The following is a 72,089-nucleotide window of genomic DNA, read 5'->3' on the forward strand; positions in this document are numbered from 1 at the left end:
CTGACGCTCCCTCACAATGCAGGTCACGTGCCTCATTCGGGACTCCATGAGCAACACAAAGTCAAACCAACGGGACCCAAGGATTTTCCGGAGAGACACACATGGAGGAGTCCAGTCTTCATCGCAGGTCACTAGATAGCGTCCATGTCTCACAAACAGGGGGCACCAGGACTCTAAAGACTTGGACCTTCGTCCTTTAGCAGAGATATTGGGAGCGCCACACACCCCTTTCCAGCAACGTCATGACCCCCAGAGCTCTCCAAATCCGTCAAATGACTTCATAGGAAGAGTCACCAGAGACGTGAATTTCACTGTTGAGGTAAGTGAACCTCCCAATGACGAGGACGACACTCTCTCTGCAGACAGACACACTGCTGATGGCCGTGCCCAAGAGGTCATTAAAGGCCTCCATCTTGGTTTTTATCAGGACCCTCGTAAGCCCAGCCTCTCGAGACCCCCGATCAGAGCCTCCATTGACTCCGCGAAGATCACCGCATCGTCAGCACAGTCGAGATCCGTGACTCTCTCTTCACCAACTGATGCCCCACGAGATGCCCAACACCCAGTCCATGTGATCATTGGACAGAGCAGGAGCAGAACACACCGCTGACAGACCCCAGAATCAACTGGGAGAAACACAGAGGGTCTTCCTCCACTCTATACAGCACTCACAGTACCAGTGGACAGACCAGCAACCTCGAGGGGATCCCCCAAACCCTCAGGACGTCCCACAGGGCAGCTCGATCAACTGAGTCGAACGCGTTGTGAAAATCCACAAAGGCTGCAAAGAAACTCGCGTTTGTACTCCATGAGACCCCTCAGTGCCAGGATGCGGCCGATGGTGGACTTCTTAAGTGTAAAACCAGACTGGTCCGGACGCTGGTAGGTGAGCAAGTGATCACGGACCCTAGCGAGGATCTTGCCTGGCACCGAGAGCAGAGTTAGTGAGGGTCTCTAAAAGGAGGGCAGACGACGGGAGGTCAAATCAGAGGCCTTGGGTGCAAAGAGCTTCACGAGTGCAGGGCCTGCTTGGGGGTTTCAGCCTCCCCTCAGTCACTGCACGTCTGAGCCTGTCACATGTCACCCATCACACGGACTTGTTACCTTCACGCTCGAAGGGCCTTACTGGCGTGATTTACGGTTACATTGTCACCAGTTTAATTTGAATTCTGCAGGTAGTTCTCCTCGCTGGCCGTAACGACATGTTGTAAAAATGTCACCCTGCTTGGTCACAATAATGACCCAATGACCCGACACAGACAGACACGGGAGGCACGCTACTAAAACAACGTGCTTTTTATTTTTCCTTCGCTCGTGTGGAACGTCTTCCTCGTCCCCACAACGCTGCCTTTCCTTTCTCCTCCCGACTCCTGGAGGCTCCTTTCATAGCCCAGCCGGAATTGCTCCAGGTGTTTGACGATGTGCTTCCGGGTGTGGAGGAGTTACTGCCAACTGCAGCACCCCCTGGTGCCACCCACCCCCGGATCCCAACAGGGTGGTAGAGAACTCCGTCACCCATGGAGGCCTGTAGGAATCCGAGGCACCACTGCCACCCAGCGCGCTGCCATCTAGTGTCCTGGGGAGCTACTGTTCTCACCAGGCTTGCTCCCCGGTCCAAGCAGTGAAGGTGATTATTTCATTCATTTACATCCATCCATTTTCCAACCTGCTGAATCCGAACACAGGGTCACGGGGTCTGCTGGAGCCAACACAGGGCACCGGGCAGGGCGCCAACCCACCGCAGGACACGCACAAACACACAAATCGCCAGTGCACCTAACCTGCATGTCTTTGGACTGTGGGAGGAAACCCACGCAGACACAGGAGAACATGCCAACTCCACACAGGCAGGGAGGGAGGACCCGGGAAGCGAACCCAGGCGGGTCTCCTAACGGCGAGGCAGCAGCGCTACCCACTGCGCCACCTGCCGCCCCCATTCATTTACATGTTTTATTGTATTTTTTTCAGTTCAATTAATATTCATAAAGTGTTTGACTTCTACTTCAGTGAGAGTTCAGACACGCAAAACCAACCTTGAAGTGGCTGCCAGTCAAGAAGAGTCAACAACCTGATGGCCAAAATGAAGAGCCACAGCGCTGCTCTTGTTCTGCCTCTCCTTTCACATTTCCAATCATGGGGTCCATTTTAACTTGAAACTGTTTGGCTGTCACACCTCATGAGACCCTCTGCAGCTCAGCAGGCCCGTTACGCGCGCTGCGGTGGCTTTCAGCCGTTGACTTCATTCGCAGCTTGTTAACGAGCGGTGTGAAGCGTCGCAGTGTCACCGCCGCTCGGTCGCAGTGTCACCGCCGCTCGGTCACAGTGTCACCGCCGCTCGGTCACCTGGTGCACAACTCGCTCCTCAGGCAGGTTGGAGTTTTAGGGTTGGGGTCTGCATGTACGCCGGGGCTGGCGAGCGATGAGGCCCAAGGCATGAAATGAGGGACACTGCTGTCCTGGAGGTCCGTCTGTCTGATGTCTTGTGCTTTACGTCCCATGATAGATAAAGGGGGGACAGGGAGTTCAGCCGACAGGCACAGGCTGGCAGAGCAGAGAGCGGGCACGTGATACTTGGGAGGGAAGTCCTGCAGTCGCCAAGCGGCTTCTAGCCATGTAGACTGCCATGCTTGGTTCGGGATCAGCACGTACAGTCGTTCAGGCGGACGTCCCCTCCGACTCCATCCATTAACCAACCCGCTACATCCTAACTACAGGGTGACGGGGGTCTGCTGGAGCCAATCCCAGCCAACACAGGGCACAAGGCAGGGTGCCAGCCCACCGCAGGGCACACACACACACACACCAAGCACACACCAGGGACAATTCAGAATCGCCAGTCCACCTGACCTGCATGTCTTTGGACGGTGGGAGGAAACCCACGCAGACACGGGGAGGACATGCCAACTCCACACTGGCAGGGAGGACCCGGGAAGAGAACCCTTAAGGGTCTCCTAACTGTGGGGCAGCATCGCTACCCACTACGCCACGTGCCGCCCCTCCGACTCAAAGTCACGAAATGTAAACGTGAGCACTCGGGCCTGTCCAGTGAAACTTGAAACAGAAAAACACAACGGTCTTGGGTTACTGGTAAAGTGGGGGGCATCATTAGTGGCACCGCGGTTTCTATTTTATTTTAGGCTCCCTCATTGGGTGAATGAGGGGTGACGTTAGCTCGCCGGATTGTTGACTGAATGTGGAGCCCCCCACCCCGGCCCTGTGGCGTAGCTGCTGTCCATAAACATGAAGATGACCCTAAAGAGCAAAGGGAAGCCACCACAAGGACAGGGGGACGGGAGGGAGGCCACATCGTGTGTTCTTGGCTTGGTGCTGTCTGTCTGTCTGTCTGTCTGTGAGGGTCCCACCTTTAACACGTTGAGAAATGAAAGTGGAGGGCACAAGATGTCATCGATGTCACAGAGGCACTCTCGACCAAACCAAGTCACAATGAATGAAAGGAATGATGGAGACCTCCGGTGTCCTTTATGTTACATGGCACCCTCTCTGCCCTGTGCCCAGCATTGTCACCCGCACGTCATGAGCCCTTCTGAGCCCACTGGACCGGAGGACACAAGCCTGCAGTCCACCATAGTCAATGAGTTGGCGCCCAAAGTTGAACTGGTCATCGGCTTTTTAGTGGGTGGGTGGGTGGTGGGGGCACCCTTTGCCTGGCATTACTGTTATATGTATTGACATTTAGGAGCATGGAGTACAACATCACAGCCACACTGAAGTAAATGAGAGGCACAGACAGCAGGACCACCGGCCTTCCAGGACACGCTACCAAACAGAAGACTCCCTCCTGCAGGTGGGCACTGTGGGCCTCCCAGTGGCTGAGCATCAGCTTGTGTGTGACACAGAAGTGACCGTCCTTGACCCTGAGAAAGTCACAGAACCTCTCAAGAGCCAACTCCACGTATGGCGCCAGTGCTGAGATGGTGGTCCTCTTTGTAAAGCCGCGAGTGACCATGTCAGAGAAATGTGGATGCCGTTGACCAGGACTGTGGGGTCTGTAGAGAGGCTCATGAAAGGCGCTATATCAGAGGTCACAAAGTGAGACATGAGGGCTCCTCTATGGAGAAGGACAGGCCATCCAGCACCGCCAAGCTCGCCAGTCCTCTCCAAAGTCCTGCTGTCCACCACACCACCCTGGTCACTTATTCCAAGTGTCCGTCATTCGGTGGTCCTGTTGTGCCTTCCTGGTGACACCTCCTGGGTTGTTGGGGTCACTTTGAGAGCGGCAGAGCCCAGTTACGGTCTCTTTGAAAGGCACCACATAGACTCAAGATGGCTGATCCTCAGCTTATTGAAGGTCCTAGCAGATCACCGCTCTGGCTTCCTGAAATGGGGACGACGGCGAGGGCCACAGGGTCCCTTCAGAGTGACAGTAAGTGACGCCTGGCTGGATGGGTGGGGTCAGAAGCCCTTTGGAGCGAAGTGGCTAAGCTGTCCGACGTGCCCTCACGTTACTGTCTCCCACGTGACGAGTGGCACGTCATCCGAGCGCCGCTTAATTCCGAAGTGCGCTTTCGTGACGCTGTGACACGGACTTCAATTTCCTTGACAAACCGCAGCCTGTTACTGAGGACCAGGTGGGATGTGACCTCGCAAATGTTCAAATTAGGCTCCAGTGGCCGGGAGAGCCTCGCAGGCCATAAATCAGAGCCGATGATTGAGACGTGCGGCGAGTTGCGGAGCTAATGCACTCGTCTGCAGCGGACATTTTTCAGTGACACGTCGATTACTTACGGAGCGCAGCCGCGGAGAGCGCGAGGCGGCGTGTTCTGGGTGGGCGTGTACCGCACATGTCTTTAAAGCTGGCATTGACAGACCCCACTGGCCGTGCCCACGCTCGGCTTTTCAGCGATTGTCCTCCTTCTTCACTCCAATTCCCTTTGAACTCGGATTAGGCGGGCCCCGATGCCTTCATGGCACTTCTGTCACCAACCATTTGTGAAGCGTTGACCTGCTCAGAGGCTCCGCTGTCACTTTAAACAGAGGGGGCACAAAGCGGCCCACCTTGTCATGGCACTCAGTGGCCGTGTCTGCAGTCCTGGGCCGTTTGCCTAAATATCCAAAGTAACCTTTGAGCCTCAGCTGAGCGGCGAAAGCCACTTGTAAAATGACAAGTCAGGCCGCGCGCAGAGTCACTGTCACTGAGTCACTGTCACTTCCTTTTAAGTTTTTATTAAAATTCAAAAAGATCAAAAGAAAAGCACTGGGACTTGAAGCTCTTTGGCCAGTTTGCTCCAGTGGGAGACACAGCTGACCACTACTGGACGAGGAGAGCGGCCCCCGGGGGGACTTGGGTGACCTGAAGTGTGGCCCGCTGGCTGCCTGGCTGTTTAATGAATCGCTTTGGTTTGCCACCGGTGGGCTTCAGTCCAGTCCTAGTAAGGAGGCGGAGCCGAGGACGACCTGCAGGGACCACCGCCCTCATCGTGACGTCGCACTGATTTATAAGCAGGTGGCCACTTTAGATTCATAAGAGTGTTGATTGACGTCCTAATAAAATGACAAGAGTGGCATTCGGCCACACATGAAAGTGTCACCGTCTTAACTCTTTGGCGTACACGCTGACCACACTGACCGCTAACCCGGCCTAACAACACAGTGGCGTGTGGCTGTGTGGCTCTGCCGTGTGATATCAGCGGGCGCGGGGTGTCAGGGACCGTGACCCGCGGGTAATCGCAGCGCTGGCTTTAAGTAGCGGCCCGCTTCACTGAGTCATTGCTGTACTCGTCGTGGCTCCCTTCTCTGTCTCGTGCCCACCTCTGGATTGTCCAACGTTAACATTGGTGCTTCGGCGGAATTTTACTGTGATATTAAAAAAGTGACAAACGGAGAAACGCGGTTCATCTGACATCGAAGGAGAAGAGCAGTAGTAGTACCGGTGGGCAAAAAAAATCAGCTGCCAGTCCAATCCAACCCTTTAGGTGGCGTTTGTAGATGTAAGGGGCACTGAGTCCGCGTCTGGCAACAGAACAGCTCTGTCATAGCCAGCATTTGAGAGATGAAGGGTTAATAATCTCATCATCATCATCATCATAATAATCATAATTTAATATCCTTTATTTTATAGATGAACTGCTCCCTTCCTAACTGAACCCTCCCCTGGGACCACCATGAAGAAACACACTGGACTGGGCACCCCCTGTGGCTGACGTCTAAATAGAAGAGAGTGCGGGCAGGGTGGAGAAGAGCGTCAGGAGTGATTGGTGACAGACGGGTATCAGCGAAGGTCTATAGGACGGTAGTGACACCAGCTGTGTTATATGGGTCAGAGACGGTGGCACAGGAGACGGAGCTGGAGGTGGCAGAGTTTAAGATGTCAAGACTGGCATTGGGTGTGACGAGGATTAGAAATGAGGACATTAGAGGGTCAGCTCAGGTAGGACGGTTTGGAGACAAAGTCAGAGAGACGAGATGGCGTTGGTTTGGAGAGATGCTGGGTATACTGGGAGACGGGTACTAAGGATGGACTGCTGCCAGGGAAGAGGAGAAGAGGAAGACCTGAGAGGAGGTTTATGGATGTGGTGAGAGAGGACATGAAGGTGACGGGTGTGACAGAACAAGATGACGAGGACAGGAAGAGAGGGATGAAGATGATCTGCTGTGGTGACCCCTAATGTGAGCAGTCGAGAGAAGAAGAAGAAGAAGAAGATAAATGAAGTGTTAAGACTTGAAGAACACGACCAGTTAACCCTGTGATTGCCTTAAAGGCAACGCTGACTTACAGAAAGTGCAGTTGAAATCCTCTGCAGGTGCTTCATGGTGGAGTGCCCAACAGAACAGAACTGTGCCCTGCTGGCACACAGCACACTGACGTCTCCATTTGAGCAAAGTCCTGAACCTCCGACAAATCTCATTAGGGGTGGTGGGGGTCCAACTGAGAGTGCAGGAGGAGAGGAGCTGTGCCACTGATCGCTCACAGTCCTCCATCTTGGTGCCACCCGGGTAACCTGTCACCTGTCATGGGCAGGACAAAAACAGAAGAAGGAGCAGCGCTTCTCAGATCTGCGTATCGCGTGGAAAACGTTCATGGCAGAGAAGTTCTAATTTACAGTAGCGCACCTTCTGTAAATCTCAGGGGGGTGTTGGTGCAGCCCCCCTGTAATATCTCTGTGTACAGAAAATCCAACAAGTCTCTGCCCGTTAGTCCGTCCGTCTGTCTCTCTGTCTGCCCGTCCATCGGTCCGTCTGTCCGTCCGTCCGTCCGTCTGTCTGTCTGTCTCTCTCTCTCTCCGCCTACTTCACTGATTTAGATCGTTTTTTTTCCGTAATTTCCTTGAACATTCCCGTTGATTTTGCGACTTCTCTCATTTCTCTAAGAATCAGAGTTCACTTGCGGCACCGATTTATTCACGTGAATCCGAGAGGAGGGGTTGGCATGACGTCAGGAGTAGGGAGTGGGCGGGGCTCTCCTCACTCACGTGCCAGCCTCAGTCCGGGTCGCTGTACCCTTCACCACGCCACGTGTTGCAGCGCACCTCACCTCCGCTTAGCTAGCGATACCTGCTTGATCGGCAGACGTTAGCGGCTCGAGACTGAGAGCAGAGCTCTGTGTGTTTTAGAGGGCACCTACTGATTGGCAGAGATGTCACGGCCACGTGCTCCTCTCCGCACATGGGGACCCTCTCCACGATCAGACAGTGCCAACGTTTGCCATTGGAGCGCACCTTCCATCCGCCTGGCCAGAATGACATTTTTTTATTGGATTTTTAAAGTCTGTCCTGTGTCACTACTGCGTGGGCGGGTACAGCTGGTATTGTAATGATATTGAAATGTGACGGAGTGTGCAGATGGCATCGCAGTCGTAACGATCTGCCCAGTCGCTGAGAGAGACGACTGCTCCCTGAGCTGTGGATCCCCCCAGGTGCCCACCATCACTCACTCGCTCCCACCATCTCAGAAGCAGGGACGTGCGGTCAGGGTGGGCATCATCATCAAGCGTAAAAATAAACTAATAAGGACACCACAAAATAAACGTGTCCACTGCCATGTGCTGTAACCGTGTTTTCTGTAGGACTCCAATAATTCTGATCATTTGAATTGATCAAAATCTCTGAATTGGCGCAGAGGAACGTGAGGTGTGGCAGCGACGAGTCTCACTGACGGGGTCTCTGTGTGCGTCGCCGATGTGAGGTCTGCAGACACGTTTAGCGCACACCTGACTCTCCACAGGCCGGCTGATACCCTTAATGAGAGGGTCGGGCATATTTAGTCTTACTGGTCAATTAGAACATTCGATCACTCGAGACGAGAGCAGGCCCTTCAGCCCAACAGAGCTCGCCAGTCCTGTCCACTTATTTATGTCAAGTCGAGTTGTGAAAGACCCTCACATCTGACTGCCCACCACACTAACTGGTCGCTTATTCCAAGTGTCTGTCGCTCTTTGTGTAAAGAAAAACTTCCTGATGTTGTTGTGAAATTCACCCTTAAGTTTCCAGCTGTGTCCCCGTGTTCTTGATGAACTCATTTTAAAATCCAAGTCTCGATCCACTGGACTAAAGATCTTCATCATTTTAAACACTTCAGTCAGGTCTCCTCTTCATCTCCTCTGTAAAGGCTCAGCTCTTTGAATCTTCCCTCATCACTCAACCCCCTGTAGCCCTGAATCAGCCGAGTTGCTCTTCTCTGGACCTTCTCTTGTGCTGTGATGTCCTTTTTGTAGCCTGGAGACCCAAACTGCACACAGGACTCCAGATGAGCCTCACCAGTGTGTTATAAAGCCTGAGCAGAACCTCCTTGGACTTGTACTCCACACGTCAAGGCGCTATATAACCTGACATTCTGTTAGCCTTCTTAATGGCTTCTGAACACTGACTGGTGATCGATAGCTTAGACTCCACTGTGACTCCTAAATCTTCTCATAAGGTGGACTCTCGATGTTCAGACCCCATTGTGTATTCAAACCTCACATTTTGACTTCCTGTGTGTAATTCTTTACATTTACTGACATTAAATTTCATCTGTCCACAAATCTGCCCAAGCCTGTCTGCTATCCAAGTCCTTCTGTGATGATATAACGGATTCCAAATTATCTGCTAATCCACCTATCTTGGTATCATCTGTGAACTTCACCAGCTTGTTCCTTATATTCCTATCTAAATCATTTATATATATTAAAATAGCAGTAGCCCCCTCACTGCCCCTGCTGGTCACCACTCTGAACATCGGCCAGTTCTGAGGAGGTTCCTCATACCATCACCCTCTGCTTCCTGTGTCTGAGCCAATTGTGCACCCATCTAAACACCACACCCTGAACTGCCACTTCTTTTAACTTGATGCCCACCTCTCATGTGGCACCTCATCAAATGCTTTCTGAAAGTCCACATCAATAATCTCATCTCCTCCTCTCTCTCATCTCCTTTTGTTGCCTCCTCATTGAATTCCAGCCTGTTAGTAAAACACGACCTCCCTCTCTGACCCACACTGACTGTCCTGTCCTTGCCATGTGTTGCTCAATCTTCTCCTTAATAATTCCTTCCATTAATTTTCCTGTGATGTTTCATGTTAAGCTTACTGGCCTGTAGTTGCTCTGATCTGCCCTGTCACCCTTTTTATATAATGGGATGATATTTGACATTTTCAGTCCTTCAGAATCTCTCCAGTGCTCAGTGACTTCCTAAAATGTGTGTCAACTGCCAGCCTCCTTAAGAACATGAAGATAAATCTGATCTGGTCCTGGTGATTTGTTTGATTTCATCTTATTTAATCATCACAGCTCTTCTCTCTCTATAATTTCCAAATCCCTCAGCACCTCCTTAGTAGTCCCTGTTACTGCTCTGAGGTTATCCACTGGCTCACTTGTGAAGTTTAGCTCATCCGCTATTTCACTGTCTGTGTCTTTTAATTCCCTTTACTATTCCTGACGCTCTTCACCTCCTCCTTGACTCTTCTCTTACTATTTAAAGAATCTCTTATGGTCGTCTCTCTCCTTATCTGCTATTCCTCTCCAACTGTCTTTCAGCCTCCCTGATATCCTTCTTGATGGTTGCCCTCATGTTCTCACTTTGCAGTCATTATTAATCTTATATCCCTTATAAAGCAGTTTTTTCCTTTGCAACTTCTTTTTTAAATCTTTATTAATCCATCGTGGAGTTTTTTTTAGTTTCCTATTAATTCCACATTTAGGTCTGTATCTGTCCTGCATTACATTTGTAAACCTGCTCCACTGCTCCTCGACTGTCTTATCCCAGTCTATCCTACTTAGACTTTGTCGCATCTGCTCAAAATTAGCCAAAGTTCAACTTAACAATTTTAGTCTTTGTATCTGCACTCTTATAAAATACTGAGAATTGTATGACATTCTGGTCACGTGACCCTAATGGTCCAATCACCTCGAGACCCTCAAGTCTATCCTGATTATTACAGAATCCTAAATCCAGACAGGCGTCACCCCGTGTTGGCTCTTTAACATGCTGTGTTCAAAAACAGTCGCTGATTACTTCTAGAAACTCCTGCTCTTGTGCTCCTCCATCTGTAAGGTTATCCCAGTTAATATTTGGATAATTAAAGCCCCCATGACTATAATATCCCCCTGTAAACTTGCCTTTTTGATATTACTAACAAGATGTGTGTTGAAGTTACTGTCTGAATTGGGTGGTCTACAACACACTCCTAACATAAGACCTCTTTCCCTAATATTTTCCAGGTGAAGCCACACGTCCTCACTAAGATGGGCTCATCATCCAACTGAAGAGGACTTCCATTTAAATTCTGTTTGGTATAAACAGCAACCGCACCTCCTGTTCTGTTCGGTCTCTCCTTCCTAATAATGTGTATCCCTCTCTGTTACACTCATCGCCATCTTTGTTATTTAGCCAGGTTTCCAACACGAAACTGCCCTGCAAAGACACAAGGCTGAGTGACTGTGCCATCCTGAAGGGGGCACCTGTGAGCCCACCAGCTGCTCGTCGCTGCTGTTTTTCTCCGCAGAGGTGACATCAGAAAGTCACGAGCACTGAGGCGGGCCGTTCACTTTGAGTTTTAGTTGGACTGTCGGCCAAAATGGAAGATTGAGAGTTAAAACTAAAAGAAAATAAGGAGGACTTTCACGAGAAAGTGACGGAGAAGGAGAGGAGCAGTGGACTCCATCGATACTAAGAAAAGGCAAAGCCCTCACTGACCGACTGACTGACTGACCGACTCACCGACTGACCGACTGACCGACTGACCGACTGACCGACTGACTGACTGACTGACTGACCGACTGACCGACTGACCGACTGACTCACTGACTCACTGACTGACCGACTGACTCACTGACCGACTGACTGACTGACTCACTGACTGACTCACTGACCGACTGACCGACTGACCGACCCACTGACCCCGACTGACCGACTGACCGACTGACTGACTCACTGACTCACTGACCGACTGACTCACTGACCGACTGACTGACTGACCGACTGACCGACCGACCGACTGACCGACTGACTGACCGACTGACCGACTACCGACTGACCGACTGACCGACTGACTCACTGACTCACTGACCGACTGACCGACTGACCGACTGACCGACTGACCGACTGACTGACCGACTGACCGACTGACCGACTGACCGACTGACCGACTGACCGACTGACTGACTGACCGACTGACTGACCGACTGACCGACTGACCGACTGACTCACTGACTGACTGACTGACTGACTGACTGACCGACTGACCGACTGACCGACTGACTGACTGACCGACTGACCGACCGACTGACAGACTGACAGACTGACTCACCGACTGACTGACTGACCGACTGACTCACTCACTCACTCACTAATTCTCCAACTTCCCGTGTAGGTAGAAGGCTGACATTTCGTAGGCTCATTCCTTACAGCTTACTTACAAAAGTTTCATTTCGATATTCCACACGTAACGGTCATAACTGGAGCCTATTTTTTCGTCCATATACCGTAAGAGACTGCAGAACTGGAACCTACTTACGTACATATATACAGCCATAGCCTGCAGCTCGGTCGCCATGTGAGGCGGACTTGCGTCTCTCATCGTCGCGCCTCCCAGGTAATTAATGGAGTGCCTGCCCATGCGAGATCGCACGACGTAGCACAAGCACGGCTGAGAAGCTTCGCTGCATGTACTCCGAGCGGCTCACGTGAACTGACTTTGCAGGGCTGCGAAAGGTAAACCTCTGCATGCAGTGTGTGACGTCTCTGATGAAGAGGAAGACGAGCTGCTTATTGATGCAGTAGGAGAGGAACAGCCCTCTGAATCTGAACAAGCCTTTGTAGACATATCAATAGGAAAGCAAGGTGTAAAGCTTAAGTTTAAATTACGTTCACAGACACGCTGCCGCTAAATATTCGCTGGCACGTCCACAACTTGATACCAGGAATGCCTGTTGAAGATCTTAGATTCACGAGTAGCGGTTTGCGTGCTGAACACTTCGATGTTCTCTTTACAACGGCTGACAAACGCGGACTGTAACTTGAACACAACACGTCCTCCAAATACAAACCTGACTGAAAGAAATCATGAGAATCAAATCGTTGATGACAGTGACACAACAATGACGTTGACAATCAGGTGACGTTATTTTGAAGATGTTCCCTTTTCTTTTTCACACTTCTCCGTTGCCAAGCGCAGGTAACATTTAAAGGTAAAGAGCACAAACGGCCTTCAATGTTCTAAAAAATGGGCTCAGACTAAACAATCGAGTATTAAAAATTTACATTCTGACCTTAAATAAATTATTCTGCTGTTTCTCTTGTGATCCTCTTGTTGAACAGTCGGCATTAAAATTAAAGAAAGCATCAAAATGAAAAGCTTTTAAAAACAACCAAATACTTCAATGAAAGTCAAAACTGAAATCTGTTTATTTGGGACACCACGTGACACGAGTGCTGAGAGCATGTGGAGGGGAGGAGCAAACGTGGGGGGAGGGGCAAACGTGTATGGGGAGGAGCAAACGTGGAGGGGAGGGGCAAACGTGGAGGGAGAGGAGCAAACGTGGAGGGGAGGGGCAAACGTGGAGGGAGAGGAGCAAACGCCAGCTCTCTCTTCCTCTTCCTCTCTGTATGAGACTTGAGACCTCAGCAGCACTCAGTGTGCCATCTCAGTCGGTGACTCTTTGGAGGTCTTGATTTGTGACTGTCACTCTGCAGGAGTCTCCAGCCATGAACCTCTCCGCACGTCTCGGCTCAGACGACTTTTCTTCACGTGCGGTGAGGTTCGGTCAGATCTCGGATTCGTTTCTAGATGTTTCTACGTAGCAGATGTAAAACTGCTTCGACCAACACTGAGAGTCTGAATGTACGAGAAGTGACCGCGGTGGCTTTGCGGTGACACTTGGACGGACAGGCAGGCAGGAATTCCCAGATTGGCCACAGCATTAAAAGCACTGACAGGTGGTCAGTGCCATCGATTGTGTCGCCCCAATGGCAGCACATCAACAGTTCGTTCTCGAAGCTGATGTGTCAGAAGCAGGAGAAACGGTCAGGCGTGAGGGTCTGAGCAGCTGTGACAACGGACACATCGTGATGGCCAGACAGCTGGGTCAGCGCATCTCAAAAAGGGTAGGAACCCCCCAAGTGCGGTCAGCTGGCGAGAGCGTTATGGGCACCCAGGCTCATTGATGCACATGTGGAGCAGTGACGAGTCCTACTGGTCGAGTCCCACCGAAGACCACCGTAGCGCACTTCACTGTAACAACTGCAGCTTACTTCGCAGCCACAGAGTGATGGCAGTGCCCATGCAGACCCCTGACCGTGGAGCGATGGGTGAAGGTGAATCTCGCTTTCTGTTTGGTCGTGTGGACTATGGGAAGAAGAGAGCGTGACACTCTGGTCGGGGGTCCTGGTTTCATGTGGCTGTCACTTTGCACACTGTGCCTACCTAAAGGTTGGCATACACCCTGATGGCTGTGGCTTCTTTCAGCATCTGCCACACTGCACAAGTGGCACAAGGAACTTGACCACCCAACTCAATCCGAGTGGGCATCTTGAAACAAGAGCCCACCTCGCCACCTAAAGGTGCCCCAGGACATCTTCAGAGGTCTCGCAGACCAGAGGCACCAGGACTCTAAAGACTTGGACCTTCGTCCTTTAGCGCCACACACCCCTCAGTGACCTCACGGACCCCTCATGTTCTCCCCGTCCGTCTACTGACTGGATAGGAAGAGTCACATGAATGTCACCGCCGAGGTCAGTAAGTGACAAGGTGGACACTCTCTTTGCCGACAGACACACCGCTGATGGCCGTGCCCAGGAGGTCAGGTGTTCAAAGTAAATGGCGGGCAGGTGAAGGACAGGACCTCTCAACTCGGTGTCACCGTTGCAGCAGATCTGCAGCTCGTTTGTCCTGCCTGTGTGACGACTTCATCTCTACACATGTGACGTTTCTGACGAGGCCAGCGAGTGCAGGGACACCAAGGCCGAGTGGGCGGGGCTAAAGTGGTTACCATGACGCCACTGTGTTCCGGCCAATCAGAAAGCCCATCAGGTCACAGTAACTTGTAATGTACGTCAGGAGACGTCAGATGGTCAGATGATGAAGAGGAAGAGGAAGAGGAAGTTATCTGTGGTTGGGTGCATCTGAAGCTTCTGTCCTGCTTCAGGGGGTAACGACGTGGCTTTAGTGAGAAACTGATGGGCGTCCAGATGTGCTCTCCACTTCAAATCAGCATTGCCACCACATTGGCACCTGCGTCTGTGCCAGGCTGTGGGGAAGTGAACCTCAAGGGGGCGCCGATCCTTGTGGATTTCATAGCAGAATGTCGTGGAGTGGCGGCTCTTCATCTTGGGCATCAAGGAGCCCACTTAGACACCGAGGCCACAGGGGGCGCCGATCAGTTCTCATGCCCCCTCAGTCTCACGGCCTTCCTCTTCCTCTTCCTCTGTCGTTGCTCCAGTCTCGTCTCCTCTGCCTCGTCTTCGTGCATTTCTGAAGTTTGGATTCAGAGCAACTGGGACATCACATTAAAAAGGACAAAAGTCGCGAGCTGACGCGTCACACATGTGACAGTGCGGGGTGGCCATCGGACCACTGAGCTGCTCTCCTCATCACTCATCGACAGGCCTGCCATCTCCTTTACGGTTTCTGCCCGAGTTTCCTTTTTTTCTGCCCTTCCTGGTGGCCCTGCCGCCGTCACCTGAGTGAATTGTCACCGTTCAGGAGGGCCAAGTCAGGGGGCAGAAAGATGGCAAAGTGCAGATGCCAGGAAACGTCTTCAGAAGGACATGAATATGTATGAGACGTACAGAAAATAAAGAACAAGCTGGTGAAGATGATGCCAAGGTAGGTGGACTGGCAGATCATTTGGAGCAGGCGGGCGCGGTGGACGATTTGTGGATGATGAAGTTTACTGTCAGTGAATGTGAAGAATTACAGGTAGGTGACACAAAGGGGGGGTCACAGGGGTCTCGACACGATCGACTGGCAGAGGCCATTAACGTGAGGAGTACCCGGCACAGGTGGTTTGGCTCAGTTTTATAACACACTGGTGAGGCCTCATCTGGGGTCCTGGGGGCCGTGAGGGTCTCCATAACTAACAACAGCCCCACCATTTACTGGTGGAGCTCGTCTTCACACAAGTGCTGTGCGAGATGAACAAAGAATACGGTAAGGTCTGATGGCTGAGGGGGGGACGGAAAGATCAAAATCTGCCAGGGGTCCGAGGCCACCTCAATCAGTCCTCAGGGCTTTCACGCTTCATGTGGAAGAATTGCTGGTGCTGCTGATGATGATGATGATGGTGGTGGTGGTGGTGGTGGTCATGTGGACCTCTGGCCTTCCATCCATCAGGCACCCTGATCAGGTGGGGGGGTGAGGGCGGCGTGCGGAGATCTGAAGAAATGACACCGAATGTCAGGGTCACATGTGACAACGAGGGGTCTTCAGCCGTTAAAGTGCCCCACCATGTCCGCCTCGCCACTTCTGTTAAGTTTAGCTCTTGGAATTCCAAGCAGACCCCCACTTGAAGATCCAAGGGTCCGGTTTGGAGTGTAAGGTGACGGGCATTCCGAGGTGATTATTATTTTATTATGGAGGGTCCGTTCTAAATGGCACAGGTCACCAGGGTAGTGACGCTAGGACTGGCGTGGTGGGCCCCTCCATTCTGTCTGGCTCGGGTGGTCCTGAGAGAGTCGACCTAAACAGCACTAGAAAAGGTCCAGAGAAGGGCTGATTAAGGGGGGCTGCTGGGGGTGAGTTATGAAGAGTAAAAGAGCTGAGCCTTCAGGAGATGAAGAGGAGATGTTTAGAATGGTGAAGGGGTCGAGGTCATCAGGAACACGGGGGGACACAGCTGGACACTCGCCTGCCGCTCCTTCGTCACACAGCGACCAAGCAGGGTGATGGACAGCAAAGCTCGACTTGAGCGCACCGGACCGGTGGGCTTTGGTGGGCCGAATGGCCTCTTCTCGTCTGATTGTCCTAATGAGTCGAGACCAATCCGGCCATCAGAATCCAATGAGTCGTCCGCTCATCCTGTGTAAGATGATGAAGTCGAATAAAGGTCACACTCCGGGGGTCCTCGGGTCCTTCATGGGTGGGCTCTGCTCATTCATGGGCACCCAGTGATGTCGCTCCACTGCCAGGACAGGCTTCAGCTCCTACACCCTTAAAAAGATGAGGTGGCTGGCGTGGGTGAAGATGGGGGTCTCCACAGACCAGCAAGTTTTTGGAGTCTGGCACAGATGGGTAGAGTGGCACAGAAACGTCTCTGACATTCACAACATCTGAGACCCCCAAGACATTAAAGCTGAGGCCACAGGGATGACAGGCAACTCATTAAACTGAAGAGCAAATAAGAACGGGCAGTGAAGACCACCGCAGATGGACCCCCAGAGCGCCGCCTCATCCACATTTACTGTATAAGGTGTGTGACGAGTGTCTGGAAACATCCAGAAGGAAAGGCGTGACTGCACAGCATGTCTGCCGAGGACAGAAACATGGAAAGACGCGGACCACCGTAGGGAAGAACAGCACGGTAGCAGGTGGGCTTGACTGAATGTCTGACAGCAACTCCTGATGACGTGAGATCTTCCAAATGCACAAGCAGACCTCGGCCTTTTACGGTGAATATCAGTGGGCAACATGACCAGTCGGTCAGCAGCACCCACCCCTCCACGGAATCTGGCAGCCCCGGGAATTGTCTGTGAGAATCTAGGAAAACCTGGAAAATCAGGAGCAAGACCCCGAGAGAGAGAGAGAGAGAGCCATGTGCCTGACTTGGGCAGGGGGTCCGGTGGTATGCAGACGAGGCCTGAAGTGTGGAAGAATGGACAGATGGATGGGTGGGCGGGCATGCGGGTATCTTTATGACATGTCAATGAGCGACCGCCCCCTGCTGGGCATCAATGTCCTTACGCCATTCCTCACTCTTTCCAGGCTCGGTCCCACAAGCTGCTTCTGCCCCCTGGAGACTTTTGTCATCGAGTATCCTGCTCTGTCATTAAACCCACCCTCTTCAGTTCGGGGTCTTGAATGGACTGAGTCTGTCCCTCCAGCATTAGGCTCAGGTGACTGGACAGGGGTGCCAGTCTACTGCAGGACAGATGGTGCCAATTAACCTAGCAGGCTGAGGCCAACTCTGTGCAGACCAAACTTGAACCCAGCGAAGCCACAAGACTAACCGCTGAGCCACCACGCCATTCTGCTTGATACGTGTTGCTAAGGAGATAAGAAGCAAATCTTAGGGCAGTAAAATCTCCTCCTGAGCAGAACACGAGCAGACGGCGAGGAGTTAAAACAGGACTAACAGAGCGGGCGCGTGGCACACGACAATTACGAGACTTCAACACCCAAAGTGATTCCAACCAAACCACCCATCCATCCGCTGTGACGAGTTTCAGAGGCGCATTGCAGCGCATTGAGCAGGACAGGTGAGATGCCAGTCCGGCACTGGGCACCCTCACTTATGCCAGGCACACAGGGTGAGGGTCAAACCCTGCAGACGAGTCAGTTAACCTTTTTGTGGCTTTGCCAGCTTCTCCTGCTCTGATTTGCCCCCTTGAATGCCCATGCCCGGTGGTTCACACTTTACCTGCCCTCTCAGTGCCGTGCCTTGGGCCAAGGGGTCTGTGCTATTTTTAGAGTTATTATAACATTCAGTCTGCGATGGACTGGCACCTGACTGGGAGTCGTTCCTGCCTTGGACCCTCTGCTCGCTTGGCTAGGCTCTGCCCCCCTGTAGAGGATTAAGGGGGTTAGAAAATGACCGAGCATGACATCATGCCCACTAGACCTCAGAGGCGTTGTTATTATTCCTCATTTATGATAAGAAATGTGACAAATGAGAGGAGACCACCCAGTCCATATGTCACCCACCTGTTTAGCTCAAAGCTCAGCTGTGCCAGCATCTCACCCTGGTTCTCTGGTTCTTCTTAAAAGTTCTGCTTCAACTCCAGGGGTCTCGGTAGTTTGTTCAGAGTCCCACAATTCTTTGCATGAAAGAAGCCCCACCTCGCCTCAGTTTTAAAAGCACGTGCCCGTCTGTGGCTGTACCAGGCCTGGGCACAAGGCACAGGATGCCAGTTCACTGCCAGACTAGCCAGTGGTCCGCAGCCCGCATCACTGAGCCACTTAAGCTGCCCACCAAGACACTGGAGAAGGTGCAAATGGCACAGGCAGCAGAGAGGAGAGGGTGCAGACCGGGACGTGAGCCCAAACCCAGAAGCAGTTGGGCAGCAGTGCCCAGTGCCCGTCGTTATTATTTCTGACTATCTTCATCTTCTATCCATTTTCCAGTTTGCTTAATTCAAACTGAAGGTCACATGGAGCCTGATCCTCATGATTACCGTCATCATCATTACTGTTGTTGACCCCTTCACCCTCTGGTGTCAGCGAGTCTCTGCCCCAGGGGCCACACGAGGGGACTACGACTGCCGACTCCCCCTGTCACCTGCCACGTTTGCTTGCTGTGTGTGTGACTTGGCTGTGCTCACACAGGGCCACCACACAAGTGAAACTGTGGACGATGCCCATGTCCGTCTCCTACTGAAATGCCACATAGACGGGTACGTTCAGTTGAATCGCAGGTGTACTTGTGCCCTTTGGCAGACTGGCATCCTGAACGGCTGGTGTACGACCTGGCGCTGTTTGACCAGGACGGTTAAAAAGTCTGGCTCCATCACACGGAGACTGGAATGATCACAGACTTACGGGCGACAGGTGGGCTGCCAAGGGCGGGGCCTCCAAATAAGAAAAATAACACAAGAACAGAGGAGGGTGGGCACTCGGGGGGGCCGACACAATGAGAACGTCAGAGTCTGGCTAACCAAAATCAAATGGCCCCTGATGACCCGATGCCCTGTCCTTAAAAGCTCCCAGCCCTAGGGCCGCTTGAACCATATGGGCAGCAAAGTGAGTGCCCGGGGGCACCTGCACCATCAGCGCCTCACAAGCACCTTCAGGTTTGCATCTGCTCAGCAGAATTTGCCGGTGGGCTGCCATTAAAAAAAAACGAGATGAAATCACAGCAAATGACAACAAAGTCCCCACGTGGCTACTGGCTTGCTGGCCTCCCACTTTCCATATGGCCTGTAGTGGTGCCAACTGGCGAAACTAGTGCCAGTGTCAAGGCAAGGCTCCCCATTTCTTGAAGAAGCAACCTTGGCATTTGTTGCCCACTCCGCTAGATTGTCATGCTCCAGGGGTCTTTGCCTTATTCTGTCAGTGTGGCACATTGTGGAGCGTAGGAGTCACCTGCCGCTGTCATTTAAGGTCCTCGTTTTCTTTGGTGTCACCCTGCTGGCCTTCATTTAGAGAGCGGAATAAGCAGGACAGCTGCGCCTTTCTACATTTTGGATGTTAGGAAGACCAGAAAGCTGCGCTTCCCAAACCATCAAGGACTGCGACTCTAATCATGGAACTCCCTTCGGAGTTGGAGACCCTGATGTGGAGAGGCCTTCGTCCAAGACCACTTACAACATGTGAAGTGACTTGCTCAGGGGTCACATGGGGTCTCTGGTGGCATTTGAGCCCACAGCCTCAGGGTTTGGAGTCCAAAGCCTTGACCAGTATGCCACCCTGGAGTCTCCATGAGCTCAGTTTGACCCCCCATCTCGGGGACCCTCGAGATGAAAACTGTTGGGATCCAAATTGTGATAAAGCAGCACTCTGGGATTTGGGCATCGGTGACGTGAGCTCTGTTAAGGGGGCCCACAGTTATGTGTTGTAAAACGAGGGTCTCAGAATCGCACTTCAGAATTCCTGACTGGCGGCAGCAGCCGTCGATTCCATTGACTTAAACAGAAGGATTTGCCCTCTTGAACCCTGCGTGGCGAGAGGTGCAATCATCTGCTCTAATTTATGAAGCTGAGGGTGTGCGGACCCCCAGAGTCGAGTCCGTCTTAGCCAAAGACTTCCCATTTGTAATGCTGTAGGCCATTTCATCAGTGCCCCCCCACACTGGCAGTGCCCGGTACCCTGGCTTGGGTCTGTCCACTGTGCATTTGTATGGGGAGGAGGTCCACAAGCTCTGTTTGGTGCCAAGCTGATCCAGTGCCACCCTGGCACCTTACTTACTTACTATCAAAGTGCCTCTAGCAGGCCGTTTTGGGACTTGGTGCAGTGGCTCCCCAGGGTGGGCTCCGGCATTGAGATTGGGGCTTGGGCCCCCCGATTGCACCTGCACTGGCAGACCCCAGCGACTTTTCTAATATTCCTCATCTGATTGATCACAAGTGACGTCGGTGGGGTGGGGGGCTCATCTGATCAGTTTGCTTTAAGTTTTTATTTGTTTAGAGACGGGTGCCTGTCACCCATTACTTGGTGAGAGGGTTGCGCCCATAAGAAGTACAGCTGAGTGTCCAACAAGATGCCAGCCACTGGACGGCCATCTTGATAAATGGACTTAATGAGTACAAGGGAGAGCACGTGAGGTAGATGCCCGACACCAGGGTGACGTCAGACGCCATCAGCAGGGCACCAAGCACCCACAGTGTGTTCCAGGAAAGGCTGCCTGCTGCCCGTGGGTGAGACTGGCACAGGCTGGCACCCCATCCTTATCAGGCCTTAGGATGTAAGGACAGATGGGCAGATAAGGGCTTTTGTTTCATTAGGGACGTTGAGAGGCCTAACAATGGCTGCTTTGTATTCCTCAGGAATCGCACCTGTCAGTTCCGAGCCGATAATGACGAGGACAGCGGCCGCTAATCGAGTTTGCACTGATTGAGTGGGGATGCCGCCTAAGTGCCAGGTGGGCTCTTTCATTGTAGAATTTCCGCTGTCCATGAGCCCGCCGCCTTAGCATCTCCCTGCTGACTTGGCCATTGTGCGCTGTTCTTACTGAGAGGTGGACATGACTTCACTTGTCAAGTGGCCGGTGGCCCTCTTTGTGACAGCAGTGTCACACGCCAGTGACGGAGTTGTTCTCAGGCACTGGCCGATTCCATGGTTTTAAGATGTGAGGGTGGCAGCAGGTGAGACAGTCAGCTCAAGATGTGTCCCTGTGTCATGTAGTGGGGTGACAAGTGACCCGTGTTCCACAAAGTGACCGGCAGTCTGAGTTGAGAGGAGCACTCAAAGGTGGCCAATGGCTTCTCCCCTCACACCTTGGGCGTCAGGAGTCTTCACACGCTGTGGGAAAGTGAAGAGGAAACTTGGGACAATCGTGTCACTCCATTTCAGAGGAACACCCAAGAGATGGAAGCCTCAGCAGAGAGGGTCTGCGCCCTCCTCGTCATAATGACCGACGCCAAACCGACACAGCGATTCGAGGTACAGGCACCGTGCCCTGGGCTCCACTTAGGGACACACCCTGGGTGGGACGCCAGTCCATCAGCCCGCTAAAGGGAGACCTGCAGTATCATCGAATCAAAAGGACGTTCAGGAAAACGGCGAGACCACCATTAAGGACTGCAGCAAATGTGGCACCACCAAAGGGAGCTGCCAGGGCTGAAGTGGGCCACTGCAACCACAAGATGGACGCCCGTCTCACAAAAGACTCTGATGGTCTGCAAAGGAGGGCTCAGCGTGACAAAGCTGATGGGGCACAGTGCCCACCATCAAACACGGGCAAGGAAAGGCTCCGAATGTGAAACACCCGCTGACCTCAACCGAAGGGCACCACTGACCCCACAGCTGTGTGTGTGTGTGAAACGAGGAGGAGGAGGAGGAGGAAGACTTCAGGAGTACAAGGAGAAGGTACACCGGGTCAGGTGGCTCATGGTGGACATCAGGTGTGGCAGGGCATACTCAGTGGTGCAAAGGGTCTCCAGCCTCAGCCGATGCTCACCTTATGCCACCGAATTGGGCCCACCAGTCACAAGCTTACACAAGCCCTCTGCCTTCCATTAAAGTGATTGATTTGTCATGGTGACCCTGACCTGACCTTAGGACCCTCCATGTAGCCCCGAGTGCCCCCCCGCCTTAGGTCTGCAGCTCCACTTGCGGACCCCGTTATGAGGGTGGACTGCATCTCTTCCTTCTCAGGACTGCAGAAAGAGTCCAAGGTGCCCAGAGGAGGGTCCTCTAAACGAGGGGTCTTTAATGTGCCAGACGAGTGGACGGTGAGCCAAGATATCTGGTGGTCCTTTCATTCCTGTGCTGTGTTTCTGAGCTGATGTTGATGGCAGGGCAGAAATGGGCATCTCCTGGTGGCTGTGCCAGCTTTGTTTTGGCTATCGCACCTTTTGGACCAATCAGATGTCGTCGTTTACGATCCAACGCCCTTATTGTGCTCTGAACAGGGGTTCAAATAGGGGGATGTAGAGGATGCGTTGCACGAGACCCCACAGTGTCTAAAGTTCAAGGGGGTGGGCGGGGCATAGAGGTGCCACTGACTGAGGCACATCGCCATGGGAACAAAAACCATCTCCTTCACATTCACTTCAAAAGAGCTCGCTGTGCCCCCCTCTCAGGGCCAATCCTATGTTCTGGAACCTTCTAGCCGCCAGTGTTCCACCCGAGTCTGTCTGCTCCCTAAAATGAATCTGTTTGCTATGCAGCCCCCAAAAATGTGGTTAAACGTGCCAGCTTAGACAACCCCACGGTGGTCCATCACAGCGTGCACTTGGCCACGGGTTCAAAAGTCCCCCACAGGTCAGCAGGCTTTCGCTGTCACTCTCTTTACGATTTGTCACCCGTTGATAATTGTGGAAATGAAGGGAAGTCCGCCGTGTCACCTGAAGTGGGCGCTGTGCCATCTTGAGCTCAGTCCTCAGCATCATCTGTCATGGTGGCCTGAGCCTGTCTCAGTGGCACTGACTGCCAGGCAGGAGCCCACCCATTGGTCAGTGGTCTCGAGTGGTGCGGTTGTGGCACCGGACGCAGGTCACAAGGGACAATGACGGGGCTGACTTCAAAACGGAGCTCTGCAAAGTTGTAATGAGGCAAACCTACTAACCCTCGTCACCCGAATGCCCCTCTGCTTGTCCTTTAACGTCACAGGCCTGGCATCCTGGGTTCAAGTGACCTGCCCCGTTATTATCCCAGTGCTGTCAGATGTTTTACCCCTCACACGCCCCCCAACATGCACAGGCTGGGTGAACTGGCGACTCCAAACTGGCCTACGATGGACCCCCACTAGCCTCGTTACGACACTCACTTGAACCCGCGACTTTGACACCGACGATTGCCTTGGGATGGCGCCACCTAGCGATTGCACCGCATGAACGCCGCCGGTCTTTGAAGCGACGGCCACGCGTTTCAGTGCCCAGGGTGCCCCGTCCGCCGGAGGGGTCCAATTGCTCTGTGACGGGGACGGAGACCAAAGGGGGTGCCGTCAGCTAATCAACCGGCACTTTGCTCCCAAGCTGCCCAGTAAATTACAAAGAAAACAAGAGTGAAATATTGAAAGGGGCTCGAGAGTGACAAGATGTGCGCCTTCGCCGCCAGTCTCTTTGTGCCGCTCTATTTAAAGGCACTTGATTGAGGAAATGTTGGAAAGAGCAGTTAGGGCTTCCTAATGAGACCTCTGGAGGAAAAGCAGTGGCATTCCGGGCCTCGGAGGTCTCAGTTACGATCGGGGGCTGCAAGGGGAGATGGGAAATTAACCCCTTGATGCCGCGCCGCGCTCCTCCTGCTGCACCCCGTGGAGATGTGGCGGTGCCCGCCTGCGTGCCCGTGCCACCTTAGAGCTGCTGTCGTGCTTGCCAAGTCTGTAGGCTAAACGGCAACAGGGGGGCGAGAGCAGGTGGCATGTGCGGCGCTTTATCTCGTCCTTTTACACTTCGAAGTTTCACTCCCGATTTCTTTTCCTCGAAGTCGAGCTTCAGGTCTCGTTTGGGCTCAAAAGTCCGTCTGGCGTCCTTCTCGGTGCTGAATAGTAAAAAAAAAAAAAAAAAATCACCGCCGTTACCGTCTGTTACGTCACTCGGTGTGGGCTTGGGGACCAAAGACGGGCTCGGGTCTTATTTAATGGGGGGATTCGGAGGCACCAAACGGAGCAAAGCGGACCTCAGACCACGAAGGTCCATGAAGGGAGGGGATTTGAATGAATGGCGCTGGCAGTCTGGGGCTATTCTTCTTCTTCTTCTTCTTCTTCTTCTTCTTCTTCCATCCATTATCCAACCCGCTGAATCCAAACACAGATGCACGGGGGTCTGCTGGAGCCAATCCCAGCCAACACAGGGCACAAGGCCGGAACTAATCCTGGGCAGGGTGCCAACCCACCGCAGGGCACACACACAAACACACCCACACACCAAGCACACACTCGGCCAATTTAAAGTCGCCAATCCACCTAACCTGCATGTCTTTGGACTGTGGGAGGAAACCCACGCAGACACGGGGAGAACATGCAAACTCCACACTGGCAGGGAGGACCCGGGAAGCGAACCCTTAAGGGTCTCCTAACTGCGAGGCAGCAGCACTACCACTGTGCCACCGTGCTGCCCTTCTTCTTCTTCTTCTTCTTCTTCTTCTTCTTCTTCTTCTTCTTATTATTATTATTATTATTATTATTATTATTATTATTATTATATTGATTTTATTAAAATCAGAGAGCACTGGGGCGATTCTTGTCTAACTGAACTTGTTTTTCTCGTCTTGCTGCCTTTCCTTTGACGTCTTCTAAAGCACCTGGTGCTCCATTCCTATAAAGCGCGGACCCCTGAAGCCCCTCATGTGATGTTCTGCTCTGCACGTCCTCTTGGACTGTCGTAGACTATTGAGGATTATTGCATGGGCAGTGTATTGTGTTATCGTAGGTCCCCTGCTTTGACACCCACTGCACGACCACCTCGCCTGTAAAAGGGGGCTCTCTCCGAATTGCCTTCCCAAGATTTTTTCTAATAAATCTATTAGTAAAAGTCGTCGACGTTTATTAAGACTCGAGCGGAGTGAGGGACCCTCGGCCTCGGGGTTGGGGGGGCGACTCAACTCCATTTGTGGACGTCAAACCAACTTTAAAAGTCAGTCGGGAACGCCGCGTTTGGAGTGTTAGGAGAGCAGCCATTCTGAGCAATAGAAATGGAGTCGGTGTGACTGGAAAAGTGAAGTGGAGTCGGTTAGTCCAGAGGGGACTGGGGGGTCTCATGGGCTGGAATCCCTGCAGATTGGATTTTTTTTCTCCAGCCGTCTGGAGTTTTTTTTTTCTGTCCACCCTGGCCATCGGACCACCTCACTCTTATTCTATGTTCATTAATGTTGATTTCTTTTCTTTTCTTACTGTGTCTTATTTTTCTATTCTTCGTTATATAAAGCACTGTGAGCTACTGTTCGGATGAGAATGTGCGACAGAAGTAAATGTTGCTGTTGTTGTTGGTGCGCACAGTTCGGTTAGGCCGAGTCACACCGTGAACGCCTCGTTAAAGCTTTTCTCTTTGTCGTGTCCATCACAAGTCCACCAACTCGGCCACCGCGCCCCTCATGTACCCCCCACTGCCTGATTCTGAAATTTTAAAGATGCCAAAGCTTCCGCTTCGACTCCATGACGTCATTGATGGATCCAAATTCCCGAGACCCCCTGCGCTCTTCGGTTGAATCTCCATCAGCATCCGGTGCTGGACGCGAAGGCAGAAACCCTCCGTGGAGCAAATCCCCCCCGACTCACCCCCTCTAACTCGATGACAGGTCCGAGGGACACAAAGCCACCATCGTCACCAGCCTGGGCGCACCTGGGGGTGGCGCTCACTGAGGGACCACATTGACTGTAAATAAGTCAGACGACATCACCGCCACAAAGCCGGCACGGTCCGGGGTTAGGAGGTGAAAATGTCTTTGGGTTCATTTACATGGAAGGCGGCTCACGGGGGGCGTTTTGGACCCCAGGAGTGCGGCCTTCGTGACTGCTGTTATTAGTTTGGTCATTTAGTGCGGTCGCATGGATGGTTTTATTTGGTTACTGATGTTTTATTGTCCGCTCTGGATGCTAAAGGACACGACCCTTCGTCCATTTACTGAAGCCCCTTAAGCCAATGATGGGGTCCGTCGACTTGGAGGCATAAACGGGACACCCAATTACAAAAGTGAAGGTGCCAGTGCGGGGCTTCACATCAGGCTCATAGGGGAACCAGTTTAGCTCCCAACGACCCGTCCGCTCGAAGGGTCCAGAAAGGACTTTTATTTATTTATTTATTTGTTTATTTATGTGTTTGTTTGTTTATTTAGATGTGTGGCAGGCGTCACGTAGTGAATGACCCGGAAGAGATGGGCACGGCTTTGTGAAATGTCGATGGCTGCTCATGTTAAGTGTCCTGCTAGGTAGCCCACCATTTAGTCAAGATTTTCATTTTATTCTCCGTGTTAGGAAGTTTGTCAAAATACAAAACACGAACTTCATAGGCTGAGAGTAAAATGGCGCTTTGTCAAGCAACGGAGCTCCGAGGATCCACAAAACCCGTTAAGACAGAAGAAGAAGAAGAAGAAGAAGAAGAAGAAGATGAAGAAGAAGAAGAAGAAGAAGAAGAAGAAGAAGAAGAAGAAGAAGAAGAAGAAGAAGAAGAAGAAGATGCCGTTTAAAGAGTCGAGCAGCCGACTTGAATGTTTAAATGAGCGTCGGACTGTCACACACCGCGCGCTTCATCATCGTCATCATCATCATCATCATATAATAATAATAATAATAATAATAAAAATAATAATAATAATAAAAACATTACTAATATCGCTTATGACGGCTTTGCTTTGTACGTGACCACCAAGCGCAGCTCTGACCGGCTGTGATGGCGAAAACAGGAGCTGCTGTCTCCTGCTGGTGGCCTCGACTCGCGTGTCGCAATTGTCGCACGTTTGACCGCACGAGTGTATCTGATCGAGTGCCGAAGGTACAGGCCGAACGCGGGGGTCTCGCACATGTCCGCCTTATTCCGTACAGGCTCGGTGACTTTGGAGGGCTTTGTGCTCTTTTGTCCCACTGATCCAGAGACCTGCCTGCCCCGGTTTACATGTTTGCGTTTGGCTCATAAGAGATTAATCAGACGCCCCCAACACCCCCCGTCCATGTAGACTTTAACTCTGCATAACTTTATTTATTTATGAGAAATTCGATTTGAAAGGAGATCAGAAACAAAAGGTGGAGTTTGTAACCAGATTCTGACCAAATGACCTGCGGCTGATTATATGTCATTATCTGGAGACGGAGGGTATCGAAATTACGAAAAGGACCCCCACTCAGCCAGATGAATTACACTTTCAGCATATACACAATACTTAAACAAATACACATAATGGGAATGTTCCTCCAGTGAGTTAGTCTCAGATTAGCCGTACATAAAGTAATAAACTAAAATACACACGAAAACGGCTCGAAAGAAACAGAAAAGGCAAAAGGAAAAAAAAAGGGGGCTACCAGTCTACGCCGCCGCGACCACTGCGGCCGTCAAGGCGAGTCCTGCGTGCCGCCCAAAGTCTGGGGAGAAGTCCGTTTGATTTCACCTGCATGATGCTCTTCGTTATTAACTTGAAATGAGAAAGCAATCGAAACGAGTGGGCTTTTCAAAACGAAATCCCCCCTAATACTGCAGGCCACTCGTTAAATAAACTGTGTGCGAATATATAAATAGGGAAAGATATCAATTAAATATATATTATAGTGTGTGTGTCTGTGCGTGCGAACATATTAAAATATATATATAGAGAGAGAGAGAAACAGGGAAAAATATCTATTATTAAATTTATATATATAAATTATGAAATGTGTGTCTTACTATATATAATATATAAATATATAATATCATATAAAATATAGTGTATATAAATAAAGAGAGATAGGAAAGATATCTATTATATATATATATATATATATATATATATATATATATATATATATATATATAATAAAATAGTATAGTGTGTGTCGGCGCGTGCAAATATATAAAAAAAATATATATACATTTATATATAAAGAGAGAGAAACAGAAAAACAGGGAAAAATATCTATTAATATATCTTTTATATTACATGCAGTGTGTGCCTGTGCGTGTGAATATATATAGAAAGAATAAAGAGAGAAAGAAAGAAAGACATAAATTCAGGGACGTATATCTATTATATATATATATATATATATATATAGGCACGTACAGACACTAAATATATATATATATATATAGAGAGAGAGAGAAAGACATAGAAAAACTATCTATTAAATATATATATATATATATATATATATTATAATGTGTAATGTCTGTACGAATATATATATATGTAGACAGAGACAGAGACATCGGTGTATTAAACAGACAGACAGAGAGATTCACTCGTTGATACGCACGATGTCCTAATGTCTCTTATTTTCGTTTAATTCAAATCGCAATTCCTGTAATCCACGCATTGTGCAAAGCCTCTTTATTTCCTAGTTAAGCTAAATAAAGAACGGATTTGCAATTAAAAAGCGACTCGGATTTGTGAAATGTGTGGGGTAAGAAATCAGAGTAAAACATTACTACTACTAATAATAATAATAAATAAACCATGTATGCATAATGCTATCGAAGCCATCCTTGATACTGCAGGCGATCGGTAGAAGACCTCGTGATTTTTGTTTCTCAGGTCCCGCTGCTCTTTCCAGGACATTTGGCCAAATCAACAGCCACAGAAATGACCGCCAGTGCTGTTGACCGAGCGCACTAATGACACGTTAAGATGTGCGCTCCTTTCATTCCCGTTCTGCTCGTTCGTCTCTTTTGTTTTTAGTAATAACTTTTATAACTCGTGTATTACGGGGCACTTCGTTAAAGCCACGGACGCCTCGTTCCTTGCAGCCCAGTGTCCCTTTAAAGAAGAGCAGAGCTCGACTGCGCCCCCCTTAGGTTCAGAATTGAAAGCGCACTTTTGTGGCCCATTACAGGAGCAGCGCGCTGACGGCCCCCGCGCCTCGATGTTGAAGCACACAACATGTAAATATGTCGATGTGTGATTGTGACTAACAGGCAAAGTCAATTTTATACAACGAAACGGAGAGGCGACCGGGCCGAAGTCACACCGGAGACCTGCGGCAGACGCAGAAGTGACTAACGGCGTGGCGACTTTACTGCGCCGGGAAGCACACTGGCGTTTGAAATAAAAATTATTAGGAACAAATCAACAAGTCTTGGATTTAAACCACGAAAGTCAGGCTGCTCGGCTTACGTTTGGGACACAAGAAGAAATGTCTTTTTAAGGAAGAATTTTGTAGCGACATATAAACGTGTTGTCATTATATCGGGGTTTGAGGCCACAAAGACAAATTAAACAAATTGCAAGTATTGTTGATAGAATCAGAAATGATAATCCACAAATAATAATAATAAAAATAACAATATTCACCACAATAATAAATACTAAAGTGTCATCATTGATGTTTTAGGGCCGCTCAGTAAAAGCGTTACATTTACACCCTTTTAATTTTTCTTTTTTTGTTTTTACACGGTGACCTTTACGAGGACGTGACGTTCATTCGAAGCCGGGCCGCCGTTGTCTCTGTTCTGTTCTGTTCTGTTCTTTTTTTTTTTCTTTTCTTTTATTCTAAAAGGTTTTTATTTAATTTTCTGTCCTTTAGTTTTTCAGAGATACAGCTAATGATATTATAGCACAACAAATCCAGCGACACGAATCCGGGCTGAGGTTTCGCTTTTATCTTAAAGATTTCTGTTTAAACACGAAGTGTCCGCGCCGACACCGTCAATAAGTAACGGGAATAAGTGACGGAAAAGGCGCAGTAATAACTAACGGGGCAGACGGGGATGTTAACGGTGTTAAAGATAAAATAACTGAGCTTCTCAAACAGAGAATCGAACACCCGGCGGTTCTTAAGGTGCCTTTTCTTTTCTTTTCTTTTCTTTTCCATTGTGTTACTCTGGTCACATAACGGGTCATTTTAAAAGTATTAAATCATTTGGATAAGGCCGCGCTCAGACTCAAGGCTGCTGTCTTCGTGAATTATATAATAAACTGAACAGCATTTAAAATCGGAATACAGAATATGAAGTGCAGATCATATAAATAACGAAAGGGCAGCTGAAGCAAAGCCCATGTCGCTCGTATTGTCCCTTTAGCGTGGCCTGCTGCGGTTTTCAGTTGTGGAAGTCAGCGAGCTTTAATAATAAATCAATAAATCAATAAATCATCAAACACATTTCGAGAACATTCAGGACCAATGGAGAGTTTTATTAAAAGTCGACGATGTGTTGAGCTCTGCACCGCCTGCCTTGGTCCGAGTGTCGCTTACCGAGCGCGACGGTCACAGGCCACTGTCACACGGCCACATACACCTCCGATATATGACAACAACACAAAAGGTCGAGAGAGAAAGCCAGCAATAAAATGTAGAAGTTCATTCTGTGAGGCGGTTAATGCTAATAAATGGCAGTAACTGAAAGGGAATGTTGGAAGTTTACGTCGTGCTTACTGTCAAGCGGGGCTTCCTCCTAATAATGAGAATACAAATGTAAAGGGCAACAAGACCCGGGCATGCCTTGTATTCGTAATTTCGTAATCCACACGTTGTGACGAGTGACCTCCGTTAAAGTGAAATCCTGTACGCGGTCGTGTCGCGAGGAGCCCCAGGAGGTGCGCCCTTTTCGGACGTGATTTGCTGTTGTGGTTGTTTTATCGTTTTTTATTGTTCTTGTTATTTGTGTTGCCCGTAGGTATGCCCACTGTTGGTGTGTCTTGATTTGTTTCTGACGCCCGCCACAACGAGACTCATGTAAACAGCTCTGACAGCTCATCGTGTGTACCTTCTCATCCTGCTCGTTTTCCACGGTGTCGGGCTCGTGCGCTTTGAGTCCAACTCTACATTCGGTGCCGCCGCCTTGGCACTCGCTATACTGGACAGAGAGCCTCATTTGCATGCGCTAACATCTGAATATCAATTCAATTATAAAGCGCAGTGATCGCCAATAGTGGAGTACAGCTCAGTAATTAGCAACGTAAACAGCGTGTCGCGGCGCGAGCCCCGCCCAGGGCGCGCGCTGATTGGTCGAGGCACCTGCTGACGACATATATTAACCCAAAGGTCTCCAAAGATGAAGCTGTGATTTGAAGTTGAAACTTTGCAATCTGTCGTGGCGTCGGACAGTAAAACTACCCAAGGGAAATAAGATCTGTGGCCGTGGATACTCGGGATGACTTCTTCTTTGTGCAGCGCTGATACTTTTGTTTAAATCGGGGCGACGTCCTGAGAAAACAAACAACAGAAAAATGGTCTCCGGGTCGGGCGAATGCAGTAGTTGAGTGAAAACTGTGAGAGGAGTTGTGCCATGCAGCCGAGAACGTTAATCGGGATCTGGGAGAGTCCATCTGGGAAGAGTGAGTAGCCGGCGTGTCCCTGCTGCTGTCGCCGCCGCTGGATTTGCCAGGTCACCCCCCCCCACCCACACCCCCCTTAGCGTTGCCCCGAATCCCTTGGTGACATTGATGACAGAGCTGACCGGGAGGACATTGGCTTCGTTGATTTGGGCACTTGATAGTTTGTAGGAGCAGCTCTATGGGAACGGACTGAGGTTCGGCTGACCTTCCGCGCGCACCTCACCGGCGAACAAGTTCTCAGGATGAGTCTGGTCGGGGGATTTCCACACCATCCGGTGGTCCACCACGACAGCTACTCCTTCGCTGCTGCCGCCGCCGCAAGCCGCTGTCATGAAGAGAACCCCTACTTTCACGGCTGGCTGATCGGCCACCCGGAGATGTCCCCGCCCGACTACAGCATGGCACCTTCGTACAGCCCCGAGTACGCCAGTGGCGCCGCGGGGCTGGAGCACTCGCATTACGGGGCCATCCCCGGGGCCGGGCCCATGGCCATCGGGCCCCGACCGGTCAAGCGCAGGGGCACCGCCAACCGCAAGGAGCGGCGCCGGACTCAGAGCATCAACAGCGCCTTCGCCGAGCTGCGGGAGTGCATCCCCAACGTGCCGGCGGACACCAAACTGTCCAAAATCAAAACGCTGCGCCTCGCCACCAGCTACATCGCCTACCTCATGGACCTGCTGGCCAAGGACGAGCAGAACGGGGAGGCGGAGGCCTTCAAAGCGGACTTTAAAAAGACAGACGTGAAGGATGACAGGAGGAAGAAGGAGCAGCTGGTAAGATGGCACTCGTGCGTGCGTGGTGTGCGTGTGGGTGAGTGGGTGTGTGGGTGTGTGGGTTAGGTGACCCTCGGACCGTTACAAGCCGCCTTACCAGAGTGGCAGACACGTTTGAAAGTCTGGCTGAGAAAATAAAAGAATAAAACGACATAGAAATAAAAGAGAGCGGGGTGGGCTGGGAAGAGACCCCCGAGTCCAACTTGTAGGGGAAGAAACGCGCGAGGCCTCCAGTCATGAGCCCCGATTCACCGAAATACTCGACACAGACGGCTCGGTCGACCGCTCGTTCTTTCTTTCTTTCTTTCTTTCTTTATTTCTTTCTTTCTTTCTTTCTTTCTTTCGACATCTGTTTACATGTAAATTAAATGTATTTGATGTACGCTAGTGTGGAATGTGAGACCTCCAATCAATATCTATCTATCTATCTATCTATCTATCTATCTATCTATCTATCTATCTATCTATCTATCTATCTATCATATAGTGCCTTTCACTCTATCTATCTATCTATCTATCTATCTATCTATCTATCATATAGTGCCTTTATCTATCTATCTATCTATCTATCTATCTATCTATCTATCTATCTATCTATCTATCTATCTATTATATAGCGCCTTTCCTATCTATCTATCTATCTATCTATCTATCTATCTATCTATTATATAGTGCCTTTCACTCTATCTATCTATCTATCTATCTATCTATCTATCTATCTATCTATCTATCTATCTATCTATCCTATAGTGCCTTTGAGATGTATGTATGTATTTTATTGTACTCATGTACTTAAGAATGAAGCTTTTCGTGTCCACGGCAGAGATACCGGGATAGTCTCGTTATTCGTGTAGACTTTGACGTGTGAACTCGTTATTCTGATTATTCTGATTATTCTGATTCTTATCATTTCCAAGTATGCAGTAACACCTCGGACTTTTGCCACTTTTCCGTGACATGTTCGACGCCTTTGTGTCACACGCAGCCGTTTATGAAGTCGCATGCCCGTCACGAGTGGACTTTGCTGCTCCTGCTGCTGCCGACACGGTGGCCTTACGATATCCCGACGGCCGCAGCCCCGCGCGTGTTCGCCAGGCCGGCGTGTGAACCGACTAGCCGTGTGAGTGCGGCGGGCCTCGAGCGCCAGGCCCGCATGGGAGACTGAGAGAGACTGAGAGAGAGATGAAGTAGGAGATATGGCCGCGCGCCTCGGAGGAGTCGTTTTAACGGATTGTTTTTGTTACACAGAATGAAGTTTTGAAAAGTTCGGCGAGCAGCAATGACAAGAAAACGAAAGGAAGGACTGGCTGGCCGCAGCACGTCTGGGCTTTGGAACTCAAGCAGTGAAAGTTCGCTTTCGTCCTGCTGACTTTTACGGGAGGCGCTCGGGACTTCACTTCAGCGCGCCTCCCGAACGTGTCTTGTTGTTGTTCTCATTTTCTTCTTCTTCTTCTTCTTCTTCTTTTTTTGGCGGATTTATCGAATCTATTTAAGTGCAATTTTCCGCCCCGACGAGTGGATATATTTGAAGAAAAGCATTCCATTTTCCGAGGAGGAAAGCTGTTTGGTAAGGAATGGATGGAGTCGCCTGCCATGTCGTGAGTGTTTTGTTTCGGTGACTTGTGCGCCTTCCCCGTGTTTGTGAAGTGTAACTCGGCTCGGCTCGGCTCTCAGTGGCATTAATGGCATTGTAATGGCTGAATAATAACAAACGCTGCAGTCCAGCTGATGAGAAGCCCCTTTGGAGATGTCATTTAGAGTTGTGTTGTCATTTGTGTGGCCTCTCGTTGGTATTTAAAGGAGTTTTCAAGTAGCGCTTAGTCTGTGCAGTGTCTGTCCGTCCAGAAAGAAAGAAAGAAACGAACCGAAATAACGTGAAATCATATGGAGGATGTAAACAATGTCATTCATTCAATAAACCACTGTGTGTTTTTGTAACAAAGCAAAGCCAATCTTGTTGTGTGTGTTGATACGAGAATCGAGCCTTCTGCATTTCTCTGCGTTTTTATAACGGGGTCCCAAATGTGAAATTTTATTGGATTTTATTTTTTTTCTTTATGCTCAAGAAAAGAACAAAACACAATGGAATTCATTTCAAACGGTGCTGGGCAAAAAAATCACTCGGCTCGGCTCGTCGAATATCGAAAGTAAAAATCCGTGCGAGCCGCCATGCAGTTCAGGCTCAGCGCTGACAGAGGAGAGTCGGCCATTGAGTTCAACCCACAAATATATTATAATAAAAACAGTAAAAGGAAAAGAAAAAGATTATGTCACATAAAAAGAAACGAAAAGAAAACAAGCAAAACAAAAAACAAAAAAAAAAATAAAATAAACGAACACAACAAGGAATTAAGCGGACATTTGGGGACAGAGGTGCGCTTGGAAGGTCTGCACTGTCAGCGCTCTCAGTCCGCCTCTTCGTCTAATGTGTCGCACAGGACAGAAAAAGGGGGACTTGTGACACAAGAGGCTCCGGTCACCAAACACCAAACACGCAGGCTCCACGAGCGAAAAACAATCAAATAAAATGTCACTCGCCCTGGGAAAGCAGGTTTTATACAAGCAAAGATGGCTGTGCAAGTTGGAATGTTCGAGAAATAAAAGGCTAGAACTGAGAATGTTGTTGTTAATTATATTACTAGCAGACTGCTTAATTATTATTATTATTATTATTATTATTATTATTATTATTATTATTATTATTATTATTATTATTATGTCACTGCAATCTTAAAAGAAAATGCCAAGATTTATACTCAACAAAATCAACTTGACTTGGGTTTGGCAAGACCATCAACATGCAGTGCCATAGCCCGTTCAGGGGGTCTTTCCACTTGAGAACCGCTTCGTTTGATGCTTTCTGTAAATATCAGCCCCGCAGTTCGATTAGAAGATAGCGGCTTGAGACCCTCGACATCTCCTCGACAACAGCAGGTTCATAGGTTAGAAAAACCAGGAAGGTCAGCGCTGCCCTCCTTGTTCTGAAGGGTCATTCGTAACCCTGGCCAGCGGCTGCTTTCTTTCTTTCTTTCTTTCTTTCTTTCTTTCTTTCTTTCTTTCTTTCTTTCTTTCTGCTAGGCTGCATTTTTATATTAAGTCTAGATATGCTTCAGTTATTAAGTTCGTTCATTTGATTATATAGCGCCTCTTATTATTATTTAGTTTTATAGATCAACTTTCTTTCTTATGTAGTTAAATAAATCTCTTATCTATCAATCATGTAATGTCTTTAAGATCTTTCACTTGTATAGCGTCTTGCAAAACCAAAGTTTTAAATAGTGGCGTATTACGCTTTCTTTCTTTCTTTCTTCTGAAGGGTGAATTTTTATATTAAGTCCTTATATAGTTCAGTTATGTAGTTCTTTCATTTTATAATGTAGCGTCTATTGTTTTTATTATCGTTATTTATTATTATTATTATTATTATTATTATTTATTATAGATCAGTTTTCTTAATTTCTGTTGCAGTATATTTTTAAATTAAGTCCTGGTATAGTTTGGTTCTTTTTTTATTATGTAGTGTCTTTTGTATTATTAATAGATTAGTCTCTTTCTTTCTTTCTTTCATCTGTAGAGTACATTTTCATACGAAGTCCTTATATAATTCAGTTTTGAAATTCTTTTATTATGTGGTGACTATTAATATTATTTGTTATCATAGCTCAGCTCTTTCTTTCTTTCTTTCTTTCTGTTGCAGTGTTTTTGTATTAAGTTATTATATAGTTCAGTTATGTAGTTCTTTTATTATTATTATTATTATTATTATTATTATTATTATTATTATTATAGATCAGCTTTTTCTTTCTTTCTTTCTTTCTTTCTTTCTTTCTGTTGCTGTGTTGTTTTTTTATGTCAATTCCTGGTATTGTTCAGTTTATTTTTTTTCATTTTCTTTTATTATGTGGTGCCTTTTATATTCTTCGTACTTTTCCTCTTTCTTTCGTGGCACGTTCCCTGACTACTCTGAATGTTTCCAATCCCGTTGAATTTCGCTGTTATAAATCTCCATCCATCTAACAAATGATAAAATTCCCGGTCAGCGCTTTAATATTTCGCACTCAATCTTTTTTTTTTTTTTTGACAGATTTCTTTATTTATTGATTCGTTTGTTTGTTTGTTTCTTGCATTTTTTCTTTTCTGATTGATTTCAATTTAAGCCCCCCGAATATTTTATAAAGGGGACATTTCGACGAATTCCTAAACGGCGGCCTCCTGAAGCGCAGGCTTCGCCACGATCCCCAAATCGGGGGTCCCCGTTTTTCCCCCCCGGCCTGCACTGGGGACTCCGTGGGCCGAAGGGGGGCTTAGGCGGCTGCCCTGGCAGAAGCGCCCCAGACAGAGCGGAGCCTACAAATATGCAGGTCTGACGTTAAAAGCTAAATGGGGAAGCAGGCCGATGCCGAAGGTAAATTGATGGTGGACGGGATGTCAGTATCCTGGCCCCCAGAGCACAAGCAGATGCTGTGACTAACTGATAACGCGCATTTAGTGCCGAGGAGTTTTTCCAGTCTCGTTGCCATCTCTGGCTTCGTGGGAACGCGCGTATCAGTTAATGGCCCGGATTACTTATCCGCCGAGATGTCCCTGCATGTCTCAGGCGAGGCGCGTTCCCAGCCGCGAGTGCGTCGACCTCCTACAGCGGCGGGCCACTCGGGGTCTCGATAACGGCCGGCGTCTTCCCTCCGCCTGAGCTGGCACCTGGCAGCAGTGGGGCAGAGCGGGGGGCACGGGGCGCGATCTCTACGGATAGGGCGAGTAAGGTGCCGGGCTGGGAGAGTGTGAAGCCGCAGTCCCCCCCCTCGAGCGGTGTCGGTCCCCGCGTCGCCCACCCGAGCCTGCACGCGTCCCCGAGCCCGAGCGAGTGTTCGCGATGGCTGATAACGACGGTGCTTGTCAGATAAGTTTGATTCATAGGCAGACAGGCCGCCGAGTTATAATTTAGGAGGGTCGCGGGGACGGGGGGGCGGCCGGCCGGCCTTCAGGTCTTTACACGATATTAACAGGTTCCTTTGGCCCCTCTACGAGCTGATAATTGCTGATAATTTGTTATCAGTGTCAAGATGGCGTCCCAGATATACCTAACGGGCAAATCCCTTCTGATTAAAAAGGGAGATAAAGGCGTGACCTTGTAACGACCTTCGGCTATTTTAACAGTTAAAGGTAAAACAGACATATTGAAGCTCGAAATAGTCAGGCTGAGCACTTAATGGAGTGGAGGGCAGTGAAGGGGGGGGGGGCACTGACCCTCTAATACTAATGTCCAGCAGCCAAATTAGGAATCCCAGTGGGTGCCAACCAATGTTGGCATCTTGGCAATGGCACTGAAGATTTGGAGTAACGCGTTGTGAGTCGGAGCAGCAAATCCAGAAATCGTTTTACATTAAAAGATCCCACCGAAGCAGGCCTCCTGGCACCAAACACCTGATTGGTTATCCATTTTTACACCCCATTCCGGGTGCCCACCATTCTTGGCAGCTCTGTTACAGGTCAGGCCAGCGTCAGATTTGGGGGCTTCTAATAATAAAAATGGAGCCGCTGCGAGGCTCTGCGCTCAATGCACCAATTAATAAGGCTAAGGAGGAATATCCTTTAAACGACGGTAATGAGGGCGGCATTAAGGCTACAACATGCACTTTGTAACCACAACAGTCGGGACACTGAGATGGGATATGCGAACTGAAAAACCCAAATGTCTCCGCCGCCTGAAACTTTTAATCGTAGACATCATTTGTGCTCTTATTTGTGGTGTTGGAGACATCTGGGAGCCATTAGGGCGGCAGGGCCCTCCTCCTCCTCCTCCTCCTCCTCCTCGTCCTCCTCGTCCTGCCGCCTTTCCATTCGGTGCCCTTAGACGTGGTGACGTCACCTCGGACGGCCACGAGCCACCCTGCTCGCCAGTCGGCCCATTTCGGTCCGGTGTCGCCCTGTCCCTCCTTTGCCCGCTCAGAAGTCGCCCACTTGTCATTTTCTCTTTTTCTCCTCCCCACTGGCTGCACAGAGGAGCCCAAATGGCTCAGTCGCTTACGAAGGAACGCGTTTAGTTCTCAGCTTCACGTCACTTCAATGACTGCATTGCGCATCGTGTCCGCTCATTTAGGCGCTGAAGCCGCGGCAGAAATACGAGAAGATACACGAAGAAGGCAGCCGGCCAGAGTGCCAACAAGAACACACACACGCGGCTGGCAGGGTCGGGCACCGGGCGAGAGGCTCACCCTCGAGATTTATGCGCATGGCGATCGATCGCAGCAGACGAAAGAGAAACGAGCGGCGAAACGTCACGTCGGAGCGACTGCGTGCCAAGCGGCTCACCGAGAGGATTTATGAGCCGCTGAATAATGGCTCGTGTGAGCGCAGTGTTTATAAATATTGAATAAACATTATTAATGTTCATAACATTTACGTTTCAAATCTGTTTTCAGGGCTTCTCTCCTTTTGCAACGAATGAAGCGACAAGCGGCGCGCTGTGCGTGTGGCGGGGGGACAGCAAGGGACGAGCACCGTGGGAATGAACGGCTCTCTGGGTCATGAGCACGGAGCGAAATATATTAAGAAGAAGAAGAAGAAGAAGAAGAATATATATATATAACAGCTATATACCATAATGATGGGGCGTTCGTATGGAAAAAAGACATAAACGTTATGATTACAACACTCGAGCACATTTTAATGATAATAATAATAAGAAGAAGAAGACATAATACAATAATAATAAGCATATAACAATACACGCGTTACTTGTGCCCACCCATACAGTACGTGATGAATTCATGAACGTCTTGGAGTGGCGGTCACTTCACAAAGCCGCTCTTTGAAATGAAACGAGTTGGCGTGCAGTTAGTTACTGGAATAGGAACACAAGATAACGAAAGAGAGAACATGTCACCCAACAAACCCACCAAGACCACGACACTCCGTCCACGCAAAAACAAATCAAAATGGGGGGTCCACAAATAAAATGAATCAGAGCAGCGAATGGCAGAGACGCGCACAGCGTGGGAATTCTCTTTATTTAGGTTTATTTTTGTACGTCACTTTATGGACTTGAAAAGAAAAGGGAAAAGAAAAGAAAAGAAAATGTGACACAACACCTGAGGAAGGCGACACAGCGCGTCCATGACCGGCCTTTCTGTGTCTTTTCAGGGTGGTGATAAACTTCACTTCGGCGGAACCCCAAAGAAATGTGCAGAGTGTGTGAATAAAAAACGGCGTCTTTGTGGGAATAAAAGTATTTATCGTGTGTGTGCAGAAAGAGAGACAAATAAATAGAAGTGAAAGGCACTATATGATAGATAGATAGATAGATGGAACTGAAAGGCGATAGATAGATAGATACTAAAAGGCACTATATAACTAATAGATAGATAGATAGATAGATAGATAGATAGAACTTAGTGAAGAGTTTATTGGCATGAATTCTTTTCGAACGAAATTGTCGTTTGCGTGCGGAATGTTCATCAGAAAGCTGCCAACCAAAATATTTCAGGATTGAATGATATTTTATTTACACTTCCCATGCAGACATTCAAGCGACACACTCTTAAAATCTGAGATGCCCGAGTGGTTCTTCAAAGCGCTGCCACAGGCAAACCTTTTTGTTCTCATCAGAACCACCCACATGAAGGTTCCAGTCTATTCGCGCAGATTTGTCGCAGGGTCGCGTAAAGTGTCCCTAGTCAGATGAGAAGGACTTTGTGATTTTTAAAGCACCGCAGGCTCCTGCTGTTCAGGTTCTCTTCTCCTGCTACGTAGAGTCCGCCAGTCTTCACGGATTTCTCTTCGAAGCTTTCCAAAGCCCAAAGCACCCATTTGCTCGGTAGAGACCCCAACCCAGACTGAAACGTGTCTTTGTCAGGCAAATGTTGAACGGGGAACCGCAAAACCCAGTAAAGTGCCATTAACAGAACCACAAATGTCTGCGAGAGCAGGAGCTCAGTGCGCGGTCTGCAGCGCGCCATTCAATGAAACACAAATCTGAAAAATGAAACGGGGGGATACAAGTGGTCAAATATTACATGGAGGTAACCATTTATAAATAATAATAGTTCAAAATATAAATAGCAGATGACTGTTTTTACAAATTTGACAAGATGACCGTTAGTTACTTTTATTGTCTGGGAAATGAACTTTATTCTCATTTAGCAGAGGGTCACAGTCAGTAGTATTTCTCTCTGTTAGTGATGCGCCCCCCAATTTAAAATGAAAGTTTCGTTTTACTTTTCATATAATAGACTTACTAGAATACTAGACGGATATTTAAGTTTTTTTTTTTTTTTTTTTTTTTAAATTAAAACATTCGTTCGCACAGATTATCAGTTACAAGAAACAAAATGTTAATATGTGAGGTACTGAGAATATCTGCCCACTGCACTCCACAGCGGCTTTCGTTTTATTCATAAAATCTTTTACTCGAGATTTTGAATCGCAGTGTCTTTAATTTAAAAAATGAAAATTAGAATTGGATTAGAAGTGAAGTCGCTTTTATGTATCAGACTGTATATAAATGATGTCTATATTTCCAGTGCCCAAGAACTATTTATGTATTTATCTAAAGAATTTCCGTAAAAGCCAAATTTCCCCGGGATTTGTTCCGCCTATCTGTTCTTTTATCGACATGAAGAAATGCATTATTATTATTATTATTATTATTATTATTATTATTTTATTTTTTATTTCTATAAACTCCCTACATGAATTTGTTTTGCCGCTGGTCCCTTCCTTGCGATTGAATTTCTAGCCGTAGACGCTCCGCTTATTTTCGTCAGCCCATCCCGTCCGACCTGCACGGGTTCAAATATTCGAGTGTTACCGGCGGTTATGTGCACGTGACGCTCGCAGGGGTCTTCTCTTCGTTTCGATTGCCCGACCCCATTTTGTTCCCATTTCGACCTGGAAGGCGCGAGTCCGTGAGCGGGTGTTCAACTGGGAGATGGGAGCGAATTACCCGAGACGGGCGGCCAATCGGGGGGCTGCCTTTACCGTTTTTTTTTTTTGTTTTAGTGACAGATTAAAGCGCCGTGCGGACGGACATCTCTCGAGTTCTCCCGACTCGCCTGCTCGGTTCCAGTTTTGTGCTGCAGATCGCAGTCCGTGCCCAATGTTGCTGTCAGCCATGACAGATCCCAGATGGAGCGGCTACTGTATGTGAGATTGAATTTCTCACCCGCTCTGAAACCCGTCTTCGAAATTCCTGCTCCGCTTTTAAGGGAACTTATCTGAGGTGGGAGAAGAATGCGGGACAGGAAGGGGAGCCGCAGCGCTGGGTTTAGTGAGGACTTCCCAATTATTATTATTATTATTATTTATTTATTTATTTATTTATTTATTTATTTATTTATTTATTATCTAGTAGTAGTATTAGTATTTCTGCTTTGGCTGATGGTGTCCTCAGGTTCAGGCTGTACTCGATGTTCGCATTGGGGTCTTCAGGTGAATTTTTACTCAAGTCCTTACGCCCCACATGTAAGTGAGCCCCTTTTCTGTGTCCTGTAGAGTGTGCCGTCTTGGGGGTCCCGTAGCAGTTCTGTATCTCGAACATCTCCTCCTCCTCCTCCTCTTCCTCCTTCTTCATCTTAACAGGAGCCCAGTACTGAAGTATGGAGGCTCGTTTAAATGAATGCGCGTCTGTGTGACTCCAATGTCACCGTCCAGCTCTCCGTGTCGTACTTATGGGGACCCTCTGTGAATGAAGCGCGTGTGAGGACTGAACGCAGGACTTTGTGCTTTGAAGCGATTCGTTTGATAAAGTCTGAGAATTCATCCCAACATATCTTTTGACATTTTAGCATCACCCTGACATCTCCTCCAAACCAAACAAGCAGTCGACAGAAATCAAAAGAAAAAGACAAAGAAAGGCGACTCGTTTGTTCCTCCGCGGACCCCTCGGATCGCCCGCCATTCTTTCCGAACGGGCTGACTGCGGGGACTCATTGAATTGATTTTACGCGATTCGTTTTCGTACCACGACGCGATCTCGATCGCCCCGACTGCTGCCCCTTACGTCCTCGTTGCCTCGGCCTTTTGGTGGATGCCCACCGTGACGAAGCAGCGGCTTCTGCGGTTCTCCGGTCCGACTTCGGTCTGCGCTTCGTCTTCGCCGTCGACCGGCGGTCTCGTCCCTCCATAAAGTGGCGGAGGTGCGCGTCTGCGCTCGGCTTTCTACTCCGTCTGTAAATAAAACAAACTTCGCCCAGAAAATAAATAAATCTGCAGATAAGTGGACTGGTCCTGCTGCGGACCTCCCAAGTGGCAGGACCTTAGGTGTCACTGCCGGGGTCTCTGCGCTCTGTCTGCTGTGAAAGGCCGCAGTCAGCCCGGAGCCAACGGCGCTCTTTGTCAAAGTGCTTGGACTGAAAAACGAGGAGCCGGCGAGCCAGAGAGAGCAGACGAGCGAACGAACGAACGAACGAACGAACGAGAAGCTGCTGTTAATGTCCGGGCCGGGCGCCTCACCGGGACTTCAAGAAGACAACTGAATGTGCTCTTTATGTCGTTATGTGTGTGTGTGTGTGTGCCGTACACATTATATATAAATACACATCGTATGTTTGATCCATTTTTGATATATTTAATATATTTAAACAGGTATATATATGAGCAGCAGCTGATGTATTCCAAGCCCTATAACCGATTGTCCATTTCCTGTTCATCTTGAAAAGCCTGAATCAAAGGCACCGACAGCGAGCCCCGCACTGACGACACGTCCTCCCAAAGCTGCCACTTGTGCTCCATTCGAGATTTTCATCTCTTTGCTCTTCTTCTCCGTTGACGTCAGCGCAGTGCCATCCTAAGGCCATCAGCAGCGGCGACGTCTTCATCTTCTTTCATCTTCTTTACTGTCAGCTGAAGGCTGTCAATAACATTCAACTTTTAAGAACACGTTACGTAATCCCGTAAATATTTTGGAGTAAAAAAAAATAAAAATAAAACTCAAACCAACTTTTATTTCCAAGCCAGCAGTGTGCAGGGGACGCGGGCACCTCGACTCGGACACGCCGGCTCTCTTTTTCTTGAATTGCCGGCTCGGTTTTTACACTAAAGGAGTTCATTGAAACGCCGCCATTAAGGCCTCAACGCGGACTCCTCCGCCGAACTCAACGCGCCTCGAATTCAAATTTAAAACTCAGGAAAATGAAAGTGGTGTTCATAAAACACGGCAGTCGGTGCGGAGGTCTTCGATTAGCCCGCCTGGCAATTGGGCTGTTTTTGCTAAACTACTAAATTGACGCCAAGTGACCCCAAATTCTTGAAAGTGGTTTACTTTTCTTGGAAGTCAGGAATCAAAACTCGATAACGGAAGTGACAGGCGAGTAGCGCCTCACATAAATCACGAGAGGCAGGCGAGTCCGGTTAGAAAATCCGCGCCGAGTCGTTTTTACGAGGCTGCCGTCCTGAATTACAACGAAAAAACAAAAGAAGAAAAGGCCGATGTGCGGCACCCGCCGGGAAAAAACACTCGTGACGAGAGGAATACAAAAGTAATCATCATCATCATCATCATTAGGATAGAAGAGAACAATGTAATTAATAATCACTTTATTACTAACAACAACAGAAAGACCAGTGAGGACGACACAATCATCCTTATTATTATTATTATTATTATTAACAACAACGATTACAACCAAAAAAGAAGGATGACAATATTAGTATTATTAATATTATTAGTATTATTAGCGCTCATAATGTATGGCTATTCCCAGTCTCGTTCGTATTTTCAAACAGCGTCACAATGAAGCTCAAAGCCCGGACTTTTCCCCAACTTGACGCTCGCCCCGGTGCTCCGCATTGCCGCAGCAGCTCGCGCTCAGTTAAACGGACGGCGGTTCTCTTTTCCGTTTCGTGCCGGGATTTCTCGTTTATCGCGGGTTTCCGGGCTGCAGTATTAACAAAAAAAACAGAACCTCTGCCCTCCACTCTGGCGGATCCTGCGGCCCCTAAAACGGCCCTTCGCCCGGCTGTGTGGCTCGTCGCAGCTCCGGGGCTGGACAAAGAGCCGTTTCATTCAGGCTCCTCTGCGCACTAAGTCAGTCCTTCGGGCTTTCAAATGTTCTTATTATGCGGACATCTGAACGTGTTGTCGGCTAACGGGACCCTAAACAGAGCAGGAGGGCTGCCAGTGCGCAGTCACAACTTGCGGATCTTATCTATTTATCTATTTATTTATCTATTTATTGATTTATTGATTGATTTATTGACAGTTGTATTGCTGTGTGTTCGCCTTTCTTTATGGCGCCTGTTACAGGTCTGAATAAACGGGGGTCCTCAGAGCGCCCACCCTTAAGAGCCACTTGGACTGATTTGGTTTTCACATGAGAGCGGGCGAGATCGAGTTTAGTGTGAATGAAACGTGAAGACATCAGGGCTGCACTATTACAAACACTTAATAAGGCGCTTCAGTTTTCAGATTTCTACGTGTAATGACTGCCCCTTTTCTCCGTAATATATTTGTGTACTTTTGCAGTTTTCTTGCGTTTCATGACAGTCCCGGTAAACTGCGCAGAGAGAAACGAAAACGTGGGACAGCGAGCCGCGTGAGCAGCGCGTCACATTCGAGTGCCAGTCGGCTGTAGAATGGCGAGCACGATGGACATCGCATTGTTCTTAAGTGAGCTTTTGTTACTTGGTTTCTCCCACCCGGCATCAACACTCGCTCGCCCCTCCATCACCTCTTATCGTTTGTTCTCCTGTTCATTCATTCATTCATTCATTCAGTCCATCACAGATCACACTCGCACTCCCACCTCGCGCTCATCCACATCCATCAGTTACTGTTCGCCAAATCGCCTCTCGTTTGTATGACCTGCCGTGTCTTGGCACATTTGGGGGGTCTCATGAAGCGGTCGGTCCCTGCTGTGATGGGCCTCGGCGTGTGCTACTCTAATATTAATGGATTGTATAGCGCCTTTCCCTCTCTCTCTCTCTCTATGTCTGCCTTTGTTTTTTGTGCAGAAGCCTCAGCCCCGCAGGTCTTCTCACTTCTTCTTCTTCTTCTTCCCTCTCTGGTGTGCTTCTCCGTTTGCTTGACAAAGTGCCACCTCATTTCGCCAGGTCCTCTGCCCGAGAAGGTGCCCTCCCAGTTTGTGGGGCTGACAGAACTTTTGAATGTCCAGTCGGCTGCCTAGCAGGGTGGGCACAGCAGGCCTGGCCTTAGCCCACAGAGTCTTTTTTAAAATGCTGGACCCTTTAGTGTTTCTAAATTAATTCAAGTAATGATTCACGCTTAAGATTCTCAGTCTGAACCAACAGAATTCTTTTGATCTTCTTTTGAAGTTGATTGGGTGTAATTCACTCGTTTCATACTCAAGTGAATCTGTGTTTTAAGTTGTTACAATTTAAAATGGTTTGTTGGTCGTAACGTGTTTCTATTTCAATATTCTGAACACAACACATTCCAATGCTGTAGTTTTACGTTTCGAGTGTAATACACGAGCACTTTGCAGCGTAAATCTTAAATACACAACATGACGTGATGACACGTTTCTACAGCTTCCTTTATTCGAGTTCTTATACTTCAACTGAAGAGTTGAGAAGCAGGCTTACTGACCAGACGTCCTCCGTTCTCAAAGTCTGCTGCTGAAGATGACCAGAGCTGCACAGCCGCGTCCACTCCGCTCGGGACAGGCCGCACGCTGGACAGGTCAACCGAAAGAGCATACAAAGGGCCCCCCAAACACGGCACACGAAGCCCCTAAAATATGAGGGTAGCTGAAGGAGGGTTTTGACGTTGATTCCCTCCACCATAACTTACTTCGGCACAAACGCATTTCTTTTTACATTGACGGAGATCTGAAGGCAAATATTTCAGGCTGCAACACTAAATGACAAATCTGGAGTCGTTTGAAAGAGAAAATGAACGTCATAGAATATGTTGGACTTCTCTCAGTGTAGTCCACACCCTTCAATGGCTGCTCCTCAATCGGTCTGTACTGGGCTGTACTGGGCTGTACTGGGCTGTACTGGGCTGTGTGGTCCCTTTGCCCCATCGCTTGACCAAAGCCCATTTCTTTCTAGGACCTCCTCTTTGCATATGAAGTTGGTTCGTAATAAAAAAAATGAGATGTTCATTCCTGTGTGGTGGGCTACCTAGCAGGACCCTTAACTGACTTGGCCTGTGCTGTCGAGCCGTTGGGATGTCACAGCTCTGTGCCCTCCTGGCTCTTTGCTCCAAGGGGTCTGCTGCATAACAAACTCGGGGTTCTTTCTGCCACCTCCATATGATGGGGGCTTTCAGCTCCTCAGATCCATTCTATGAATTCACCACTGCGGCACCTTGGATTGTGAGCGGCGCAGCCCCGCGTCTCTTTAGCCGTTTGACATCGGGGTACACGCAGAGACCCCCTTACGGTCAGGAGTGCACCCCGGTGCCCTGCTCTTCTGATCTCTTCTTCCGTGACAGCACTTTGTCCCTAAGCGGACGCGGCTCATCTCGAGTGTCGCGACATTACCTTAGGGTCACGTGATCTGAGTTCCCTCACCCCGGACGTGGAAGTGACAAAGTTTCTCTTTATGGACCTTCCTTGTTCTTAGTTTTGAAGCGTTACTAAAATGAAATCTCGTCCGATCCATAATTACGGTCCTCCAATTTACAGGGACAGACTTGGTGGTGGCTGGCAGGATTGGCAGGAGTGGTGCTGAGGGTGGCACCCGCTGCATGCGCTCGGGTCCCAATCCGGGTGCTCCGCGTGCCCAGCTTCACCGCTCCGGGGAATTGAAAGCAGCCGTAAATATAAAGGAGGTCCCGCACCCCTAATAATAATACTAATAATAATACTAATAATAATAATACATGAGACATATCTATGTGTTGATGTAATGTTGATTTCATTCACAAAGCAGTCAGACATTCACATGTAGGGCGTGTTACCCAACTAACGCTGCAAGAATTGACGTTTTAAACACCAAAAATAAAAAAAAGTGGACACCGAGAGCAGAGTGGAGGGGTATCACAACACACAGGGGCTTTGCTTTGTCCGGTGCTCAGCGCAGACCCCCTGACTCTCTCGGTCCTTTGGCAGCCCGTCGCTCTTTGGTTGTTTTTGGACGAAACGCCGCCGCTTAGCTGACATGAAGAGCGCTGGGAGCGGGCGGCCAAGAAATGAGGAGACGGCGGCCAATGAGCTCGGAAAACGTGCGGCGGCGCTTAGGTGCCTGCGACTGGCGGGGCTGCAAGACCCCTGGGACCCCCCGGAGCAAAGCAAGCCGAGGCCAACTCACGAAAGCGCTCGTCCTCCTCGTCGCTTCGAGTTCCGCAAGAAACGCGAGCTTAGAAATAAAATCACACAACACGTGAGGGAGGCACCTGCGGAAAGAGAGAGAAAAGAAAAGAAAAGAAAAAGACCACCTGCCGCCTCCTGCAGTCCTTGGCACTGCCCACGCCCGGGGGTCCCGCGCGGGCTTCTTTGTGGGATTTTACTAGCGCGCTCGTTCGTGTCATAAATAAACACACATTTCAACGAGATAATGAAAAGAGTCCAATCTAAATTATTATTATTATTATTATTATTATTGTTATTTTATTATTATTATTATTATTATTATTGTTAAAGTTATCGTTATTATTAGTAGTAGTATTTATGAATTTTAATTATGGTTGTCATTATTGTTATTTGTAGTATTATTATTATTACTGTTATCGTTATTATTAGTAGTAATATTAGTATTTATGATTTATTATTATTATTATTGTTAATGTTATCGTTAGTATTTATGAATTTTTATTATTGTTATTATTATTATTATTATTATTGTTATTATCCATCCATCCATTTTCCATTCCGCTGAATCCGAACACAGGGTCACGGGGGTCTGCTGGAGCCAATCCCAGCCAACACAGGGCACAAGGCAGGAACCAATCCTGGGCAGGGTGCCAACCCACCGCAGGGCACACACACACACACACACACACACCAAACACACATTAGGGCCAATTTAGAATCGGCAATGCACCTGACCTGCATGTCTTTGGATTGTGGGAGGAAACCCACGCAGACACGGGGAGAACATGCAGACTCCACGCAGGGAGGACCCGGGAAGCGAACCCAGACGGGTCTCCTAACTGCGAGGCATCAGCGCTACCCACTGCGCCACCGTGCCGCCCTATTATTATTATTATTATTATTATTACTCGCTATATACGTAAGTAACGTAAAGAGGACATAAGCGACATCAAGCAGCTGACATCTCAGCAATGGCGATGTTGTACAACTGGAGGGAGTCGGCTGATGGGCGGATTTCTGGTTTTAAAAGCAGCAGGTCGCCCGTTAAAAACGACGTGTTTTTTTGTTTGTTTTTTTTAATTTCGTTGATTTTATTAAAATCAAATAACATTTCTTACAAGTAAGTCAAGTTTTACAAAAAAAAGTTTGAAACAAATCAGGCTCCACCCCCGAGAATGAACGCTCTAGGCCTGCAGAGTGAAACTTTATGTGATAAAAACAAGTGAAGAGATCAATTAATAAACGAATAAAGATAAAGAACAGGAGTAAAGGAGGAGAGAGAACCTGCTGCCTCAATTTGAAAGCGTATTGTGAATGTCACCGATGACTCCCTGCACGCCCGGTTTGAATAGTTTTGCAGTTTCAAACGGTGGACCACATGGCACACCCGCTGACTTTCTAAGGGCGCCTCAGGACGAAGCACACAATCCAGGAGAAGCTTTTCATTCTCGGATCTCCCATCGAAAACTGCACTCCAGATTTGTAGACTTTGGAAAGGTTCCTTAACTAAAATCACGAGTCTCTTTAGATTAGAAAGGTTTATGGGATGTTTGCCCATCAGGTGTAACACACCGGGCTACTGACACACCGCCACAACCTGAACGTCCTTTAACAACCACAACGAAAACGAACAACAACTCAACTCGTAAAGCCGCCGCCATCCTTTAATAACGCAGCGTGTCGCGGGCCCGAAGAAATGGCGAAGGACTTTGTGCAATAGAAACTGTGCCCGCTCTGAGCCCCTTTGGCTCTTCTTTTATTTTAGATTTCAAATTCGTTTTTGCTTAAAATAAAAACAAAAAAATAATAAATAAAATAAAATAAAATAAAAAAAACAGCCGAATGGTGGAGGACGCAGCAGCAGATCCGGCCTGTTAACGGAAGGCGTGAAGCGCTCAGCCGGTCAGGACTGGCGGACTCTTCGCCTGAATTTGTTTCACGTCACCGAGTTCAGCATTTATCTTACTTTATTGATTTATTTTTTTTGGTTGAAGGTTTTCGTTTTATTTTTATGTCATTTGTAGTTGAGCTTCAGACTCTTGTGACAAAACAACAAACGCAAGTCGCGCACCTCGGAGGCCGAACGGTTCATCATCGGACAAAACGGAACACCCAGAAGTGTGAATTGTTGAACACGTCACTCCCGACACGAACGTCACTCGCCATACTGCCTGTCGTTTAAATCCGTTAAGTCGAACATTCTAGAAAAGTAAACGTGGAAAATAAAACGGCCAGGTCTGAGTGAAGGGTACGCGTGAGGTCGGGGGGTCCGATGCGCTGATTTAACGCCAGCAGATTGGCTGGATATACGAGTACGCTGTTGTTGTTATTATTATTATTATTATTATTATTATTATTATTATTATTATTATTATTATTAGCAGTATAGTAGTATAGTATTTTAGTTAATTTAAATTGCAATCCTACCCACTAAGAAAGGCGCGACTTGTACATTCGGAGATGTCCTCCTGTCCCCTTAGCGACATGCGACGCGATGTAACTGGAAAGGCGCTATAAAGTGTTGTGTTCCGCGTTGTGACGTTTTTCTTGTTTCTTCGTGTAACGGAGTCGCCATGCAGGCCACGCGCTGGACGAGTCCACTGAACGGCTGCCCTCGTTTTTCTCTCATTTCATTTATTACTCTTGTTAATAATTTCGTTTTCTTTTATGTGTCTCGTTCCGTCTTTGCACCTGATGCTGAGTCTGGAGGTCTAAGTCAGCGGACGTCTCCTTATTTTATGTTCATTTTACTCAAAGGTAACACTTTTGTGATCCTCAGACACGGTATTCTTATTTTTTTTTTCCCCACACATTTGAATTCAATTTACCTAACTTAAAAGAATCAAGTTTAATGTTAATAACTATTCGATATTTTGAATTAAGATCCGTCCCTTTTCTTCCAAAGCCCCCCACCCGCACTCTTTTGTATTCTTGAACAGACCCTTGTAGGTTTTTTACTAAATTAATTGTTTTCCCCAATGCCGGGGGTTTGTGTTGTTGTGTGGTGTTTTTTTAACGGCACTTATTAAAATACACGTCACCCATACAACATCACAATGGCGTCTTTTTCTTTGTTTCCAAATGACAAAAATGTAATTCATATTAACCTGAAAAGTGCAATCAACCAAAATAAGCGAAGCACTGTGCGCTTGGTGCTTCAATGATTTATTTAATAAGAATAAGAATAATGATAATAATAATAATAAGAAGAAGAATAATAAGAAGAAGAAGAAGAAGAAGAAGAATGAAGATGATGATGATAATAATAATAATAATAATAATAATAATAATGAGAATAATAATCCATGTTCTGAATTCACTTTTTCATTCCTGCTGTCGCACGCCACCCGCTGTTGCCATTGGACTTTCGTTCACGTGTTTTGTTTTCTGCTTCATCCTACAAAAGAGATTTCGTTTTAAAACTTCTCAGCCCAACTAACTGCATGTGTGGACGATCGAGTTGAGTTGACTTAACACATCGCTTTGATTTCTGGTTTTGAAAAAATCAAGAAGACAGCGAGATGAAGGCGCAGACACCCAGTGGCAGGTGGAGCCCAGCATGGCAGCGAGGGCCACTGATGGAGCCGCCGAGCCCTGCGTGCCAGAGAGAGAGAGAGATGGGGGGTCTTAGGGGGGCCATTCGCGTAAAAAAAGCCCAGAAAGCCCCTTTAGATCCTGCATGACAGGGTCCATGAAAAGACACGAATTACAGGACTGGCGATGTGACGAGGCGGGGAGCGCGGGCTCAGCTGGGTATTTCTGGACGTCTGCCATCCTGCTCGGTGCCCTGCTAGACGTGTCGTGACGTCAAGAACCTTCGGAGACCAAAGCGGCGAAGGGTTCACGAGGAGCCCCCCACGACACCCAAAAGCAAACATACAGCCGTTTGGATGAAAGAGCGGGCGGCACCCACGGGACGGCAGGTCAGTTCTAGGGGGCTCGGCGGCCCGTGTTGGAGCACCGATGGCCGAGGCCTCTTAGAAAAGCGAGAGGCGAAACGAAAACACAATTCCAAGGCCTTAGCATTCTGAAGGAAAGAACATTCAAGAAATCAGCGATTAAAAGAAAGGCCCGTCATACGAAAAAATCCGTGAAATACAAGAAGCCATCTAAAGAGCGACGTCACTCGGAATGGAAAGTTTAATGCCAGGAGTCAAGTTGGTTTAATTTGAAATCATTAAGAAGGAAGGCACGAAAACAGAGTCAGTCGGGCATCTCACGTACAACATGGTGCGGAGTCAGCAGAGACTGGCAAGGCGAGAGGTTTGTGAGAGAAGCGCGTTTAGAAGGTGCAGCACACACACACACACACACACACACAGACAGACTGACAGACAGACATTAACATTACAATTGCGCTACGAACATTACAATTGCGCTCCGTGCTGAGCTCACAAATAAACAAAACACGGGGACGCCCCCCTCGCCCCCCATACGTTGCTTGCTTTCTCTTTTCATTTTTCTTCCCTTTGCAGTTCCTTGTAAGTTTGAAGAAACACGAAAGCCACTCAAAGACGCGCAGTTTGCTCTCCAATGATCAATAAACCAGACAAGTCAGGCCGGCTGCTCACTTTCTCGACGACAGAAGTCCTGTGTGTTGCCATTTCGCTGCTTTGTGGATGTCGTTGCTGCGATTCTCGACTTCGGTGACAATCACTACCGTGTGCCGTGTACCGAATCCCTGGCTAAATAACTAATAACACAATGACGTCGCGCTCTAATCAGCAGCGCCATTCGATTATCTTGTCGTCTTTGCTCCTCCGTTTCACATTCTTTTTATTTTTCGTTTTGATTCCCAGACCTGACGCGCCAGTCGATTTGAGGAGTCTTAGCTACGTCATTACCGTATATTTGCATAAGCCCCGCCCCTGTCGCCGCAGTGTCACCCAGCCGTTATCGACAGTTGAAGACGGTTGGTGAACTTCGAATGCCGCGGCTTTTCTGGAGGCCCATTTCGTTATTTAAAGTAAAATATTCCCTGATATAAACACACAGACAGACAGACAGACAGACACACACACAGACACACAGACAGACACACACAGACAGACAGACACACACACACAGACAGACAGACAGACAGACAGACACACACAGACACACAGACACACAGACAGACAGACAGACAGACACACAGACACACACACACACAGACACACAGACACGCAGACACAGACAGACAGACAGACACGCAGCCTCCAGTACATCAGACGAGACGCGCGGCGGCCGTTTATTCGTCCCGGCCTCGTCGTTTGCGTTGATTTGGTGGTCGACACGTCCGTTTCACTGGCACTCAATACCCGCTCGGTCCGGCAGTCAGAAGCGGAGATTTAACGGGAGCGGACGGCGCGGCGTCTCCTCGGCTTTCAGAAGTTTGGAATTCCTTTCTTTTTTTGTTTTTTCTTGTTGTTGTTTTCAGATTGGCACGTGAGACCCGCTAGTACTGAAAAAACAAACAAAAATCTTTTACAAGTGACCGTCGCGCGCCCCCTGACATATCTGACCTCAATTTGTGGGCAGCATTTTGATTATGAAGATGAGGAGGAGGAGGAGGAGGAGGATGACGTCCCCGAGTGTCCCTGCACACCCGATGTCCTCATCGCTTCAGACAGAGCCATTTAATTCTGAGATGGGGGTCTTTGCAAGTGCCTATGCCTCCTGATGGGCACCCAGCCACACACTCATAAAGTTCTTCATCACGATGCCATAGTAGGACCAGTTTTCATTACCCGCAGGCCTTTGGCATGAAGCTCTCAGAAAGGAGCTTTCTTTAAACTGGTCCATATAGGTGACCATGGGCAGGTGCAGAGGAGCACTTTGTGAAGTGTCAGCGGGCACCTAATTTTCAAAGGACCCTCGCTGTGTACAACACCACGGGCTCCGCTCAGGTGGTCTTTCTCTGTTGTGTCCTGACAGATGTCCTATGAGTCCCTAAAGATTTCTCTCCTGTCCACGTATTACACCGACTTCACATACAGAGACCCCGTCCCAGAATGAAGAGGCTCTTTGTCAGTGCCAGTCAAGTGCCAGTCAAGTGCCGCTGTGGAGCCGCCGTCACGGGTGATGAGTGAGACTTTGAGTTGATTCTTAACGGGATTCTCCAGGCAGCTTTCTGTGCTCATTTGGTTTTCTATGGGTGCCCCCCCCCCACCCAGTTCATGCCAGCCTTGACACCTGACCACCATGAGTGCTGGGGGGTTTGGTTTTTGGTGTGAGAAACTCTGCCAATAAACCACCAAGTAACAGAAATGCTGCTGGTGGGCTTGATGTGATTATCTGGGGGGCTCAATGCCCCCCTGAGCCGAGGGAACACTTCATTTTGATATTTAAAATAAAAACATTTGGTGGTTTAATGACGTGCTTGGCAGCACGGTGGCGCAGTGGTAGCGCTGCTGCCTCGCAGTTAGGAGACCCTTAAGGGTTCGCTTCCCCGGCCCTCCCTGCATGGAGTCTGCGTGTCCTCCCCGTGTCTGCCCGGGTTTCCTCCGACAATCCAAAGACATGCCGGTGAGGTGGATTGGCACCCTGCCCAGGGTTTGGTTCCTGCCTTGTGCCCTGTGTTGCCTGGGATTGGCTCCAGCAGACCCCCGTGACCCTGTAGTTAGGATTCAGCGGGTTAGAAAATGGATGGATGGATGGATGACGTGTTTGTGTGAACATTGGCTGTTTTTGATAACAGAAGACTCCGGAAATGTACAAAACAATGCAATACAATTTATTTGTTGTGTAGCCCAGAATCACACAAGAAGTGCCACAGTGGGCTTTAACAGACCCCGCCTGCCTCTTGACAGCCCCCCATCCTCGACTCTCTAAGAAGACAAGAAAAAACTCTGAAAAAAAAAAAAAACATTGAAGGGAAAAAAATGGAAGAAATCTCTGGAAAGGCAGTTCAAAGAGAGACCCCCACTTACCAGGTAGGGTGGGCATGCAGTGGGTGTCAAAAGAAGGGCATCAATACAATAACACAATACACAGAACAGAACAAATCCTCAATACAGTATAACAATCGAAACAAGTACAAGTACAGAGCAGAATTTAACAGGAGATGACATCCCATAATAGGATTTGGATTTGTTTCAAGCCCTGGAGACCTCGGCCATCAAGCTGCCTCCTCCTATTGGCCAGCCAATCCGATGACAGGACCCCTGTGACCCTCCATCAGGGATGACTTTACCTACGGCAGGCAAAACAGCTTGGCAGGTGGGCCGTGGCACCGAGTGGCACATTTGAGTGCCAAGAAGAGAAACAGAACCAGTGAGGGTGAGTGTTTCAGTGCCAATGACAGTCTGCGCAGATGATCAGCAGCTCTAGGCAAGGTGACCTAAACTGAAGTTGTGAGTCTTTGAAAGGTGAGACCGCAGGGGCACCTCTTATAGTAGCAGGCAGACCACCCCACAGTTTAGGGGGTCCTGTAACTAAAAGCTCGACCCCCCCACTCTTATTTTATTAATCCTTGGACTCCTAAGTCTTGAGATCTTAATGTGCCCTCAGGTTTGTAAGTCATGATAGGTTCAGACCTGGAAGCCGGACCTCCGCCATTTAAGGCTTTCTATGTTAGAAGGAGGATTTAGAAATCTGCCCTGAACTTAACTGGGCGCCAGTGTAACGACTCTAGGACTGGCGTTATGTGTTCGTATTTTCTTGTTCTTGTAATAATTCTTACAGATTAGCTGGCAGTGGTGGTCTTTCACACACACAGAAGGTGGCAGGGTGGCAGGGCACACAGACATTCATCTTCTCCAGAGCCGTTGGACTGCAGTGTATCCTCCATAGTAAGAGTTTGGTCAGCAGCGGGACCCCCCACACACTTCAGGTAAAATCAAGATGATTACTGGGCACACACTGCATTACCAGTTTGAGTGACCACAGCCGTGCCACGCTATGCTAAACAGACAGCACCAGTGGTGGCCACAGGCGTTTTGGTGTTCAAGCTCTTCCAGGGTCACCTCAGGTGTCCTCTCTGTGTCCTCCTTGGCCTACGAGGGGCCCCGGCTTGTAAAGTTCAAAGTACTAAGTAGGACGAGGCCACAAAGTGGGAGGAAAATCGGAAAATCCCAGACTGACGACGGGCACTCGATGAGCGGCTTCAGAATATAAGGGCAGGGGTGGGCCTTCAGCGGTGACCCCGCCTCCAAAGACTCCTCCCACAAAACATGCCTTCAGAACCGACCAATGAAATCATCAAAGGACAACATGGAAAACAGAAGAGAGAAAGGGTGGGGTCCCCAAAGGGCACAGGGGCACCGGAGACGTCTGTACCCGTCTGCCAATCGGCCTCCTCTAAGTCGGGGCTCCTCAGTTGATGGGGGCTTTGCTTTTGTTTGCTCCTGAAACAGCAACAACAATTTAGGCCAAAGTCACTCAAGGAGGGCAAAGTGGGCTTTCACAGCCCCCCCAACTCCCACCTCCCCCCAGCCTTGGCTCCCTAAGAAGACAAGCAAACCTTGTAGGGAGAAAAAAAATGGAAGAAATCTCAGGAAAGGCAATTGAGAGCGAGACCCCCTTGCAGGTTGGTTGGGTGGGCAGTGGGGGGGAATAAAATGGGGTCAACACAACACACAAAACGGAGAACGAGCAACGCTCTTCACAGAGCTCGATGGCCCGTCTGTCACGGCCACCTCACAAGGACAGCACTCCAGAGAGCCCAGAGACCCCATTGGCCCTCCCACTGCTGACTCAGTGCTGGGCCGGCCAATCAGATGACTCCAGTGCTCTGCCGTCAGCCGTTTGTTTCACCCGTTTGGCCCCATGAGTTCACCCAGTTTGTCTTTTCGTGAATGTCCCTTAATGGGGTCAACGACGACCCATCTCGTCATTTTGGGTCACACAGCTCACCCCCCCTCCCCTTGTCGTGTCGTCACTCTTTTCTTAAAGGGTCATTTCTTAAAGGGTCAGCCTGGTTTGTCAGTTAAAGCTTTGTGTCCAGCAGGGGGCGCCGTGTAGACACTGAAGCACCAGACGAGGGTCAGGCCGCCCCCCGCTGACTGGTGAGGCCTAAGGAAACAGCAGAAGGACGTCCGGTCCGGGACCTTAGTGCACCGCGCGTGAGAAAACCATAATGCGATTGTCTGGCCAAAGAGCCCCCCGGGCAAAGCCCACCTGCCTGCTCAGCTTCAGAAAGACCCCAGCAAACGAGGATCAGGCGATGAAGTGCAAGTAGAAGTCGTTAACTGGCAATTCAAATGGCAAACAGCAGGAGAAGCTCAATGACATGTACCTGTCACTAGGTTACCACCGGTGACCAACACGTCATGGCAATGCGTCATGGCAACACAACCACAACATAGCAGTGGCAACAGCAAAAACAAAATGGCGTCACAGTTGAGCAAAACTATGAAGACACCAACTTGTCATCTTGAAGTGACACTTTAATCGCAGGGCCGTTGAAGATGATGTTGGCTTTCAGGGCGTGACAGTGAGGCCTTAAGGTGACACTATGTGTGACGACGCTCCAGCGGCGCTGATCTAGGGGAGGACGGTAGCCACCTCAGCATTTCAACTCCTGTGTGTCCCCCATCTCGGTGCCAAGTGACAGGCCTGACTAAACGCCCGGGCACATTTTGTCTCTTTATTTGTGTTGTCTGCTTTTCTTTGTAGTTCACTTTTTGTCATTAAATGTCATCTTTGCTGTCTCAGTCTGATCGCCAAGGCGACCCGTTTAATGGGTGGTTTGTCATTCCCGGCCTGGCAGGCCCCTCCAGTCAGCTGTGGCCGCCCTTTGCAGGCTCGTCATGCCACTCATGGTGTGTTTTCAGTGTCTGAGGTGCCCGCCTTTCCCCTAACATAACAGCAGTAAACTCAATGGGGTCCAGTGGGGCTCTCATCAAACACCAGAGGGACCCCAAGAACCAAACCCACAAATCCAGTGCCCCCCAGCAGTCGTCTTTATTTTGGCCCCATAAGCCAGACTTCAGACAGCCTGATGACATGACACATCACCCGACTGGCAACAGGTGCCATTGCTATAAACAACATGGTAGCAGCAAAGTGAGCACTCAGAGGCTTATGATGTCATTACTGTCACATGTATGCCAACATTTGGCAGAGAAGTGCCCAGCAGAGGGCCCCACAGCAGAGCCAGTGTCTTGAGTGCCAGTGCCACTACCATGGTGCTTTGTGCCTTCTGTGTGTTCTACCTGTGGCCAGTGGGCAACTCCACCTAAGCCTGGCGAGTGTCAGTGTGTGTGCTTGTCATGGACTGGCACTCTGCAATAGCCTGGCACCAGAGAGGTCTCCCTTATTTGTAAATACTGCAGTTTGTAAACCTCAGTGGTTTCTAAAAAAAACCCTGTGCTTACCCTCTCTATGCCCATGCCCTTGTGCATGGCGTCTGCTCCTGGGTGTGCCACCCTGGCCCAGAAAATAAACAGTCAAAATCTTTGGCGTTTACTCAAATAAAGAAGGGAGAAAACAAAATCCTGAAGACTTGGCTCCAGGCTGCCCACAGCGAGTGATGCCACCCAGACCCCCCTTCACTAAGGCACATGTGCCAGTCAAGCCTGTGCCCCAATTACCTCGTGGTGTTGCTTTCAAAATCAGGAATGCCCTCTGCAAGTGCCAGGGTCACCTCTCTACACCCACTCTGGGACGTAATGATGCCTGTGGCCACCAGGAGGAGCTGTAGAGAGTTGACCCTGGCATTAGAGGTTTTAGGGGGTCTCGTTTGATTACCCTCCACAACATGCCTCCCCTATCTACCTTGCCAGCCTGGGTTCCTCTTTCCTAATACATACTTTGCCAGTTTTACTGGAGGTCCTGTCTAAATTGAGTTCCTGCCCCCTAGACTGGCACACTCCCTGCCGTCTCCCTCAATACCTGAGCCTTCACCCTACTCTCCCTGGTCCTGCCCACCCACCCTCACTCCTTCAGATGTGCCACTCTCTCCTTCTGTCATGATGCACACCCAAGTGGTCCATCTGAATGAATTCTGATGCCAGTGAAGGGCACTGGTGTAAGTGGGATGGTCAGCTGCCCAGACTGGTACTTACAGCCACTGTTCAGGTGGGGCCGTTCTGTGGCACGTCAATAATCTGTGCCCGCAGCTTCAGTTGAAGTCTTGACGTGAATGATGCAGGGTGCCCGCTGGCGTGCCACACAGCCACTAGTCTGCAAAACAGAGCTTTGCGTGTCACTGCTGCCAGAGCCAATGTCCCCTTCAAATGCTCCATGAGTTCTTCTGCTGCGTCACTTTGTTTGTTTGTTTGTTTCTTTGCGTGGCGTCCTGCATGGCGCTCGATTAGGGCACATTCCTCATTCATATGCGGCTAATTAATGTGCCCGCACGCCACTTCCACACATCGGGCTCAACAGCTGGAGCACGTTAAGGCAAAGAGACGAGGCCACGAAACTGGCGCGCCAGCCAAAAATGTGCTCATCCCTCTCTGATCTTTCATTGTGATGTGGGGCTGAACACACCAGCTGAGTGGAGCCAGGGGGCACAGTGGCATCTCTTCATGACAAAGAGCACAGGTAGGTGAAGTGCCTCACTCGAGGTCACACAGCGTGTAGGACTTGAACCCGAGGCCTTGTGACTTTCTATAGTGCCTTACATGGGGAGGCTGTCCATGGCAATAGCGACATTGTGTCCTGTCTTTATGACAGCTGAACGGCCTGACTCAGCCTGTGGGCCTGTGACCTTATATAGTGCCTTACAAGGCACAGCCATCCCCAGGGACTGTGTCTCTCGAAATGAGCTGCCACCCTCGGGGTCACACACTGTAAGTCGTGCCACACTCTGGGGCACGCTGTGGTGATTAATATAGTGCCTTACATACTGAGGCTCTTCATCGGTACAGTGACCCTGCTGTCACATCACCCCGTCAGTTGGTCTGCCAGAGAGTGGCCTTGAGCCTGAGAAGGCGTGTATTTATATAGCGCCTTACATGCCCGTGCCATCAACAAGCCGCAGGTTCACTTCTCCTGTATTTTATTGCGCACTCACCATTTTAAAGCACATGATGGGACAATGGCCTTGACATCCGCTCTCTACAAACTCAGCACTGACAGGTCAGCTGATATGCTTGGGGGACACAAAGTGGGTGACTGCTTCGTGCTTGGGGGGCATTGAGTGGGACCTGGGCATTTCAGTCAAGGTGAGGCCCTGCCAGTGTCCCACAGAGGGTGCAGCTTGAGCCTGTGGCCATGTGGCTTTATACAGTGCCTTCCCTTTTGAGTCGAACCGACTACCCATTCCACGTTTGTGACGCTGGGTCTCCTGTGACGCTGGGTCTCCGTGAGAGGGCATCATACGCAGTGATGGACCTACATCTGGGATGCGCCCTGCACTGCCAGGGGTCCCAGCCCCGTCTCTTATTCCAGACCCTCCATGCCTGACATTCCACCATCTGGTCGAAGATGAGGGTACAAGGAGGCCAGGGCTTGAGTCTGTGCCATCCTGAGCCCCAGGTGGCATATCAGACATTAAAGTCAATGAGAAATCAGAATGGAGACCTGTGGCTAGTGCAGTGCGAGGTCCTCTGCCAGGCTGAAGTCCCACCAGGGAGCGTCAGACGTGCAACTCCATGTTTCCAAGGCCACACACCCTGGCACCATTTCTGTGAGACCAGGGTGACATGCCAGTAGTGGGGCAGTCAAGGCAAAGACCCAAAAAGAAATGCAGAGTAGCTTGGGATGGGTGGCAGTGCTAATGAGCGCCACCTGCAGGCATTATTGGCAGAAGTAGAGAAAAGCCTGTTCTGTTTGCAGTCTGGCAGCAGATGGCGCTGTCAGAGTGGCAAACACTTGATGGGTGTATTTGCCATCTAGAAGACATGGCAGGACCACAGCCCCCTCTGGGACAAAGTGACAGTTTACGTGTGTCTGGAATGTGAGTGGCTGGTGCTGGCTTTGTGACTTTATATAGCTCCTTACACAGTGGTGCTATATGGGCGTGAAGTGACGACCTTTGGCAGGTGACGTCACCTCCTCCTCTGCAGCGTTTCAGGGACTGAACCTGTGACAGGCAATCTTAAACTGAAGCCTTGTGCCACAAGCGGGCGCTAAATGTGAGACTTGTCTGCAGAAATAAGATGGCATGCGGGTTGGATGGATGGATGGATGGATGGATGGATGGATGGATGGATGGATGGAGAGACTCACTTAGGGTCACGGGGACTGAGCCCTTCCAGGCAACTTCAGGGGCAGGGCAGGTATCAACCCTGGGTGGGTCACATGCGGCCCACCACCCCAAGGCACACACGACATTTGGAGACAACAGTGATATGGTGGTCCTCCTAAGGGATACCTGCAGCTGGGACAGAAAGACACCCACTGGCACAAAGCTGGCCCACCCTGTTATAGCATCTGAGCATGCCAGCCTGAGATCACCCGGACTTTGATAGGCTGTGAGGTGGCTCTGCCCTGTCATAGTGTCACTGTATATAGTGCCTTGCATTGCCAATGCTGCCTCAGTGCACGTGGTGTCGTTCAGACCAGTGGGTGACAGGTGCCACCTTGGGGCTCCTCGGCCACTGGGGGTCTCACCACTGAGCCCCTCATCCCTGTTGGTTTCATTTTCCTTCATCCTGCTCCTGTGCCTTTGAGGTGTCCAGTGCACTTTGCTCTTTCACTGGTGGGCACATTGGCCACTGCAGGAGCAGCTTGCTGCCTGCCTGCCTGCCCACCTTTGAGGTAAATAAAGTGCCATGCAGTTTGCCATGCAGTTTGGCTTTTCTGTTTGAAGTTCACCACGCTGGCTGGCCACAGGCATTGTCTATCAGGTGCGTTGTGAGCGCGGGCTTCTCCATGCTTGTCGATCTGCTGGCTTGGCAGGATTAGGTGGTGACCACCGTACAACCCCCTGCTTCATACAGCGAGACATGGGCATATCTGGACTGGCATTTGGCTCAGGAGTTGTGCTTTCCTGCCTTGCCACTCATCCATTTTGTGCCCAGTGAGAGGACAAATCCCATGTAAAGTTGACAATCATGGACAAGAAGAAAGATGGCACGGACAAGGGTAAGGCCAGTCTTAAAGCCACCACTGGGTCACTCTGGGAGCTGCTGGCCTGCCAGCCTAATGGCTTTCTTTACTGGCAGATTGTATTTAATTTACTTTAATACGGCGCCTTTCACACTGGGGTGGCCGGTCACTAAAGAGCCAGTCAACAGTGGCGTTTTATATAGCGCCTTTTCAAAGACACTCGCAGGAGAGACAACATGTGGAGAGGACAGAGTGACACAAAAGTCAGTGTCCACCAAATCAAGTCGGCCACCAGGTGAGAGAACTCATGCTGAGGGCCACCAGCAGAAAGGGACAGGGGACACTGTCTTAGGGACCATCTGGCCCAGAATGAAATGAGCATTTAGAATGTAAATGAGAACAAGGGAGGGATGAGCAAAGGGAGAAACACACAAGTCCCCGTCTGCCAGCCGACCCACCTCACAAGGGCATTCACCAGGGTGGGCACGTGTCATTTTCCTTGGCTTTATACCCCAATCACCAGGTCACCTCCATCCAGGCCCACCATCACGTCTGGGGTCTGGGAGTAGAAGTACAAGGTTGGTGCTCCACCTAGTGGTCTGAGGTGTCCTTGCTGGCCTTTTCTTTTAAAGTAGCATGTGGTTTGTATAGACTGCCAGGTGGTCTTCTGCCCATATACCTGGCTGCAGGTACCCCTACTGCCAGGACAACTTGCACCAATTCCACCTCCCAGCCCAGTGAGGACATGGAAAACATCCCAAGCTCTAAGCAGGTGTGGCCATCATGCACTGTGTCACCAGGTAGTGTCACCTTTCATGTCAAGCACTTCTATCAGGTAATGCCAGACAGTCTCGGTTTTATGAACTGATGGTGTACCGATGGCTGTGCCAGGACATTCCTCTGACCCCCTACGGCATATATAGCGTCTTTCCTATCTGAATGGACTCCAATCTCTCGACTTGTGCGTCTGTCCTTACAGAAAGTCCGAGGCGTTTCTACTCGTCGTCGAAGGTAAGTGGCCTGTCAGCCTCCAGGTGGCGCTCCGTCACTAACAGCACTTTGAGGCGGCGCGAAAAGGAAAAGAGCAGGAATAGAGAAACGCGCATGCGCCTCCACTAGGGGCGCGAAGCAGAAAAGCGCCCAACCGGCAGACGACCAGGGGGCGGGGCCGAGGGACCAACACGCACTCTCATTGGACAAATCCTGACGCGAAGGCGGTGTCAGCCGCGGCAGCTGCGCAGGAAGCCGCCAGGTTGGTGTAACGGCCGGCAGGAAATGTCACCAGGTGTGTGCCAATGAGCGTCATAGAGAGTTGGGGACAGGGGGCCGGGGGCTGTTTGTTTTAATCCTAAGTGACTGACAAATCATACGTATGACACAGCGCCACTCACATGTCTGCGGATTGGACACTGACAGGCTCGCCTGGGCACACACAAGCCAATGGAGGGGACTGAACCTGAGATCCTGTGGCTTTATATAGCGCCTTTCACAGCCAGTTCGAGTACTCAGGTCGCTTTTTGCACAGGAGCGGGGATGTCAACTGGTGGTTAGTGGTGAAGACTGGAGCTGTAAGATGGGGATTTATATAGCGCCTTTCACAACGAATCTACTCCCCTGGCCTACAGATACACACACAGAACATTTGTCACCACGCTCAGGTCACATCTGAGTCCCAGGAATTGAACCCCCCACTTGACTGAGTGAACTCAAGGCTCCATCGTCCTGCCCTGGCACTTATCACCTAGCGTGTGTGTGTGTGTGTGTGTGTGTACACGTGATATGTCACCAGATCGAAGGTCCTGACCCTGATGCTCAAGAGGATGGTGGGGTCACGACTCCTTATGGCCACTTCCTCAGGGACAGTCACTTGCTGTGTGACCGAAATTTCACTTTTAAGTAACACTTAAGTGAGGCTAAAACTACAGAACATGAAATGGCAGTGACATCAGGGTGGCACCTCAGAGGGCAGACACTTCACTTCACTCACATGTATCGATGCCATGTGAAAACTGTGGGGACGAGATGAGGGGCTCAAAGCGCAGGTCACCGATGTTCATGTGCGTCATGGAGGCACAGACTGGCTTGGGGCCCTCATGGGCTCAAAAGAGGAAGAAGCTGGATGTGCCCACCACAGTGGGGGGTTCAGCATGGAGCTCAATCAAACGAGACCTGTGGGCTGACCGGCAGGGTCACCCTGGGCCAGTGCCTGGAGACCACCGTCTGTCTGTCTCAGCATCTGAAAACACAAGCAATGGAGAGCAGCGCCCAGGGTGGTCTCAGGCTCGCTGACCCTGTTCTGTACCCATGCAGTATCAATGATGCCAAGTGCCCCTCCCCCTTGTCACTGTGTGTCCTGCAGGTGGTGACACCTTTGATGATGACATCTCCAGGTGCCTCCTGGCCGCTTTACTGACTTTTGTTTCACCACTTGGCCTTTTCCCACACGCAGCCCACCTCCATCTGACCCCAACAAATGCAAGCAATAAAAAGCTTCGGGGGCGGCACCGTCTGGAAGAGCCCCTCGCGCTTAAGCCTCGGCTCTTGATTTGTGGCTGGCAGCAGCAGCGGCGCTCCCTCACCGATTCTCGCCAAGGCCGTAAAAGAGCAGGAGAAGCAAATGAAGGCACCTCCTCAAGTTTCAGGAAGCCATTAGGGGGACGAGGTATCGCCTGCCAGCTGTCACGCTAAGAGCAGGGCGTAAATCAGGCACTGGGCCGCCGAACGCCCGCACCATACAGCGCTGACCTGCTCACCGCTCGGCATGGCATTTACTCTTCTGTTCCAGTGCCCCCCGCCTGGCACCAATGCTAGCCCTTGCAGTTGGGTCAGTTCACTTTATGGTCATTCAAGTCACCAGCGACACCCCAAAGTGCCAAAGGGCGTATGGCCAGAGGACACTCGGAGTGGGTAAAGTTTGGGGTCAGGGCCCAGCACCGGCCACCCACCAGCAATGGCACACAATGCTGGACAGACACGGAGATTGCTGCCTGGGGTCCTGGTGCCCACCACTAAAATTCAAAAAGCTGGAATCCTTTAGGGCAAGATGGCATTGGGACACCTAGTGGAGGGTGCGGCAACTGCGCCCAAGACAGCAGCTCTAAGGTAGGTGGATAGCCTAGGAGAGAATCATGTGGTCGACTTGAGGACCCCTTGAAGGATGAGCCCGATGGCATCCCAGGAGAACACAGCACATGGGTGGCACCAAATGGGACCCTCTCACCGTGTGAGTACTCGTAAAGAGGTTTACCTTATATAGCGCCTTTCTGTGAAAGCACCTTTCTGAATCCAGAGGTGTGGCACACTTGTGCCCAGCCTGTGGGTGGTAGATGAGTCGGGGGTGCAGCCAGAACTGGCAGCCATAAGATACAAGACTGGCACCTTGGCACAGGTGGTCCATGTGTGGTGGCATTCCACGAGGTCCGTGTCCGTTGTATATTCGGTTATTTGTTAAGCTATTCATTAATCTCTTCAGTCTTTCATCACTTCATTCATTCTTCCACTTTGTCTTCCGTTCACTCACTCACTCGTTCATCCCTTCTCAGATTCATTCATTCAATCATTTATTCTTCAGTCGTTCGTCCCTTTCATGTCATTCACTCGTCCATTCCTGCCGTTGTTCGCTTCTTTCTTCATTCATGTCATTCATTTGTCCTTCCCTCTCTAAATCCTCTCATCTCTGCTCAGGGTGAAGCCCCCCCCCCGGTCAGTAACGGGCACAGGGCAGGATTTTTTCCCAGATGGGCTGCCCATGCCCGTCAGTTTTCATCTCTGTCTGACCCAGTGCCACTTATATGTCAAGGGTGTCACCGACGCAGGACTCGGGTTCACGGTGGTCCCGTCCCTCTTTGTTTTGATGGTGTCCACTCTGTTTAGATGTGGACAGAGATGAGTCCTCTGGGACCCCCAAACTGTCACCTGCCCAGCCCCACCTGCGCTTTGCCATGGTAGCTTGGTGATGTGGTCAAAGGCCTGGCATTGGCACTGCCAATTTGACATAATTGAGAACAGAGAGACATGGCTGCTGAAGTGTTCTGATCCTGAACCAAAAGTCAAGAGCTGCCCACCCAGAAGGGTGAGTGCTTGGCATCAGCCGTCCATCCCTCATTCACCTCTCCATCTGCCCGTCTCTTGTACCCACTTACCATTGCAGCACTGGCATTAAACCTTGGAATGACATGGCATCATTTCACTCACTGGCAGTGTGGCCCAGAGAAGAGGGCACGGGACTGGAGCCCACAGGGGTGCCCATTCCATCAGACACACTCTGTGACCTCAGTTGAGTTGGAACTGGAAAGAAAAGCTCAAATGCCAAATGAGGGTAAGGACAATGACAGCAGTGGGCACCACTGAGCCACCATCACTCCCTGACACTTCCATTGTTTAGCCAGTAGGTGGCGCTCTTCGTCTGTTAGGTGGGCACTGAGAGCTCCTCCCCTCTGAGGGGTGCTGTTCTTGTCTAAGGTGCCATTAAAGCTCTCATGACGTGGAGGACATGATGGATGGGTGAAGCTCATTGGGGTCTCAGTCACTTTTCTTGATCCCCTCAGTAAGTCCCATGAAGTGCCTTGCACCTGGATTGGAGTTAAACACAACGCTCTGGACTGGCACCTCCTTGATGCCACCTTAAATCCATAAAGTGGTGGGCATTGTGAGGCTGGATGGATTTGTGGTGAGGGTCCCTCAAGTTGGTAGCCCCTCTCTTCTGGGCATCACAGCCTGCGAGCAGCCTGGTGGTGACGTTGTGCACTTCCAGTGGCATGCCCAGGGTTTAGAGAGCCAGCTCTACCCGCCCAAACCCCCCTTGGCCCCTCGAGAACCATTCTTTGAAAAATCATTTCAGCTTACGAATTTCAGAAAACAATTTCAGGCCACTGAGCCTGCAAATAAATGCTTCCAGCTGCCCAGCACATTAAGAAGGTCGGCGAGGCTGGCAGGCAGGCGGCTGTTTGTGTGCCAGCAGGACCGGCGGGCACATCCATTGGGAAATGATGGACGTTGTGGCTTTGGATCCCAGAATTGCAGGAATTTTAAAGAGTGTCTGTTGCTGGCCTTGTGGCCTTTGACCTCTTCAGGCCCGTGCCAGTCCAGCAGCGTGCCAGCGATTAGTTGGAACCTTGAGCAGGAGACCATGAGGATGGAGACGAGGAAGATGCAGAGTGCAGCAGATGACAGGAGTCCACTCCATATAGCGCCTTTCACGGCAGGGCACATCCCCCCATGTGGACACAGGCACAGTGACCCTGGAACTTTCAATTGATGCCCACTGTCACCTGAGGTGAATGAGGCATGCACTGCCCTCTACTGGCAGTGGTCAACAGCTACAAGGGGTCACAGAGCCACCAGCTGAGCTGCCAGGTCTCACCAATGGTGCCATCTCATTCACTGACTGAGCTCTCAGGCCACACCCCACTGCTGGCACACCTCAAGCCACGCCCTTTACCACCCATGAGCTCAAGAGCTGAGATAAGGAGGGGCTTTAGGTGGCATCTCCTCCTGAACCATTCTGATGCCATCCACGGTGCCAGTCCAGGATTGACTAGAAGTCATATTTGATAAAATGAGTGGCAGACTGAAGACGAGGCAACTCTGCATTCAAATGCCAGGCAACTTGGGGTCTGGGAATCCCAGTTTAGCTTGCGGACCCCCAGAAAGCCTGAAAATAGAAAGTGTGTGTGTGGGGCAGAAGTGAATGAGTGAGTGCCCACTGCTGAGTCTGTGAGAAAAGATCAGGCAGGCGGTGGTCAGTGTGCCCCTCGCCCATCAGCCAAGATGAGATGTGGCACAGAAGGAGACAACAGGGACTTTCATGGGGGACAAATAAAAGCCTGACTGTGGGGGACACCACCTCAGGGATGTGGCAGTGACAAAGCAGAGGAGCAGCCTGAGGACTTGAAGTGTAGCCTGTAGGGGGCACTCTCTTGGGGGGTCCTCAACCCTGGCAGATTCATCCATCCATTTTCTAACCTGCTGAATCCGAACACAGGGTCACGGGGGTCTGCTGGAGCCAATCCCAGCCAACACAGGGCACAAGGCAGGAACCAATCCTGGGCAGGGTGCCAACCCACTGTAGGACACACACAAACACAGCCACACACACGAGGGCCAATTTAGACTCGCCAATCCACCTAACCGGCATGTCTTTGGACTGTGGGAGGAAACCCACGCAGACACGGGGAGGACATGCAAACTCCACACTGGCAGAGAGGAAGCGAGGCGCCACCGTGCATGCCGCCCACCCTGGCAGATGCTTTAACAAATTCTTCTTTTGATTTAAGGATTCGTTGGTTTATTTTTCATTTTGAAGTTTTTCTACTCGTCCTTATGGCATAATTCAAAATGATAGAATGACAAAGGGGTCCATGAAGTGCCAGCAGCGCCTTCCTGTCTGTTTCCAAGCGTACCACGTGGTGGCCGGGGTCTGCCCCTTCTTGGTGTCCCAGCTTGGCTTTTGTGTGCCACCTTAGCACGTCAGCACGTCACCCTCTGTTTCCCAGCACTGAGCTCCATGCAGGCATTACAGGGACAGCTGGCCTGCTGGTTCAAACCTCTGAAGGGCCCCTTCAGTTGGTGGTAGTGGGGGGGCATTTGTGGTGCCCACCTCCAGTACTCCCAAACTGATGCCAGCTGCCTTAGGCTTTACATATGGCACCGTTGCTGAGGAAGAGGAGCTTCGGTGAGGCAGCTGCCTGACATGGGGGGCCAGAGAGGGTCTCCTCCTCCTCCTCCTCACCACTGATCCAAGTTCTGTGGGGTAAGAGGAAGTCAAGGGGTCCAGATACTCTCAGCAGGCACTGTGTATAGCACCTATATGTGGCACAGAGGACAAGAGTCAGACAATTCACGCCATCTGAGATCGGAAAGGACCGGAGAAGGACAACGGAGTGACAAGGCAGACGTGTGCAGGCTGGGAATCAAGTGCCATGGTGGGCATCCTAGTCAATGCCAGGCTCTGGGCAGGACCCCTGAAACAACAAGATAGGATGCCCGACTTGGAGTTCTGTGCCCCCCTGAACAGAATAAGAGGGTTAAAAGTGGACAGACAGACTGTCACAGGACGTGTGGTGCATGGCAACAGCCCCTGAGACCCCCAGAGTGCAGAAAGCATACTGGGGGGATGGAAAGCCCAATGATGTCAAAGGGTGGGCATGGCAAGCAAACACTCACTTGAGTGGGTTCTTTCACCTCGACCCCTTCCTGTTCTTATCTCCTCAACACTCCTGCTTATGGCACCAGCTTCTCATCTGAGAAGATAAAAAATAAGCTGCTGCTTCTATGGTACGTTGGCACTGCAGCTTGGCAAATGCCACTTCCTGTGCCAAAGGCTGCAAAGCTTGTCGCCAAGATAACGCCCAGCCAGAATATAGCACCTTTAAATAGGCAGGTGAGAGGGGACACTAAGGGGGATGCTGAGAGAGACTGACCTTTGCTGTTTTATATAGTGCCTTACACCTGGGGGGTCTTCCCGTTTAATGACGTAACGTTTTCTCTAAGGTGAACACTGGCATTGCGCTGTGCTCAAGGTCACACCGGACCTCTTAGGCATACTTGCCTCGCTCAGAGTGGCACTGCATGGGAGAGCAGATGACACCCCTGGGAGCTCCCAAGAAGACCCCCTTTTCGAGCGCAGAAAGTGACAAACGCTCCTCTGTGTCAGCCTGAATGTATGGGGGGATTGTGTGCCATGGCTGCCGCTTATTTAAGTCCGTGCCCATCAAGTCTGGGCGAGGCACAAAGAGGCGTTTGTGCTTCTGCAGGCGTCCATTGCGCTGGCCGAAGGCGATCGGGGTGCGCAGGTGAGCTCTGCGGGCGCCTTTTGGGGGCTACGCGGGGGGCGCTTCAACGACTTTTGGGCTCCGCCGGGTCCGTTTTGTTCAGATTTTCGCGCATTTGAGGCACCGTCTGCAGCCGCGACCCCGGTAAACCACGAGGCGGCTGCCAATCGCCGTCGCACGGCAGCAGCGCCAGCCCGCTGCATGGCACCACTGGTTGCTCGGACGACCACCCATTTCTCATTGTTGCTTTTGTGTTTCCAGACTGGGAAAGAATGAAAGCATCGGTGGCTTTCCTCGCCCTCCTCGCCACCCTCGTGGCCGCCGACGCCATGCCCACCGGCCGCCCGTCCTGCTACAAGAAGGTCCTGCGTGAACGGAACTGTCACGACGGGCACCTCCGCCCGCTGCAGCCCGAGCTCGCCGACCACTTGTGGCAGGGAGACGCCTGCGAGGTCATCTGCTTCTGCAACTTCAGCGAGCTGCTCTGCTGCCCGAGGTGAGTGGGCGCCGCCATCGACCCGGGGGTCCACCTGCCGCTGGGGAGGGGCTCACTCTGGCGACAAAGAGTCGTTTAAACGGCACCTCGCCTCACCTGTCATCTGTCGTGAGCGGCGACATTCGTGACATTTCATGAAAGAGGTGGACGCGCTTTAAAAATAAAACCAAGTGGATGCGCACTCATATGTCCGCCGTCCAAAATAAGAAGCCATGCCGGACAGGGGGGCAGCGCGCAGTGCCAGCTTTCACATCAGTGCCAGTTTTTCGACGTGGTTTGGGTTCATTTAACGGACTAACAACTCAATCGAACCGGCACGTAAGATGGCACAGAGCTGAACTCGCGCGTCAAACTCTTCATTTTATCGAAATTCGGGGGGATATCAAAGATTCTAGCGCTGATACGGGAAGCCCCCCATCCCGTCCTCGATCATTGTGAACACAAGCCGGGGGTCTCAAACGGCAGAAGGAGGTGAAGTCCAGCCTGCCGCTTCTCTCTGAGCCCACAAGCAAGTCGAGGACATTGACAGCATGAAAAAAAGTCGATAAGCCGATCGCTGCCCCCCTAAGTGATCGAGGAAGACCCCCGCGTTAACATCTGCAGAGCGCCATGCGTCGAGTACGTCACTGTCATATGCCGTTTGGTATGGCACTCGTTAAAGCAGGGGTAATGTGTGAGATACGCCACCTGTTGGAATGACAGGGGCATAGCAACCAGACGGGGACACAGACGGACACGTGACCTTTTATTGAGGTGGAATACGCAGGCTGCTCGTTACCAATCCCAGAATGCACTGCCATCTCTTACACTTTAATGTTCTGCTCCACAGTCCAATCACATGTCGGTGGAATGCACTGGCGACGCTGACAGAGGTGTCTGCCCATGTGCCCTGCCATTGACTGGCACCCTGCTTGAGAATCGCTCCTGCCTTGTGCCCACTGCTTGCTTGGATTGGCTCCAGCATGCCCACGGCCCTATCCAGTGTGAGCAAATTTGGAGAGTGGACAGGTGCCCAGTGGTTCATTAATGACACTTTACTGGGTATTGTGGACCCTCATTGACCTTTTGCTTGACTTGAAGTTTGAGCTTGGCAGATCCCGAGAGATGAAGCCCACCTGAGCGGAGGCCACCTCACTGTGTGTGGCAGGTGAACCTTTACAGGCCTGTCAGCGTGGAGGGTCTTCTAGGAACCTAAAATGGCGCCCCATGGTAGAGATGCCACTGTATTTGAAACCCACCCTTGTTCTCCACTATGAATTTACTGTTAACCATTGTGGGCAGTGGGGGTCCATCTTCACTCGTTCTGAATGCAGCACAACCCTCTAGACCCCCTTGGTGACCCAAACGTGATCATCTAATTGACACCCACCTGTGATGCCACCATGGCCCTATGACGTCTCTCTGAAGAGCCACTTTGGCACTTTAACTTCTAAGAGTGTAGACGGAGGGACAAAGGAAGTAATCCCAGGTGTTGGCATAGTTTTGACATTTAGGCGGTATGGTGGTCCACCAGTAGCTCTGCAGTTTTGGCGCAAGATGTTGGGGGTCCAAATCCCACAGTTTGTGTGTTCTTGTCATGCCTGCATGACGCCACCCCAAGTGATGCGCTGACCTCGTGGTGGACTGGTGTCCTGTCCAGGTGGTTTCACTCCATGTGCCCACTGGATTCTGGGTGGGCTCCCACTTCCCTGCGGCTCTGCTTGTCAGTGTGCAGACTGCTGACCGGCACTCACGGAGTCGAAGTCGAATTATCGTCACAGACCTCCGCGGTGACGTCTGTCATCTGCTCTTTGGTATGAGAGTCACTAAAGCAGGGTTACCGTTTGTGATGCGCCATCTGTTGGAATGACACAGCAAGCAGATGGACATGCGGACACCCCCTTTTATGAGACCCACCTTTCGACCACTGAAGATCAGATGGGGCCATTTAAACACGGTTATCTCCACGTGTGCCATCGATTGGCACCCACCGGTGTGTTGTACTTGCTACAGGAGTGGGAGAGGGATTTCCAAATGGCTTCAAAGTGGCACAGGTTTGTTTATCAAAAAATGCCACAAAGCCACCCAGCCAGTTAGGGTAGAAAGGGCGCAAAGCTGGTGCCAACCTGAGTGGCTGGGGGGTCGATTTCATGTACTTAAGTGTCACTGGGGGTGGAGGGAGGAGCCTATTTTGACAGCACCGGGCAGAAGGCAGGAATCTGACAGGGGTGCCAGTTCATCACAGGGTTGGCACCCCCCCACAATGACTTAAATCTGAAATCAGCAATCAACA

At 49.9% G+C, this 72,089-nt stretch overlaps 2 protein-coding genes across 2 annotated transcripts in view; both read left to right on the forward strand.

The window, feature by feature from the left end:
• Positions 1-31,359: 31,359 nt before the first annotated feature.
• Positions 31,360-34,008, forward strand: hand2 (heart and neural crest derivatives expressed 2). The gene is made up of 2 exons (XM_039750081.1): positions 31,360-32,414; positions 33,663-34,008. Exons 1-2 carry the CDS (start codon positions 31,884-31,886, stop codon positions 33,759-33,761), a joined length of 630 nt encoding a protein of 209 aa, XP_039606015.1. The 5' UTR covers positions 31,360-31,883; the 3' UTR covers positions 33,762-34,008.
• Positions 34,009-69,034: 35,026 nt separating this feature from the next.
• Positions 69,035-72,089, forward strand: part of LOC120528533 (scrapie-responsive protein 1-like) — a 4,572-nt gene continuing 1,517 nt past the window's right edge. The window contains exons 1-2 of the mRNA XM_039752710.1: positions 69,035-69,342; positions 69,583-69,817. Coding sequence (XP_039608644.1) covers positions 69,213-69,342; positions 69,583-69,817 — 365 coding nt within the window. The 5' untranslated portion in view covers positions 69,035-69,212. The remainder of the gene's footprint in view (positions 69,343-69,582; positions 69,818-72,089) is intronic.

This window comes from Polypterus senegalus, chromosome 4 (assembly GCF_016835505.1).
Source record: "Polypterus senegalus isolate Bchr_013 chromosome 4, ASM1683550v1, whole genome shotgun sequence".
Classification (NCBI taxonomy): domain Eukaryota; kingdom Metazoa; phylum Chordata; class Cladistia; order Polypteriformes; family Polypteridae; genus Polypterus; species Polypterus senegalus.

Coding starts and splice junctions, on each gene's coding strand:
- hand2 (XM_039750081.1), top strand. CDS start 31,884: ATGAGTCTGGTCGGGGGATTTCCACACCATCCGGTGGTCCACCACGAC. Junction 32,415..33,662: donor GGAGGAAGAAGGAGCAGCTG/GTAAGATGGCAC, acceptor TTTGTTACACAG/AATGAAGTTTTGAAAAGTTC.